Source organism: Scyliorhinus torazame, chromosome 2, assembly GCF_047496885.1.
Source record: "Scyliorhinus torazame isolate Kashiwa2021f chromosome 2, sScyTor2.1, whole genome shotgun sequence".
In the NCBI taxonomy this organism is placed as follows: domain Eukaryota; kingdom Metazoa; phylum Chordata; class Chondrichthyes; order Carcharhiniformes; family Scyliorhinidae; genus Scyliorhinus; species Scyliorhinus torazame.
This window is the reverse complement of record NC_092708.1, coordinates 343,007,540-343,079,628: the sequence shown is the minus strand read 5'-3', so window position 1 is coordinate 343,079,628 and position 72,089 is coordinate 343,007,540.

Sequence of the window (72,089 nt, the reverse complement as noted above, 5' to 3'; positions counted from 1 at the left end):
GAAGGGCAAGCTTAAAGTTGCAAGCTGACTTGAGGGCCTTTATTAAAGGTGAATTCTAGCAGCAGAGGGAACAACTGTGAAAAGATCTACCAAGGCCATTGAAGAAGCGGAGACGAGGCTTCCGGTGGTGGCCATGGAAGTGTAGGTTGTGCATTCGGCAGCTCCCGTCTGGAACGGACTCTCAGACCTTTTTCAGGAGTTTCCACAGACTTTTGGGGGCAGATTGGTGAAGCGAACACTGCCAAAAGGATTCCCTCTCAAGACTTCCGGTTGCGGCTACGCGGAGCTAAGTCGCACATTCGGCGGCTCCCGCAAAAACTGACTTTTGGGCTCTTTTCAGGGCCCCCAAGGGACCTTTTTCGACGTTTCCCGGCGTGGGAAGGAGTTAATAATAGCTCCCCGTCAGTATATGGCTTTAACTAGGAGCGGGGCGACAAAAAAGGTGGTGGTGGACCAGAAGACGGGAGGGAAGAAGGACAAAATGGCGGCGGGCGGAGACGAGGCAGCGTGGAGGCAGTGGGTGGAGGAGCACAGGAGGGTATCCAGCGCTGCCTCAGAGAGATTAAAACGGACCTGCAAGAACCGATGAAGGCTTCTATTGATAAGCTGTTGGAGATACAGACGGCCCAGGGGGTGGCGATCCGAGAGGCTCGACAAAAGATCTCTGACAATGAGGACGAGATCTTAGGCCTGGCGGTAAAGGTGGAGGCGCACGAGGCGCTCCACATGAAATGGCAGGAGCGGTTCGAGGAGATGGAGAATCGGTCGAGGCGGAAGAATCTGCGGATTCTGGGCCTCCTGGAGGGGCCGGACGTGAGGGCCTATGTGGTCACCATGTTGAACTCGCTGATGGGAGCGGGGTCCTTCCAGGGTCCCCTGGAGCTGGAAGGGGCCCAGAGAGTGTTGGCGAGGAGGCCCAAGGCTAACGAGCCTCCGCGGGCGGTGCTGGTGCGGTTCCATTGGTTCGTCGATCGTGAGTGTGTGCTCAGGTGGGTCAAGAAGGAGAGGAGCAGCAGGTGGGAGAACACGGAGGTTCGGATATATCAGGACTGGAGTGCGGAGATGGCGAAGAGGAGGGCCGGGTACAATCGAGCAAAGGCGGTGCTGCACAGGAAGGGGGTGAAGTTTGGCATGTTGCAGCCGGTGCGACTGTGGGTTACCTACAAGGACCGGCACCATTATTTTGAGTCTCCGGAGGAGGCGTGGGTCTTTGTTCAGGCCGAGAAGCTGGACACAGACTGAGGGTCGGGATGGGCGAATGGGGACTGCGGTGGATATGTTATGCCTATTTTTGGTTCGGGGGGGTGGGGCCTTTGCATTGTTTTGGGTTTCTTTTTCTCTGTGTTTTTCTCTTTCGGGTTGGGGAGGGTGGATGGGGCAGGTTGGGCACTGTTTTGGTTGGTGGCGGGGCCTGGTAGGTGGAGAGCGCGGGCTTTTTTCCCGCGCCGCAGACTGGGGGTGCGGGGCCGGGGCGGGAAAGCGAGGATTGTTTCCCGCGCTTAGAACGGAGGGGGGAGGGGGAGAGCCTGTGGATGGGGAGCGGGAGAGGAGGGTGTGCCACACAATGGGAGGAGCCGAAGGGGAGGCGGGAGTGGCCGGGGTCAGCAGGAGTCAGCTGACTTGCGGAAGTGCAATGGGAGGAAGTAAACCAGCTAGGATGGGTCCTAGCCGGGGTGGGGTGGGTGGGGGGGGAATCGAGTTGCTGCTGCTAAGGTCAAGGAGGAGCTGGAGCGAGTGGGGGGGGGGGGTCGAGACGGGGGTATGCCGCTGTGGGGAACGGGCCGGGTGTGGGGTGCGGGCATGCGGCTGGCCGAGGAGGGGTCATGGCTAGTCGGCGGGGGAGGGGGGCGGGTAGCCCCCTGATCCGGCTGAGAACCTGGAATGTAAGGGGACTGAATGGGCCGGTTAAGCGGGCCCGCGTGTTCGCGCACCTGAAGGGGCTCAAGGCGGATGTGGTTATGCTCCAGGAGACACACCTAAAGGTGGCAGCCCAGGTAAGACTGAGGAAAGGGTGGGTAGGTCAGGTGTTTCATTCGGGGCTAGATGCCAAAAATCGAGGGGTGGCGATCTTGGTGGGAAAGAAGGTGTCATTCGAGGCGTTGAACATTGTGGCAGATAATGGTGGTAGGTACATAATGGTAAGTGGTAAGTTGCAGGGAGAGAGGGTGGTACTGGTCAATGTGTACGCTCCGAACTGGGACGATGCGAGTTTTATGCGGCGTACGTTAGGTCGGATCCCAGACTTGGAAGTGGGGGGCCTGATAATGGGGGGAGACTTTAGCACGGTGTTGGATCCGGCACTGGATCGCTCCAGGTCTAGGATGAGTAGGAAGCCGGCGGCGGCTAGAGTGTTGAAGGTATTTATGGACCAAATGGGAGGGATGGACCCTTGGAGATTTGCAAGGCCGGGGGCTAGGGAATTTTCATTCTTCTCACATGTCCATAAGGCTTATTCTCGAATCGACTTTTTCATTTTGAGTAGGGCGCTGATAGCGAAAGTAGAGGACACCGAGTATTCGGCAATAGCCATATCGGACCACGCCCCGCATTGGGTGGACTTGGAGATGGGGGAGGAGAGGGACCAGCGGCCGCTGTGGCGCTTGGAGGTGGGGCTGTTGGCGGACGAGGAGGTGAGCGAGCGGGTCCGAGGAAGTATAGAGAGGTACTTGGAGACCAACGACAACGGGGAGGTCCGAGTGGGGATGGTCTGGGAGGCACTAAAGGCGGTGGTGAGGGGAGAGCTTATCTCCATTAGGGCCCACAAGGAGCGGAGGGAGTGGGGGGAGAGGGAGAGGCTGGTGGGGGAGATGGTGAGGGTAGACAGGAGGTATGCGGAAGAGCCTGAGGAAGGATTGTTGAAGAAGTGGCGCAGCCTCCAGGCCGAATTCGACCTGGTGACCACCAGGAAGGCGGAGGTGCAGTGGAGGAAGGCCCAGGGGGCGGTCTACGAGTATGGGGAAAAGGCAAGCCGGCAGCATCAGCTTCGGAAGCGGGACGCAGCTAGGGAGATCGGGGGAGTTAAGGACAGGGGAGGGAGCGTGGTGCGGAGTGGGGTTGGCATCAATGGGGTCTTCAGGGACTTCTACGAGGAACTGTACCGATCCGAGCCCCCACGGGAGGAGGTAGGGATGGGCCGTTTCCAGGACCAATTGAGGTTTCCAAAGGTGGAAGACAGACTGGTGGCGGGAGTGAGGGCCCCGATTGGGCTGGAGGGGCTGATCAAAGGGATAGGAAGCATGCAGGCGGGGAAGGCACCGGGGCCGGACGGTTTCCCGGTCGAGTTCTATAAAAAATATATGGACCTGTTGGGCCCGCTGTTAGTTAGGACCTCCAATGAGGCAAGGGAGGGGGGGGGGCTTTACCCCCGATGATGTCTCGGGCACTGACCTCCTTGATCCTGAAGCGGGACAAGGATCCCCTGCAATGTGGGTATTACAGACCGATTTCCTTGCTAAATGTAGATGACAAGGTGCTGGCGAAGGTCTTAGCCACGAGGATTGAGGATTGTGTGCCGCAGATCATCCATGAAGACCAGACGGGGTTTGTGAAGGGGAGACAGTTGAACGCGAATGTGCGGAGGCTTTTGAACGTTATTATGATGCCGGCGAGGGAGGGGGAGGCGGAGATAGTGGTGGCGATGGACGCTGAGGAAGCCTTTGATAGAGTAGAGTGGGGGTACCTGTGGGAGGTGCTGAAGAGGTTCGGGTTTGGGGAGGGGTTTGTCAGGTGGGTTAGGCTGTTGTATGACCACATACAAGGCGAGTGTGACCACAAATAGGAGGAGGTCCGAGTACTTTCGGTTGCACCGAGGGACGAGACAGGGGTCCCCCCTGTCCCCCCTGCTCTTCGCACTGGCGATTGAACCCCTGGCTATGGCACTGAGAGAGTCGAGGAACTGGAGGGGGTTGGTGCGGGGTGGGGAGGAGCATAGGGTGTCGCTTTACGCGGACGACCTGCTGCTGTATGTGGCGGACCCGGTGGGAGGAATGCCAGAGGTAATGAGGATCCTTAGGGAATTTGGGTTCTTTTCGGGGTACAAGCTCAATATGGGGAAGAGCGAGCTGTTCGTAGTTCAGCTAGGGGACCAGGAGAGGGGGATTGGTGGGCTCCCACTAAAAAGGGCGGAGAGGAGCTTCAGATATTTGGGGGTCCAGGTGGCCAGGAGCTGGGGGGCCCTGCATAGGCTTAACTTTACAAGGCTGGTGAAGCAAATGGAGAAGGAGTTCAAGAGGTGGAACGCGTTGCTGCTGTCCTTGGCGGGTAGGGTGCAGTCAATCACAATGACGGTGCTCCCAAGGTTTTTGTTCCTGTTCTAGTGCCTTCCCGTGTTTATCCCGAAGGCTTTTTTCAGGCGGGTTAACAGGAGTATAATGGGGTTTGTGTGGGCGCGAGGGACTCCGAGGGTGAGAAGGGTGTTCCTGGAGCGGAGTAGAGATAGGGGGTGGCTGACGCTGCCCAACCTCTGTGGGTACTACTGGGCCGCCAATGCGACAATGGTGTGCAAGTGGGTGATGGAGGGGGAGGGGGCTGCATGGAAGAGGCTGGAGACGACGTCCTGTGTGGGTACGAGTCTGGGGGCGCTTGCAACGGCGCCGCTGCCGCTCCCTCCAAGGAGGTATACCACGAGCCCGGTAGTGGTGGCGGCCCTCAAAATTTGGGGGCAGTGGAGGCGGCATAGGGGGGAAGTTGGGGCCTCGGCGTGGCCCCACCGGTTCCCCCCAGGAAGAACAGGTGGAGGGTTTTCGGGGTGGCACAGGGCAGGGATACGAAAGTTGGGGGACCTGTTTGTGGACGTGAAGTTCGCGAGCTTGGGTGAGCTGGAGGAGAAGTACGGGCTCCCCCCCGGGGACCACCTTCAGGTACTTACAGGTAAGGGCTTTTGCCAGACGGTAGGTGGTGGAATTCCCGCGGTTACTGCCACACATAGTACAGGACAGGGTGCTCTCGGGGGGATGGGTGGGAGTGGGGAAGATCTCGGAAACTTACCAGATGATGCAGGAGGAAGAGGAGGCCTCGGTGGTGGAGTTGAAAGGTAAGTGGGAGGAGGAGTTGGGAGAGGAGATGAAAGAGGGGACGTGGGGATGGTGAATTCCTCCTCTTCGTGCGCGAGGCTCAGCCTCATACAGTTTAAGGTGCTGCACAGGGCACACATGACCGGGACAAGGATGAGCCGGTTCTTTGGGGGTGAGGACAGGTGTGTTAGGTGCTCAGGGAGCACAGCAAATCACACCCATATGTTCTGGGCATGCCCAGCGCTGGAGGAATTTTGGAAGGGCGTAACGAGGACGGTGTCGAGGGTGGTAGGATCCAGGGTCAGACCGGGCTGGGGGCTCGCAATATTTGGGGTGGCAGAGGAGCCAGGAGTCCAGGAGGCGAAAGAGGCCAGTATTCTGGCCTCTTTTGCGTCCCTGGTAGCCCGGCGAAGGATTCTCCTTCAGTGGAAAGATGCGGGCTGCCAAGCGTGGAATCCTGGATCAGCGATATGGCAGAGTTCACTAAATTGGAGAGGGTGAAATTCGCCTTGAGAGGGTCGGTACAAGGGTTCTTTAGGTGGTGGCAACCGTTCTTAGACTTTCTGGCAGAACGATAGACATTGGTAAATGGCAGCAGCAGCTCGGGGGGGGGGTTTACTTTATTTTTGTTTATGTTATTTACACTGGAGGGTCTGAGGGGGTGTATACACCTGTTGTGTTAAGTCGGGGTGTTAATGTTAATTTATTATTTATGTACAGGGGGGAGGGGTTTGGGGGGTTGCTTTTTTAGATTGTGTTTTGTACTTAACCCTGTTGGGTTCTTTTTTCTTTCTCATTTTGTTATTGATATTTTATGAAAACCTTTAATAAAAATTATTTTTTTAAAAACTAAGGTTCTATACAGCTGCAAATGACTTGCCAATTTGTATACTCAATGCCCCGGCCAATGAAGGCAAGCATGCAGTATGCCTTCTTGACGACCTTCTCCATCTGTGTTGCCCCTTTCAGTGACCTGTGGACCTGTACACCTAAATCTCTCTGATTGTCAATACTCTTGAGGGTTCTACCATTCACTGTATATTCCCTACCTGTATTAGACCTTCCAAAATGCATTACCTCACATTTGTCCAGATTAAACTCCATCTGCCATCTCTCCGCCCATGTCTCCAAACGATCTAAATCCGGCAGTATCCTCTGACAGTCCTCATCGCTATCTGCAATTCCGCCAATCTTTGTGTCGTTCGCAAACTTACGAATCAGACCAGTTACATTTTCCTGCAAATCATTTTTATATACTACGAACAGCAAAGATCCCAGCACTGATCCCTGCGGAACACCACTAGTCACAGCCTTCCAATCAGAAAAGCACCCTTCAATTGCTACTCTCTGCCTCTATGACCTAGCCAGTTCTGTATCCATCTTGCCAGCTCATCTCTGATCCCATGTGACTTCACCTTTTGCACCAGTCTGCCATGAGGACCTTGTCAAAGGCCTTACTGAAGTGTGTATAGATTTAAAAATTTTTTTTTAATAAAAATAATTTTTATTCAAATTTTCACAAAATATCAACAACAAAATACAGAAAGAAAAGATCAACCCCCCCCCCCCCCATACACATAAATAATAAATTAACAGCCTTCATCAACACAGAGGCAAAAATACACACCCACTCAAGGAAAACGAACCAACCCCCCCCCCCCCCCCCCTCCCCCCCCCGGTTGCTGCCGCTGCTGTCCATCTTCTAACGTTCTGCCAGCAAGTCTAGGAATGGTTGCCACCGCCTGATCTCCTTAAGGCGAATTTCACCCTCTCCAATTTAACAAACCCCGTCATATCGCTGATCCAGGATTCCACGCTTGGGGGCCTTGCATCCTTCCACTGAAGAAGAATCCTTCGCTGGGCTACCAGGGTCGCAAAGGCCGGAATACCGGCCTCTTTCGCCTCCTGCACTCCCGGCTCCTCTGCCACCCCAAATATTGCGAGCCCCCAGCCCGGCTTGACCCTGGAACCTACCACCCTCGACACCGTCCTCGTACACCCTTCCAAAATTCCTCCAGCGCTGGGCAGGCCCAGAACATGTGGGTGTGATTTGCTGGGCTCCCTGAGCACCTAACACACCTGTCCTCACTCCCAAAGAACCGGCTCATCCTTGCCCCAGTCATGTGAGCCCTATGCAGCACCTTAAATTGTATGAGGCTGAGCCTCGCGCAAGAGGAGGAAGAGTTCACCCTCCCCAGGGCATCCGCCCACATCCCCTCGTCAATCTCCTCACCCAACTCCTCCTCCCACTTACCCTTTAGCTCCTCCACCGAGGCCTCCTCCTGCTCCTGCATCACCTGATACGTTGCCAAGATCCTTCCCTCTCCAACCCACCCCCCCGACAACACCCTGTCCTGGACCCCGCGTGGTGGCAGCAGTGGGAACTCCACCACCTGCCGCCGAACAAACACCCTTACCTGCATATATCTGAAGGTGCTTCCTGGGGAGAGCCCAAACTTCTCCTCCAGCTCACCAAGGCTCGCGAACTCCCCGTCCACAAACAGGTCCCCCATCCTTCTAATACCTACCCTGTGCCAGCTCAGAAACCCTCCGTCCATCCTCCTCGGGACAAACCGGTTGGTCCCCCAAATCGGGGACCACACTGAGGCCCCCACCTCCCCTATGACGTCTCCATTGCCCCCAAATTTTGAGGGTAGCCGCCACCACCGGGCTCGTGATGTACCTCATTGGAGGAAGCGGCAGCGGCGCCGTCACCTGTGCCTCCAGGCTCGTGCCCACACAGGACGCCATCTCCAGCCTTTTCCATGCCGCCTCATCCCCCTCCATCACCCACTGACGCACCATTGCCACGTTGGCAGCCCACAGAGGTTAGCCATCCCTGCACCGCTCCAGGAACACTCTTCTCACCCTCGGGGTCTTCTGCGCCCATACAAACCCCATAACTGCCACATATAGCAGCAAATCATCCGCATAGAGCGACACCCGATGCTCCCCGCCACCCCGCACCAGCCCCCTCCAGATTCTCGACTCCCTCAACGCCATGGCCAGGGGTTCAATCGCCAGTGCAAAGAGCAGGGGGACAGGGGACACCCCTGCCTCGTCCCCCGGTGTAGCCGGAAATACTCTGACCTCCTTCTGTTCGTGGCCACAGTCGCCACCGGGGCCTCATACAGCAGCCTCACCTACCTGACGAACCCCTCCCCGAACCCGAACCTTTTCAACACCTCCCACACGTACCCCCACTCCACTCTATCAAAGGCCTTCTCCGCATCCATCGCCGCCACTTTCTCCGCCTCCCCTTCCATCGCCGGCATCATTATAATATTCAAGAGCCTCCGTACATTGGTATTCAACTGCCTCCATTTCACGAAACCCGTCTGATCCTCGTGTATGACCTGCGGCACACAATCCTCCATGGAATGTGGCGACTAGGGGCTTTTCACAGTAACTTCATTGAAGCCTACTCGTGACAATAAGCGATTTTCATTTCATTTCATGGCCAAAATCTTTGCCAGCAACTTTGCGTCTACATTTAAGAGTGAGGTCAGCCTATATGACCCACACTGTCGGGGATCCTTGTCCCGCTTCAGGATCAGGGAAATCAGCGCTCTAGACATCGTCGGGTGCAGAGCCCCCCCTTCCCTTGCCTTGTTAAAGGTCGTTCCCAACAGCGAGCCCAGCAGGTCCGCATACTTCTTGTAAAATTCAACTGGGAACCCATCCTGCCCCGGTGCCTTCCCCGCCTGCATGTTCCCTATCCCTCTGACCAACTCCTCCAACCCAACCGACGCCCCTAACCCTGCCACCTGCCCCTCCTCCACCCTCGGAAACCTCAGCCGGTCCAGGAAGTGACCCATCCCTCCCTCTTCCAGTGGGGGCTCAGACCGGTACAGTTCCTCGTAGAAGTCCGTGAAGACCCCATTGATACCCACCGCACTTCACACCGTGTTCCCTCCTCCATCCCTAACTCCCCCGATCTCCCGAGCTGCCTCTCGCTTCCGAAGCTGGTGCGCCAGCATACGGCTCACCTTTTCTCCGTATGCATATACCGCCCCCTGCGCCTTCCTCCACTGCGCCTCTGCCTTCCTGGTGGTCAACAAATCGAACTCAGCCTGGAGGCTACGCCGCTCCCTAAGCAATCCCTCGTCCAGGGCCTCCGCGTACCTCCTATCCACCCTCACCATCTCCCCCACCAACCTCTCCCTCTCTCTCCTCTCCCCCCTCTCCTTGTGTGCCCTTACGGAGATCAGCTCTCCTTTGACCACCGCCTTCAGCGCCTCCCAGACCACCCCTACTTGCACCTCCCCATTGTCATTAGCCTCCAGGTACCTCTCTATACACTTCCGGACCCGCCCGCTCACCTCCTCATCCGCAAGCAACCCGACCTCTAGGCGCCACAGCGGGCGCTGGTCCCTCTCCTCCCCCAACTCGAGGTCCACCCAGTGCGGAGCATGATCAGAAATTGCTATCGCCGAGTACTCCGTATCCTCCACCCTCGGAATCAGTGCCCTGCTCATGACAAAAAAGTAAATCCGGGAGTAGGCCTTGTGAACATGGGAGAAGAATGAAAATTCCCTGGCCCCCGGCCTCGCAAACCTCCATGAATCCACCCCTCCCATCTGGTCCATGAACCCCCTCAGCACCTTGGCCGCCGCCAGCCTCCTGCCTGTCCTAGACCTAGAGCGATCCAATGTCAGATCCAGCACCGTGTTGAAATCCCCCCCCATTATCAGGCCCCCTGTCTCCAGGTCCGGAATCCGGCCCAGCATACGCCGCATGAACCCCGCATCATCCCAATTCGGGGCATATACATTGACCAACACCACCCGTTCCCCCTGCAGCTTGCCACTTGCCATCGCATACCTACCGCCATTGTCTGCCACAATGCTCGACGCCTCGAACGACACTCTCTTCTCCACCAAGATCGCCACCCCCCGATTTTTTGCATCCAAACCCGAATGAAACACCTGCCCTACCCATCCCTTTCTCAACCTTACCTGATCCGCCACCCTCAGGTGCGTCTCCTGAAGCATGGCCACATCCGCCTTCAGCCCCTTCAGGTGCGCGAACACCCGGGCCCGCTTGACCAGCCCATTCAGCCCCCTCATATTCCAGGTTATCAGCCGGATCAGGGGGCTACTCACGCCTCTCCCCCGCCGACTGGCCATAGCCCTTCCTAGGCCAGCCATGTGCCCACGACCCCCGCACGGCCCATTCCCCACAGCGGCAGACCCCCGCCCCAACCTCCTCTACGAACTCCAGCTCCCCCTTGGCAATTCCAGCAGCAACCCGCCCCCCCCCCACCCCCCGCCCCAGCTAGGTCCCCCCCTCGCTGCATTGCTCCCCCATTGCACTCCCGTAAGTCAGCTGACTCGTGCTGACCCCGGCCACTTCCGCCGCTCCATCGACATCCCCCCATTGTGGAACTCCCCCCCCCCTGTCCACCAGTGGGATCTCATCCATTCCACTCCCAGCGCGTGAGAAAAAGCCTGCGCTTCCCAGCTCCGGCCCCACCCCTTCAGCCCTAAACGCGGGAAAAAGCCTGTGCTTTCCACTCGCCTGGCCCCGCCTCCCCTGGCGCAGCACCCTTTCCAGGCCCGGTCCCACTACCCCCAACTCAGGCCTCTTCCCCCCCCCCCCCCCCCCCCCCCGCGGGGCCCCATCATTCCTACCGACCATCAACCCCTCAAGCAGTTTACCTACCCCCCCCCCCCCACGAGCCCGCCCGGCGGACCTAATTAAAACAATGCCCAATCAACCCCCAAAAAACAAAGAACCCCCCTCGAAACATAACCCAACAATCCCCAACCATCCCTCCACCGCGACCCCTCATCCCCGACCCTTAGTCTGAGTCCAGTTTTTCGGCCTGAGCAAAGGTCCACGCCTCGACCGGGGACTCGAAATAATGATGTTGATCCTTATAGGTGATCCACAGACGCGCCGGCTGCAACATTCCAAATTTCCCCCCTTCCTGTGCAGCACTGCCTTCGCTCGGTTGTAACCGGCCCTCATCTTCACCACCTCCGCTCTCCAATCCTGGTAGATCCGGACCTCCGCGTTCTCCCACCTGCAGTTCCGCTCCGTCTTGGCCCACCTTAACACACACTCTCGATCAGCAAACCGGTGGAACCGCATCAGCACCGCCCCCGGCGGCTCGCTGGGCTTGGGCCTCCTCGCCAGCACTCGGTGGGCCTCCTCCAGCTCCAAGGGCCCCTGAAAGGCCGCCGCTCCCATCAGCGAATTCAGCATGGTGACCACGTAGGCCCCCACGTCCGATCCCTCCAGCCCCTCCGGGAGACGCAGGATCCGCAGGTTTTTCCGCCTTGACCGGTTCTCCATCACCTCAAACCTCACCTGCCATTTCTTGTGGAGCGCCTCGTGCGCCTCCTCCTTCACCGCCAGGCCCAGGATCTCGTCCTCGTTCTCCGAGACCTTCTGCTGGACCTCCCTGATCGTCGCCCCTTGGGCCGTCTGGGTCTCCAGCAGCTTATCGATTGAAGCCTTCATTGGCTCCAGCAGCTCTGCTTTCAGTTCCTTAAAACAGCACTGGAGAAGCTCCTGCTGCTCTTGCGCCCACCGCCTCCACGCTGCCTGGTCTCTGCCCGCCGCCGTCTTGGTCCTCCTCCCTCGCACCTTTCTTTGCTTCAATGCCACTTTTTAAATCGCCCTACTCATGGTCCAATCCATACACTATTGGGGGAATGTTGTTGTCCCCTTCCCACACCGGGAAACGTCGAACAAGCGCCGTTACGGGCCCGAAAAAGAGCCCAAAAGCCCATTTTTAGCGGGAGCTGCCGAACGTGCGACCTAGCTCCGCATAGCCGCAACCGGAAGTCCCTGAAGTCTGTATAGATAACATCCACTGCCCTACCTGCATCAATCATCTTTGTGACCTCCTCGAAAAACTCTATCGTGAGACACGACCTCCCCTTCACAAAACCGTGCTGCCTCTCGCTAATACGTCCACTTGCTTCCAAATGGGAGTAGATCCTGTCTCAAAGAATTCTCTCCAGTAATTTCCCTACCACTGATGTAAGGTTCGCCGGCCTGTAATTCTCTGGATTATCCTTACTACCCTTCTTAAACAAAGGAACAACATTAGTTATTCTCCAGTCCTCCGGGACATCACCTGAAGACACTGAGGATCTAACGATTTCTGTCAAGGCCTCAGCAATTTCCTCTCTTGCCTCCTTCAGTATTCTGGGGTAGATCCTATCAGGCCCTGGGGACTTCTCCACCTTAATATTTTTCAAGATGCCCAACACCTCGTCTTTTTGGATCTCAATGTGACCCAGGCTATCTGCACACCCTTCTCCAGACTCAACATCCACCAATTCCTTCTCTTTGGTGAATACTGATGCAAAGTATTCATTTACGTGCCTCACCCATTTCCTCTGGCTCCACACATAGATTCCCTTCCCTTCAGTGGGCAAACCCTTTCCCTGGCTACCCTCTTGCTTTTTATGTACGTGTAAAAAACCTTGGGATTTTCCTTTATCCTATTTGCAAATTATTTTTTGTGACCCCTTTTAGCCCTCCTGACTCCTTGCTTAAGATCCTTCCTACTTTCCTTATATTCCACACAGGCTTTGTCTGTTCCCAGCCTTCTAGCCCTGACAAATGCCTCTTTTTTCTTTTTGACGAGGCCTACAATATCTCTCATTATCCAAGGTTCCCGAAATTTGCCATATTTATCCTTCTTCCTCACAGGAACATGCCAGTCCTGAATTCCTTTCAGCTGACATTTGAAAGTCTCCCACATGTCAGATGTTGATTTACCCTCAAACATGCGCCCCCAATCCAGGTTCTTCAGTTGCCGCCTAATAATGTTACAATTAGCCTTCCCCCAATTTAGCACATTCACCCTAGGACCACTCTTATCCTTGTCCACCAGCACTTTAAAACTTCCTGAATTGTGGTCACTGTTCCCGAAATGCTCCCCGACTGAAACTTCTACCTCCTGGCCAGGCTCATTCCCAGTACCAGGTCCAGTGCAGCCCCTTCCCTAGTTGGACTATCTACATATTGCCTTAAGAAGCCCTCTTGGATGCCCCTTAAAAACTCTGCCCCGTCCAAGCCCCTAGTTCTAAGTGAGTCCCAGTCAATATTGGGGAAGTTAAAGTCTCCCATCACAACAACCCTGTTGCTTTTACTCCTTTCCAAAATCTGTCTACCCATCTGCTCCCCTATCTCCCACTGGCTGTTGGGAGGCCTGTAGTAAACCCAAAACATTGTGACTGCACCCTTCTTATTCCTGATCTCTACCCATATAGCCTCACTGCCCTCTGAGGTGTCCTCCCGCAGTATAGCTGTGATATTCTCCCGAACCATGCAACTCCTCCACCCTTTTTACATCCCCCTATATCCTGCCTGAAACATCTAAATCCTGGAATGTTTAGCTGCCAATCCTGTCCTTCCCTCAAACAGGTCTCTGTAATGGCAACAACATCATAGTTCCAAGTACTAATCCAAGCTCTAAGTTCACCTGCCTTAACTGTTATACTTGCATTAAAACATATGCACTTCAGGCCACCAATCCCGCTGTTTTCAGCAACATCTCCCTGCCTGCTCTTCCTCAGAGCCATACTGGCCCTATTCCCTAGTTCTCCCTCAATAGCGTGATGAGAAACTACTTCTCACCATTTAAGCCACAATTTCCATACAATTGGCGGGAGCGACCCCATATCCAACGGCCTCCCGTGATTCAGCAGCCTCCCCAGCAAGTCGTCACACTGGCGCGATTAGTACTCATTTTTAAAAACGTGAACCTGGTGGAAGGGCTTCTGTGGGGAGCCGGGAGGTGAGTACCATCTTTGCTCACGGGCAAAGAGCCCGGGGCGCTGGGCTTGCCGCCCCAGTGCTCGGCGGGGGGGGGGGGGGGGGGGGGGAACCTCGGCTGGGGAAGGGGCACCTCCATGCGAAGGGGGAGGAGGGCGGATGCGCTAGGGGGACAACCTCGTGCGACACCACCATGCCAACCCCTGGATCGTGTGTTCCTGATCTGGGGGCAACCATTTTCCCCACCTGTCTGCCCCACCAGCCACCCATAACCCCCACTGACTGCCGAGGCTCTAGCCATGCGGCCAAAGGATATTGCTAATAGGGAATTGGTAATAGTGGTTAGGTGAACACTTCACACAACCGAAATGGATTCCTGTGGGTGGGCGGGCCATGTAGCATGTGGGAATCATTACCTAGCATCCCAATCATACCGCGATATGTGGACATTGTGCCTGAACACTGCGGGAGGCAACACCACACACGCAGCAGCCAACATCTGTACACCCAGAGGATGGGACCCAGTACCTGGACATGTTCACGTCTGGAGGGTGGGTGTGTGCAATGGAACCAGCGTTCGGTCCAGATGACATCCTGTGCGGACTCTGGGGTCAGGGTTTGGGGTCTGGTGAGGGGGGCCCGTTGCGGCCAGGAGTACGTGGGCAGGGCATACCGGGCCTGGGGGAGGGGGTTGAGTCAATGGGGGAATGGAGGGTCCTGGTGTGGGAGCCACCGCTGTTTGTCAGTCTAACACCCTCTCCCAATTCCTTACAGATATTGAACGGTATGGACAGTATTTTGGACCGCTCAGAACAGACCCTAGTGGTGCTGCTGCTAGGCTGGGTGGCCAGACGCCAGAGACGGCAGCAGCAGCAGCGGCTGCAGATGCTCGAGGTGGCGGCCCAAGTGCTGAACCCTGCCCTATATCCTGAGGTCCCAGCCGCCCATCAGGCCAGGGAGGGACCCAGAGAGGGTGGTCTGCGAAGCCCAGGGTGTACGGGCGTCACTGGTCGTTTGAACAAATGACGGACAGCGCGTGCCGCAGGAGGCTCTGCCTCAACAAGGAGATGGTGTGAGACACGTTTCATGTCCTTGCGGACTTGGCACCACGTGGAGGATGAGGACACCCCCCACCCAGTGGCCATCAAGGTCACCTCAGCCCTGATCTTTTACACCTCGGGATCCTTCCAGGTCTAAAGTGTTACATCTCGCAGGCCACACAGTCCACAGGTGCACCCAACAGGTCATGGATGTCCTGTTTGCCCGGGCAGAAAACTATATCACCTTTGACATGGATCAAGCACAACAAGATGCCCAGGCAGTAGGATTCTCCGCCATTGCCGGGGTGCCCCAAGTTCTGGGGCTGATAGACTTCATGCATGTCGCCTTGCGCTTACTGGGCCATCTGGGTGCCCCACGCTAACAGGAAGGGGTTCCACTCCCTGAACAGTCAGCTCATGTGTGGCCACCACATGAAGATCATGCACGTGTGTGCACACTTCCCAGGGAGCATGCACGACAGCTACAACCTGTGGCAGTCAGACATCCCAGCCTCTTTGAGGACCAGCCCAGGATGGGCAGATAAGGGGTACCTAATGATGCCGCAACCTGGCACAGCAGTGGGGCGACGTGCTGGAGGACTGGGATGAGGAGGCGCTGGACGAGCAGGGGCTGGAGGACGATCCTGGGGAGGAACCAGAGGACGAGTTGGAGGCTGCAGGACAGGTTGCAGCGACGAGGGTCCGGCAAGCCCGGAGGATCAGGCAAGTGCTCATACTCGTCCGCTTCACATAGGACGTGGCCTAGTCCATTATTGACACCTTACCCACCCCCCACCGCCATTTCCCACCCTCCCAGGGTTTGGGTCGCATCGCTCCAGGATGCTAGGACTATGTCGGCACCGTCAGCAGGTCACTGTCGAGGGCAGGGTGTGATGATAACCCGCAGAGAGCTGAGCGCCAGTGCTCCTCAACCTATGTCAGTCTGACCCCTGCCTGTCTGCTGAGTGTGTTGCTCTTTCTAGCTTTAGTCTATTTGCTCTGTTTAGGTCACCTTTGCTCATGAGTCGCCAGGTATCTTTATGGTACCGCCACGTGGTTCAAGTTCAGGTTATGATTAATAACACAGCACACCGCTTAGTAAGGATTAAAACAACGGTCATTTATTATATACAACAAGCAATATTAATACCCTAATACTACTTTCTATATAATAAACCTATCACTACTGGCCAATACTTAACTTAGGAAGAGCCCACCAGGTCAGGGAAACGAATGGCTTGTCCAATCAAATCTGGCCCGCGGGATTCAAAAGGCTGCTACAGGTCGGTGGCTAGGTGTCTCTACCGGATAGCGATAGTTGGATTCAAACTTACGATACACGGTGGCTGGTCTTGCGAAGGTCTCGAGCAGGCGAAGATGAGAGAGAGAGAGATCTGAACTTGGACCTTTACTTTTATAGGGCCCAGGGGCTTCCCGCCTCCCGGGGCGGCCCTTGACCCTGAGTCCCAAGTGATTGGATTCTGTCCCCAGTCTCTGGGGTCGATGTGTCCAATGGTGAGGCGATTCCTCGATCGGGGGGTGGTCGCTCACCTGTCTTTGTTTCGGCCACTGCAGGCGCCGACAGGTCTGGCCCGGTATTCAATTGCTAATATGTTGCAATTGTTCCCGGGATAGCCGATTTAGCTGTGGATGTCTGAGTAGATTAGGTGTAAACAGTCCTGAATGCAACTGCGGATACCTGAGTTGATGGGCTGTTGATAGCCCTGAGTATCGATCTGGGCTACCTTCCCAGAGCTGAATATACAAACCTGTCCGCAGCTGACTGCTTGTGTCCTTTTGGTTGCTTTTCCCAGCAGTCTTTCGGGTTAGCCGTTTTAAACTGGGTTTTGGCCAGTTTAATCGGAACGCCGCCATTTTACATGGCTACAAGTGCTAGCTCACACCCATCATCTGTACCGCAGTGTGCCACGGGAGGGGGAGATACCTCGAGAGATGAGCTAGGGGTTTGGAAGTCGGGCCGTATTGCGGAGGAAAGTGACAGAGACGTCATGTTGCTTGTGGTCAAGGGTTTTTAATGTGTCACAGATGTCCAACAATTCCCCACTCTACCGAAGGTGCGCCCCACTCTCACCACCCCCCCCCCCTCCCCTTCACCCCCTACCTAACCCTCCCCTCAGGGCCTCAGTGATCCTCAATGGGCTTAACCTTCCTAGCTCTACCACTACATTTAGGTGTCTTGCCAGGTTGCATATCTGAGGTGGAGGCAGCCAGCTGCTTACCTCGTCCTGTGGCCTTCGGGGCCCCTGGCGGGTGTCCTCTGGGGCTCTGGGGCAGGAGGACCCCAGCCCACTTGTCGACAGCTCATGGACAGCCATGCCACTTTGTGTGCTACTTTTGAGACGCAGCCTCATCAGAGCAGTGGAACTCGCAGGAGCTAGTGGCCACCATCCCCACTCCATGGGATGGATCTGGGTTGAAACCCAGCACCTTGTCCTCCCGCTTGATGCCCATAGGTGACCAAGCTTCACCTTGGGATGGAGGGGCAGCTGGTTTGATCGGCGGAGAGATAGAGAGTTTAAAGGAACCACACCAACTTCAAGTATCGGGTAACATAGACGAAAACCGGCATGTTTTCAAACAGCAGTTCAAGCTCTATGTTTCAGCCCTTGGCCTGCAGGCTCAACCTGACGAGAGGCGCATTGTGTTGCTGTTCATGGTGGCAAGTCCAAAAGCTATTGAAATCGACATCACATTTGCTTTCGATAGTGTGATGAATGGGTAATGTGCCTTTAAGATCATGCATGTAATGTCTCTTTAAGGCTGCGTTTGGAACCCTGGGGGGCCTCCGCCTCCGGCTCCACCTCCCAGGGGCCGGATATAAGGTGACGTCCTGTGGGCGGCGCTCAGTGAGCACTCATCTCTCTGGCTGGCGAAGTTCTCTGTTTATTAGAGGCTTTGTTTTACGAGTACACTCTCTCATGTCATAATTGAGGGTATATCAATTCAATAAACAAATTACGATAGGCTGGATAGTGGTCTCAAGCCAGAAAAGCTCGACCTGGAGGCACGAACGCCGGAAGTCAAAGAAATATTTGAATACTGGCTTTGGTGTTTGAGGCCTACCTGGACTCCTCGGCAATCCCCGTCGCTGAGCCTCGCAAGCTGCGCCTACTCCACGCCCGGGTGAGCCACAGAATCTCCGGCCTGAATTGAGAAGGCGACCGACTACAGCCCGGTGATCGAGATTCTGAGGAAGCGTTTCGTAAAACCCATCAATGAGGTACATGCACGGCATCTGCTCTCTCCTCGCCGGCAGCGCTCAGGGGAATCGCTGGACGAGTACTTGGAAAAGCTCACCATGCTCGCTAGAAACTGTAACCATCAAGATGTGACCGCGGAGGTTCACATGAATCTACACATCCGCGACACCTATGTGTCTGGAATCCGATCGAACTATATTAGGCAGCGACCCCTGGAAAATGGGGCGAAAGATCTGCAGGAAACGGTAACTCTCGCCACCTCTCTGGAGGTGGCCTACCAGAACATCGGCACTGAAGTGTTGGGTGCTCTGAGATACAGACGAACCAACACGGTTGCGATTGGTACAACGCAGTTTTATTCCTTTAAACTACTTATATAACAAACTTGGTACTCAGCACATGGTGACTGTGTGAGTGTCTGGCTTTGAGGTCCTTGCCCTGTGCCGTCTCCTGATGGACTGCCCAGGAAGTGTTGTGTTTCTTGTTTTGTACTGTGTATGCTCTTGTCTGTGATTGGCTGTCATGTTATGTGTGCTAATTGGCCCGTTGCTCTGTCTATCATTATGTATGTGCGTATGTGCTGTGATGTTCACTTGAATATCATGACATCCCACCTTTTTTACAAGATTATGTGCCTACGTGGTTATAAATAGAAATGTGTACTGAGTGCAGCTAAATGTGTGTGTGTAATATTTACAGCATGCACATGGGGCTTAACTATATACAAGGGGTGATGTCGGGTGTGACATACTAACGAGGTTGTACCATAACAAAAAAAAACGTCGAAATGTGGAACGATAAAACGAATGCCTGTAACGAGAAGAACATAGACATGTTAAAACAGTGGTTGCATGAGTTCAACGTATAAACAGTCTCATAAGTCCAGTCTAATAGGTGGGCGACGAATTCGGGTTGACCGCCTCAAGGGTGGGTCGGGAACCACCGGCTGAGGTGCGGACCTGGCCACGGGCGGCGACGGAAGGGGCATGGTAGCAGGCAGCTCCACGAAGTCGCTATCAGGAACCACAGGAGGACACGGCGTCAGTGTAAGGTCTCGTTGCGAGCGTGGAAGTAGGCGAAGAGCCCGGCGATTGCGCCTACGCACGGATCCATCAGGCATGCGTACCAGGAACGAGCGGGGAGCAACGCGTCGGAGAACTTCGGCAGGTGCTGACCAGCCACCTGCTGGTAGGTGGATGCGGACGTCGTCTCCAGGGGCCAGGGCGAGAAGATCAGTTGCCCGCGTGTCATATGACCTCTTCTGGTGACCGCGCTGCAGTTGCATCCTATGCAGTACCAGAGCATGGTCTATTGTTGGTGCCAGGATGGAAGGCACAGTGGTCCTGAGGGCGCAACCCATCAGCAGCTGTGCTGGTGAGAGACCAGTGGCTAGTGGGGCCGAGCAATAGGCCAGCAGGGCGAGGCAGAAGTCCGACCCGGCAGCAGCAGCCTTGCAGAGGAGCCGCTTGGCAATGTGAACGCCCTTCTCCGCCTTTCCATTTGACTGGGGGTGCAGAGGGCTGGACGTCATGTGTGTGAAGCCATACGAGGCAGCAAACAATGACCATTCCTGGCTGGCGAAACAGGGCCCATTGTCCGACACTGACAGTCATCGGAATGCCGTGGTGAGCAAAGGTGTCTGCAGGCCCTGATGACAGCAGACAACGTCAAATTGTGCAGGCGTATGACTTCTGGGTAGTTTGAGAAGTAGTCAACTATGATGACATAGTCCCTGCCGAGCACGTGAAACAGGTCCACACCCACCTTCGCCCAGAGGGACGTCACAAGCTCATGGGGCAGAAGCATTTCAGGAGGTTGTGCCGGCTGTAGCCTTTGGCAGGTTGTACAGTTGAGCACCATGTTGGCAATATCCTCACTGATGCCCGGCCAGTATACCGCCTCTCGGACCTCCGTCTGCACTTCTCGACCCCCAAGTGGCCTTCGTGTAGTTGGTCGAGAACCAACTTGCGCATGCTGTACGGAATCACAATCCGGTCCAGCTTCAGAAGGACGCCATCAATGACGGCCAGGTCGTCTCGGACATTGTAGAACTGCGGACACTGCCCTCTAAGCCACCCTCCCGTCATGTGGCGCATCTCACGTTGTAGAAGGGGGTCGGCCGCAGTCTCTCGGCGAATACGGGCCAGACTGGAGTCGTCAGCTGGCAGATTTGCCGATGTGAAAGCCACCTGTGCCTCGACCTGACATACAAACCCCTCCGCATCTGGCGGCGTGCTCACTGTTCTGGAAAGGGCATCCGCAACGATGAGTTCCTTCCCTGGGGTGTAGACCAGTTGGAAGTCGTACCTCCTGAGTTTAAGTAGGATGCGCTGGAAGCGAAGGGTCATCTCGTTCAGGTCCTTGTTTATTTTGCTGACCAGAGGGCGGTGGTCAGTTTCGACAGTGAACCGGGGAAGACCATATACATAATCATGGAACTTGTCCAAACTGGTTAGCAAGCCCAGGCACTCCTTTTCGATCTGCGCGTAGCGCTGCTCTGTGGGGTCATGGCTCGCGATGCATAGGCAACTGGGGCCCATGATGCCGTGTCATCCCGCTGCAGGAGCACTGCTGCAATGCCGGATTGGCTGGCATCAGTCGAGATTTTGGTGGCACGAGACATGTCAAAGAACGCCAATACCGGTGCAGTGGTGAGTTTGAGTTTGAGCTTCTCCCATTCCAGCTGGTGTGTGTGTTGCTACTGGAACTCTGTGGACTTTTTGACGAGGTGGCGCAGAGCCGTCGTGTGGGAGGCAAGGTTGGGAATGAACTTCCCCAGGAAGTTGACCATGCCAAGGAAGCTTGGCACTGCTTTCTTGTCGGCCGGCTGCGGCATGGCTGTGATGGCGCTCACCTTGTCTGCATCCGGACGGACCCCTGAACGGGAGATATGGTCCCCCAGGAACTTCAACTCGGTCTGGCCAAAGGAACACTTGGCTCGGTTGAGGCGCAGGCCGTTTTCCCGTATGCGGGCAAAAACGCGTTGGAGACGATATATGGGCTCCTGTGGTGTGGTGGACCAGATGATGACGTCGTCCACATATATGCACACCCCTTCGATGCCTTCCATCATCTGCTCCATGATCCTATGAAAGACCTCGGATGCCAAGATGATGCCAAATGGTATCCGGTTGTAGCAGAACCTGCCGAAAGGGGTGTTGAAGGTGCATAGCTTTCGGCTGGAGGGACCGAGTTGGATCTGCCAAAACCCCTTAGAAGCATCCAGTTTCGTAAATATTTTCACCTGGGCCATTTCGCTGGTGATCTCTTCCCGTTTGGGTATGAGATAATGTTCCCTCATGATATTATTATTGAGGTCTTTGGGGTCAATACAGATGCGGAGCTCGCTGGAGGGCTTCTTGACACACACCATGGAGCTGACCCACGGCGTGGGCTCCGTGACCCTGGATAGGACCCTTGGTCCTGGAGATCCTGCTTGAGGCGGTCTTTAAGTGGCGCAGGAACACTGCGAGGTGCGTTAATGACCGGGATGGCGTACGGTTTGAGGCGAATTCGGTAGGTGTATGGCAGTGTTCCCATGCCCTCGAATGCCTCCTGGTTGTGGGCGAGGAGCGATTGGAGCTGTGCGTTGAACTCTGCACCCGGGAAGTCAGATGTGCCGTCTGGAGAGAGAAAGTGGACTCGTCGCACGAGGTGGAGAGCCTTGCATGCCTGTGCGCCCAACAGGGAATCCTTCGATGAGCCGACTATCTTGAACGAGAGTGTGGCCATGTGTGTGTTGTGTGTCACCTGGATCTAGCAGGATCCCATAGCCGGGATAACGTTCCCGTTGTAGTCGACCATCCTGCACCGGGACGGCCGGATTGGTGGTCTGACCTTCATGGCGTAGAAGGCGGACCATGCTATGAGGTTGGCGGAGGCGCCAGTGTCCAGGCGGAAAGTGATCGGTGATCGGTTGAACGTCAGGGTGGCACACCATTCATCACCTGGATTGATTGTGTTGACCCGGTTCCCATCAATGACCGCAACCCGGAAGGCGTCTTGGTCACCAGTGTCATTGGTTTGGATGTCGTAATGTGGACGCTGAATGGTCCGCACGTCCTGCGAGGTTGTCGGAGATGCGGAAGATCAACAGGTTGAGCTGCTCGACAGTAAGCAGCGTAGTGGCCCACCTTGCCACAGCGTAGGCATTGTCGGGTTTTTGCGGGACATTGCCCTTTTAAATGTGCAGCTCCACAGTTGCCGCATGTTGTGACATCATGGCGTTCGTTACGCTACTGCGCATGCGCAGTTCGGTCTTGCGTCGAGCGCGCCTGCGCATCACGTCCCTCAGTGTTGCCGTAGGTTTTGGCGTGCACAAGCGCGGGAGGCCTCGAAAATCGCGCGAAACGGCCGCCCTCGTCCGGGCCGCAGGCCGGGAGAAACTCGATCGCCTGGACCCGTTCGGCCTCGTGGGGCACCTGGCTCGCCGATCCGGTCGCGTAGGACCCCCTCCGCGCCGATTTGGTCGCCTGAAATTGGGCATAGCGGCTAGTCGCGTTCTTGTGCAGGTCACAGGCTTCAACTGCAGATGCTAAGGTCAGGCCTTTTATTTTTAGAAGCTACTGGCGTAGGCTGCCGGAGGCAACCCCAAAAACGATCTGGTCCCGGATCATGGACTCTGAGGTGGTGTCGTAACCTCAGGACTGTGCAAGTATGCGGAGATGCCTCAGGAAGGACTGAAAGAGCTCATCCTTACCTTGCAGGCGCTGCTGGAAGACATACCTCTCAAAGCTCTCGTTGACCTCAACGTTGAAGTGTTGGTCGAGCTTGAGGAGGACCGTGTCATATTTAGATTTGTCCTCGCCTTCCGTGAACACCAGGGAGTTGTATACATGGATGGCGTGCTGACCTGCGGTGGTGAGGAGGATGGCGATCTTCCTTTTGTCCAAGGCGCCCTATTTTTCGTTGGCTTCCATAAAGAGTTCGAAGCGCTGCTTGAACAGCGTCCAATTTATGCCAAGGTTCCCAGCGACTTGCAACGGCTGCGGTGTGTTGACGGTGTCCATGGCGCAGGATGGCAGATTTGTGGGTAGGTTTTGATTCACTTCTGGTACCATAAGGTGTTGGGTGCTCTGAGATACAGACGAACCAACACGGTTGCAATTGGTACAACGCAGTTTTATTCCTTTAAACTATTTATATAACAAACTTGGTACTCAGCACGTGGTGACTGTGTGAGTGTCTGGCTTTGAGGTCATTGCCCTGTGCCGTCTCCTGATGGACTGCCCAGGAAGTGTTGTGTTTCTTGTTTTGTACTGTGTATGCTCTTGTCTGTGATTGGCTGTCGTGTTATGTGTGCTAATTGGTCCGTTGCTCTGTCTATCATTATGCATGTGTGTATGTGCTGTGATGTTCACTTGAATATCATGACAGGCATGTATCCCGCGGACCCTGCGAGCCCCTCTCGGCCTTCCCCAGACTCGGCCACGCCACGGGCCTGCGCCGCGCGGCGACCCGCCCAGGCCAGGGGCACACCGTGCTTTTTCTGTGGGCAGGCCAGCATCCACGACAGCGCTGCCCAGCCCGTTCCGCGACCTGTAGTGACTGCGGAAAGAAGGGGCATTCCGTGAGGGTTTGCCCGACCAGGCCCAAGGCCCAGAAACAAAAAGTCCAACAGGCCCAAAAATCGAGCTTACAGGCCCGCAAGCCCCGCAACGCGTCTGCACGCCGGCCGGACACGCCTCTTTCTGACACGTCATCAGCCTCGTGTGAGTCCTGGGGCGGCCATCTTGGTGGCGGCCATCTTCTAAACCTGACACGTGCATGTGATGATTGATTACTGCACCTTTAAAGTAATGATCCCTTTAAGACCGGGTTTGGAACCCTGGGGCACTCCGCCTCTGGCTCCATCCTCCCCAGGGAGCCATATATAAGGTAATGTTCAGTGGGCAGTGTGCAGTGAGCACACTTCTCGGCAGCTGTATGGTTCTCTGCTAATTATAGCCTATGTATTAACAATCATCTCTCTCGAGTTGTAATTGAGGGTATCGCAATTTAATTAGCAGATTACTTCAAGATGGACAGCGGTCTAAAGCTGGAGAAACTCAATTTGGACGCTCGGTCACCGGAGGCTGCTGAAATTTTAAAATACTGGTTTCCGTATTTTGAGGCCTACCTGAACTCCTCAGACTCTCCAGTCGACGGACCTCGCAAGCTGAGCTTACTACATGCCCGGGTGGGCCACAGACTCCTCCGCGATCGAAAAGGCCACCACATACGAGGCAGCAGTTGAAATCCTGCAGAAGCGCTTCGTTAAGCCAATAAACGAGGTACACGCCCGGCATTTGCTCTCGATCTGCCGGCACGCTCCGGGGAAATGCTGGCCGAGTACGTGGAAAGACTCACTGCGCTCGCTAGGAATTGCGACCACAAGGGGGTGACAGCAGAAGTCCATATGAACTTGCTCATCCAAGATGCTTTCGTGTCCGGTATACGATCCACATACATCAGGCAGCGACTCCTCGAAGATGGAGCAAAAGACCTCAAAGGCACGGTAACGCTCGCCTCCTCTCTGGAAGTGGCCCACCATAATCTCTGCATGTACTCCACGGACCTTGCGAGCCCCTCTCGATCCCCTCCAGACTCGGCCGCACTAGAGGCCTGCGCCGCGCAGCGACCCGCTCACACCGGGGGCACACCGTGATATTTCTCTGGGCAAGGCCAGCACCCATGTCAGCGTTGCCCAGCCCGCTCCGCTATCTGCAACGACTGTGGAAAAAAGGGGCACTTCGGAAAGGTCTGCCTAGCTGGGCCCAAGGTCCGGAAATAAAAGTCTCATCGGACACAAAAATCGAGCTCCCAGGCCCACAGGTCCCGCAACGAGGCTGCGCACCGGCCGGACACGCCTCCTTCTGACGCGTCATCGGCCTCGTGCGAGTCATGGGGGTGGCCATCTTGGTGGCGGCCATCTTCAAAATCCAACAGGTGCAACCGACGGCAGCGGCCATTTTGTGACTCTGGGTGGCCATTTTGTGAGTCCGACTCAACTGAGGACTCCGACTACCCACAACTGGGAGTGATCACTCTCGATCAGTCACGGCCAAAGCATCTACGGAACTTCATGATGCAGGTCCAAATCAACGGGCGCGACACCCCCTGCCTTTTTGACTCCGGGAGCACGGAGAGCTTTATTCACCCAGAAACGGTAAGGTGCTGCTCCTTGCGCACCTATCCCGCCTCCCAAACTATCGCCCTCGCGACCGGATCCCACTCGGTCCAAATCACGGGGTATTGTGTCGCGAACCTCGCGATCCAGGGTGCCGAATACGCCCGTTTCAAACTTTCTATCCTCCCTCACCTCTGCGCCCCCCTGCTGCTCAGTCTGGACTTTCAGTGTAGCCACCGAAGCCTGACACTGAAGTTCAGCGGACCCCTGCCCCCACTCACAGTATGCAGCCTGGCAACACTCAAAGTTGCACCACCCCCCCTCTTCGCGAACCTCACCCCCAACTGTAAGCCCGTCGCCACCAGGAGTCGGCGGTACAGTGCCCGAGATATGACTTTTATCAAGTCAGAGGTTCAGCGCTTACTGAAAGAAGGGGTCATAGAGGCTAGCAACAGCCCCTGGAGAGCACAAGTATTGGTAGTCCGATCTGGGGAAAATAAACGAATGGTGGTGGACTATATTCAGACCATAAACCGTTTTACGCAACTCAATGCGTACCCCCTTCCCAGCATAGCAGAAATGGTCAACCAGATTGCCCAGTACCGGGTATTCCCAACGGTTGACCTAAAATCCGCCTATCATCAGCTCCCTATCTGCCTGGAGGTCCGCCCCTACACGACCTTCGAAGCAGCCGGTCGGCTTTTTCACTTCCTCAGGGTCCTGTTTTGCGTCACAATGGGGTCTCTGTTTTTCAAAGGGCGATGGACCAAATGGTGGACCAGTACAGCTTACGGGCTACATACCCGTACTTGGACAATGTCACCATCTGCGGCCATGACCAGCAGGACCACGACGCAAACCTGAAAAAGTTCCTCCAGACCGCCCGCACCCTCAACCTGACCTACAACAAAGAGAAATGCGTTTTTCACACAACCCGACTAGCCATCCTCGGCTACGTTGGGGAAATCGGGGTCCTAGGCCCAGACCCCGACCGCAGGCGCCACCAAAAGGAACTTCCCCGTCCCCGTAGCCTCAAGGCACTCAAACAGTGCTTGGGGCTCTTCTCCTATTACGCCCAGTGAGTCCCCAGATATGCGGACAAAGCCCGACCGCTCGTTAAGACCACGGTTTTTCCCCTGACGGCTGAGGCCCGGTCGGCCTTCAGTCGTATCAAGGCCGATATCATCAAGGCCGCCATGCATGCGGTAGATGAAACCATCCCCTTCCAGGTAGAAAACGATGCATCGGACATCGCCCTGGCTGCTACCCTCAACCAGGCAAGCAGGCCAGTAGCCTTTTTCTCCCTAACCCTCATCGCCTCGGAAATTCGGCACTCTGCAGTCGAGAAGGAGGCACAAGCCATTGTGAAGGCCGCGCGGCACTGGAGGCACTACCTAGCCGGTAGGAGGTTCGCCCTCATCACCGACCAACAGTCGGTAACCTTCATGTTTGATAACGCACAACGGGGCAAAATTAAAAATGATAACATTTTGAGGTGGAGGATCGAACTCTCCACCTATGCGTACGATATTACATATCGTCCGGGGAAGCTCAATGAGTCCCCAGATGCCCTGTCCCGCGGCACGTGCGCCAACGCACAGAAAGACCATCTGCGGGCCATCCACGATGACCTCTGTCACCCGGGGGTCACCCGTCTTGCTCATTTCATCAAGTCCCGCAAACTACCTTACTCCACCGAGGAGGTCAAGGCCACGACCAAGGCTTGCCATATCTGTGCGGAGTGCAAACCGCACTTCTACCGACCAGAAAAGGCTCGCCTGGTGACAGCCTCTGGGCCCTTTGAGCGACTAAGTGTGGGCTTCAAAGGGCCCCTCCCGTCCACCAACTGCAATATTTATTTCCTCTCTGTCATCGACGAATTCTCCCGCTTCCCATTCGCTGTCCCCTGCCCCGATATGACCTCGGCCACCGTAATCAAGGCACTGCACAGCATCTTCACCCTGTTCAGTTTCCCCACCTATATCCACAGCGACCGGTTTACATCGTTCATGAGCGATGAGCTGCGTCGGTATCTGCTCAACAAGGGCATCGCCTCGAGCAGAACGACCAGCTATAACCCGCGGGGAAACGGGCAGGTGGAGAGGGAGAACGCGACAGCTTGGAAGGCTGTCCTTCTAGCCCTATGGTCAAGAAGTCTCCTAACCACCCGCTGGCAGGAGGTCCTACCAGATGCCCTACATTCCATTAGGTCACTCCTCTGCACGGCCACAAACGAGACCCCTCACAATTGCTTGTTTGTCTTCCCAAGGAAGTCCACCTCTGGGGTCTCGCTTCCACGTTGGCCGGAGGCATGCGAGGAGCCATAAGATGGACCCTCTCGTCGAGAGGGTCCAGCTGCTGCATGCGAACCCTCAATACGCCTACGTCAAGCACCTCGACGGAAGGTAAGACACAATTTCCCTGCGAGACCTGGCACCCGCTGGCTCTCCCACTGACGCACCCCCCTCTACCGACGCTCCCCCCCCTCCCGCACCGGCTGCCGACACCGACAGTGCCCCCCCCTCTAGCGCCCCCCCCCCCCCCCCCCCGCGGTGCCGGCACCAATCACCCTAGTCACCCCAGATGCACCCCTGCTCCACCACGGGCAAAGGCTCAGACCACCGTGCTCCCGGATATACCCCTACTGAAGATGACCGTGTCCGCTGCACCACCGCCGGAGCTGAGAAGGTCAACACGGACAGTCAGACCACCCAAAAGACTGGACATGTAATTTCACTTCACCTTCGACGGAATCTGTGTTTTGTTTTAAAACAGGGGGTGAATGTGATGATTGATTACTGCACCTTTAATGTAATGATCCCTTTAAGATCGGGTTTGGAACCCTGGGGGACTCCGGCTCCACCCCGCCAGGGTGCCATATATAAGGTCATGTTCAGTGGGCAGTTTGTAGTGAGCACACTTCTCGGCAGCTGTCTCTCAAGTTGTAATTGAGGGTATCTCAGTGCGACCGATGGGGGTGGCCATTTTGTGACTCCGACTCGGCAGAAGACTCAGACTACCCACAGCTGGGAGCAATCACCCTCGACCAGTCGCGGCCAAAGCAGCTGCGGAACTCCATGATGCTTGTCAAGATCAACGGGCGCGACACTCCCTGCCTTTTCGACTCCAGGATCACGGAGAGTTTTCCAGAGGACGATGGACCAAATGGTGGACCTGTACGGGCTGCGGGCTACTTACCCGTACTTGGACAATGTCACCATCTGCGGCCATGATCAGCAGGACCGTGACGCAAACCTTGGAAAGTTCCTCCAGACCGCCCGGGCCCTCAACCTGACCTACAACAAAGAAAAATGCGTTTTCCACACAACCCGACTAGCCATCCTCGGCTACGTCGTGGAAAACGGGGTCCTAGGGCCCGACCCCGACCGCATGCCCGACCCCGACCCCCTCAAGGAACAGCCCCTACCCCATAGTCTCAACACTTCCTCAGGGTCCTGAGATAACATGAAGGGTTGGGGAAACTGGCACGTATGGGTAAGGGCCAGTGTACAAAGCTGTGTAAATATATCATTTTGCCATGTATATATCTTGCTCTGCGCGATTTCCCGTTTTTTTGGATTTTTTTGTTGCGGGGGGGGGGGGTTATTGTTTGTAAGGGAGAAAAATTGTGTTAAAAAACTTTAATAAATATATTTTTTTTTAAAAAATAAGCTAAGAACTAGCCTGGTGCCGAGACGGGTGCTAACTGGGTGCCGCCCACAAGGCAGCCCTGTATATACGACTCCCAGGTGGGTGGAGCTGGAGGCGGAGTTCCCCAAGGTTCCAAGCCCGGTCTTAAAGGGGACATCACCTTACATGATGATAAGGGTACAGTAATACAGTAACTGTTCATCACATTCACCCCCTGTTTAAAAAAAGTCCGGCGGGGGTGAAGTGCCATCATAAGTCCATTCGTCTTGGCGGCCTGATCGTCCTTATCGACCTCCTCAGCTCGGGCGGTGGTGCAGCGGTCCCGGGCGTCTTAGTTGAAGGTACGTCCGGGAGCACGGTGGTCGGAGCCTTGGTCCGGGTCGGGGTAGGGGATCGGGGCGCAGGGGGAATAGCTGGGGCTGGGGGTAGTGGTACCGGTGGAGTGTGCAGAGGGGGGAATGCTAGGGAGCGCGCGCGGTAGGTGCCCACCAACGGGGAATGGGGCCGGAAGGGGGTGTTGTAGCGGCTGCCGGATCCTGCAGGGGAGCTGCAAGGGAGGGGGCGTCTGTAGTGGGGGAACCAGCGAGGTCAGATCCCGGAGGGAAACCATATCTTGCCTGCCGTCGGGGTACTCGACGTAGGCGTAACTGGGGTTTGCGTGTAGTAACCGGACCTTCTCGACCAGGGAGTCCGTTTCATGGCTCCTCGCGTGCCTCCGGAGCAGAACAGGTCCCGGAGCCGTCAGCCAAGGTGGAAGCGAGACCCCGGAGGTAGACTGCCTGAGGAAGACAAACAATTGGTTGTGAGGGGTCTCATTCGTGGCCGTGCAGAGGAGCGACTAATGGAGTGTAGGACCTCCTGTCAGTTGGGAGACTTCTCGACCGTAGGGCCAGAATGACAGCCTTCCACACTGTTGCGTTCTCCCTCTCCACCTGCCCGTTTCCCCGCGGGTTATAACTAGTCGTTCTGCTCGAGGCGATGCCTTTGCTGAGCAGATACTGATGCAGTTCATCGCTCATGAACGATGTACCCTGGTCGCTGTGGATATAAGCGGGGAAACCGAACAGGGTGACGATGCTGTGCAGTTCCTTTATCACGGGGGCAGAGGTCATGTCGGGGCAGGGAATGGCAAATGGGAAGCGGGAGAATTCATCGATAACGGTGAGGAAATAGGAATTGCGGTTGGTGGACGGGAGGGGGCCCTTGAAGTCCACGCTTAGTCGCTCAAAGGGCCCCGAGGCCTTCACGAGCCGAGCCTTGTCTGGCCGGTAGAAGTGCGGTTTGCACTCCGCACAGATCTGGCAGGCCCTGGTCATGGCCTTGAACTCCTTGGTTGAGTAAACTAGGTTGCGGGACTTGATAAAGTGGACGAGCCGGGTAACCCCCGGGTGACAGAGGTAATTGTGGATGGCTTGCAGGCGGTCCTCCTGCGCGTTGGCGCATGTGCCGTGGGACAGGGCATCTGGGGGCCCGTTGAGCTCCCCTGGACGATACTTGATATCGTACGTGTAGGTGGAGAGTTCGACCCTCCACCTCAAAATTTTATTGTTTTTTATTTTGCCCCGTTGTGCGTTATCGAACATAAAGGTGACCGACCGTTGGTCGGTGACGAGGGTGAACCTCCTATCGGCTAGGAAGTGGCTCCACAATGGCTTGTGCCTCCTTCTCGACTGCGGAGTGCCGAATCTCGGAGTGGTGAGAGTCCGGGAGAAGAACGCTACTGGTCTGCCTGCCTGGTTGAAGTTAGCAGCCAGTGCGATGTCTGATGCATCGCTCTCTACCTGGAAGGGGATAGTTTTGTCCACCGCGCGCATAGCAGCCTTGGTGATATCGGCCTTGATGCGGTTGAAGGCCAATCGAGCCTCAGCCGATGGGGGAAATATCGTGGTCTTTATGAGTGGGCGGGCTTTGTCCGTTGGGGACTCACTGGGCGTAATAGGAGATGAGCCCCAAGCACCGTTTGAGGGCCTTGAGCCTGCGGGGGAGGGGGAGTTCCTTTAGGGGGCGCATGCGGTCGGGGTCGGGACCTAGGACCCCGTTTCCACGACACAGCCGAGGATGGCTAGCCTGGTTATGTGGAAAATGCATTTTTCCTCGTTATAGGTCAGGTTGAGGGCTCGGGCGGTCTGGAGGATCGTTTCGAGGTTCGCGTCATGGTCCTGCTGGTCATGGCCGCAGATGGTGACATTGTCCAAGTACGGGTATGTAGCCCGCAAACCATACTGGTCCACCATTTGATCCATCGCCCGTTGGAAGATGGAGACCCCATTTGTGACGCCGAAGGGGACCCTGAGGAAGTGGAAGAGCCGGCCGGCTGCTTCGAAGGCAGTATAGGGGCGATCTTTCGGTCGGATGGGGAGCTGGTGGTAGGCGGATATGAGATCGACCGTGGAAAATACTCGGTATTGGGCGATCCGATTTGCCATTTCTGCTATGCGAGGAAGGGGGTACGCATCGAGCTACGTGAAGCGGTTTATGGTCTGGCTATAATCCACAACCATCCATTTCTTTTCCCCGGACCGGACTACCACCACTTGTGCTCTCCAGGGGCTGTTGCTAGCCTCGATGACCCCCTCTCCCAGTAAACGCTGGGCCTCTGACTTCATAAAAGTCATGTCTTGGGCACTATACCGCCGGCTCCTGGTGGCGACGGGCTTACAGTCGGGAGTGAGGTTCGCAAATAGAGAGGGGGGGGGGGGTGACTTTCAGTGTCGCAAGGCTGCATACCGTGAGGGGGGGCAAGGGTCCGCCGAACTTCAGTGTCAGGCTTCGGTGGCTGCACTGGAAATCCAGTCCAAGCAGCAAGGGGGCGCAGAGGTGAGGGAGGATATAGAGTTTGAAACGGGTAGCTAGGAGCTTGGGGGGGGCACTGCACAAACTTAATTTGACGTGGCTGGTGGAACAGATGGAGGAGGACTTTAAAAGGTGGGACATGTTGCCACTCTCGCTAGCGGGTAGGGTACAGTCGATTAAAATGGTGGTCCTCCCGAGGTTTCTTTTTGTATTCCAATGCCTCCCAATTGTGATTACCAAGGCCTTCTTTAAGAGGGTAAGCAGGAGCATTATGGGATTTGTGTGGGCGAGTAAGACCCCGAGGGTAAGGAGGGGGTTCCTGGAGCATAGCAGAGATAGAGGAGGGCTGGTGTTGCCGAATCTGAGTGGCTACTATTGGGCAGCCAATGTGGCGATGATCCGTAAGTGGGTGATGGAGGGAGAGGGGGCGGCATGGAAGAGACTGGAGATGGCGTCCTGCAAAGGAATGAGCCTGGGGGCGGCACCGCTGCTGCTCTCGCCGACAAGGTACACCACGAGTCCGGTGGTGGCGGCAATGCTAAAGATCTGGGGGCAGTGGAGACGACACAGGGGTGCGATGGGAGCCTCGGTGTGGTCCCCGATCAGAGATAACCACCGGTTTGTCCCAGGAAGGATGGACGGGGGGTTTCAGAGCTGGCATCATGGTGGACCTGTTCATCGATAGGACATTTGCGAGTTTAGGGGCGCTGGAGGAGAAATTTGGACTACCCCTGGGAAATGCCTTCAAGTACATGCAAGTGAGGGCGTTTGTGAGGCGGCAGATGAGGGAATTCCCGCTGCTCCCGGCACAGGGGATTCAAGACAGGGTGATTTTGGGCGTATGGGTTGGAGAGGGCAAGGTGTTGGCGATATACCAGGAGATGAAAGAAGAGGGGGAGGCTCTGGTGGAGGAGCTGAAGGGTAAATGGGAAGAGGAGCTGGGGGAGGAGATTGAGGAGGGTCTATGGGCTGATGCTCTAAGTAGGGTTAATTCCTCTTCCTCGTGTGCCAGGCTTAGCCTGATACAATTTAAGGTTGTTCACAGAGCACATATGACGGGGGCGAGGCTGAGTAGATTCTTTGGGGTGGAGGACAGATGTGGGAGGTGCTCAGGAAGCCCGGCGAACCATGTCCATATGTTTTGGTCATGCCCGGCACTGGATGGGTTCTGGAGGGGAGTGGCGAGAACAGTATCTAAGGTAGTGAAAGTCCAGGTCAAGCCAAGTTGGGGGCTAGCAGTATTTGGAGTAGCGGACGAGCCGGGAGTGCAGGAGGCGAAAGAGGCCGGCATTCTGGCCTTTGCGTCCCTGGTAGCCCGGCGAAGGATCTTGTTAGTGTGGAAGGATGCGAAGCACCCCAGTGTGGAAGCCTGGATAAATGATATGGCAGGGTTTCTTAAGTTGGAAAGGATAAAGCTTGCCTTGAGAGGGTCTGTGCAGGGGTTCTCCAGGCGGTGGCAACTGTTCCTAGACCATCTCACGGAGAGTTAGACGGAGTTCGGTCGACAGCAGCAGCAACCCGGGGGGGGAGGGAGGGGGGGTATCTCTTTCTGGGGTGGGGGAAGAGGGAGGGATAGGGAAGGGGGGTTCTTCGGGGGGGCATCTGAGCAAGAGAATACATAGACGATCCGGAAAACTGATGTGCACGGGAGGAATCCAATGTACAAAGTTGTGTATCATATTGATTTGCCATGTTTATGTCTTGCTATGCGAGTTTTTTCTTCTTTTTTGTTGCGGGGGGGGGGTGTTTATATGGTTGAAAATTCTTAATAAACATATTTTCACAAAAAAAAAAGAGTTTGAAACGGGCGTATTCGGCGCCCTGGATCGAGAGATCCGCGATACAGTACCCCTTGATTTGTACCGAGTGGGACCCGGATGTGAGGGCTATGGTTTGGTATGCGGGATAGGTGCGCAGGGAGCAGTGCCTTACTGTTTCTGGATGTATAAAGCTCTCCGTGCTCCCAGAGTCGAAGAGGCATGAAGTGACGCGCCCGTTGACCTGGACCTTCATCATCGAGTTCTGCAGACGTTTTGGTCGAGGGTGATCGCTCCCAATCGCGGGTAGTCCGAGTCCTCAGCCGAGTCGGACTCGTGAAATGGCCGCCCCCGTTGGTCGCGCGTGTCGGGTCGAGAAGATGGCCACCGACAAGATGGCAGCCCCCATGATTCGCACGAGGCGGATGACGCGTCAGAAGGGGATGTGTCGGGTCGATGCGCAGCCACATTGCGAGGCCTGCGGGCCTGTGAGCCTGATTTTCGGGCCTGCTGTTCTTTGTGTTTCTGGCCCCTGGGCCTGGCCAGGCAGACCCTCGCAAAATGCCCCTTGTTCCCGCAGTCACTGCAGATGGCGGAGCGGGCTGGGCAGCGTGGGCGTGGCTGCTGGCCCTGCCCGCAGAAGTAGCACGGTGTGCCCCCAGTCTGAGCGGGTCGCCGCACAGCGCAGGCCCGTTACATGGCTGAGTCTGAGGAAGCATTTGGAGTATTGCGTGCAGTTCTGGTCACCTCATTATAGGAAGGACGTGGAAGCTTTGGAACGGGTGCAGAGGAGATTTACCAGGATGTTGCCTGGTATGGAGGGAAAATCTTATGAGGAAAGGCTGGTGGACTTGAGGTTGTTTTCGTTAGAGAGAAGAAGGTTAAGAGGAGACTAAATAGAGGCATACAAAATGATCAGAGGGTTAGATAGGGTGGACAGTGAGAGCCTTCTCCCGCGGATGGAAATGGCTAGCACGAGGAGATAGGCTTAAACTGAGGGGTAATAGATATAGGACAGAGGTCAGAGGTAGGTTCTTTACGCAAAGAGTGGTGAGGCCGTGGAATGCCCTACCTGCAATAGTAGTGAACTCGCCAACATTGAGGGCATTTAAAAGTTTATTGGATAAACATATGGATGATAATGGCATAGTGTAGGTTAGATGGCTTTTGTTTTTTGACTTCCCATGTCGGTGCAACATCGTGGGCCGAAGGGCCTGTACTGAACTGTATCGTTCTATGTTCTAAGTCCGGGGGGGCTCGCAGAGTCCGCGGGGTACATGCCCAAATTATGTCGGGCCACTTCCAGCGAGGAGGCGAGCGTTAGCGTGGCCTGGAGGTCTTTTGCCCCGTTTTCGAGCAGCCGCTGCCGGATGTAGGTCGAGCAGATGCCGGACATGAACGCGTCTCTGATGTGCAGGTTCATATGGGTTTTCCCTGTCACATCCTAATGGTCACAGTCCCTGGCAAGCGCGGTGCGTTTTTCCACAAATTCGTCTTGCGATTCCCCCGAGCGCTGCCGGCAGGTAGAGAGCAGGTGCCGGGAATGTACCTCATTGATGGGTTTGACGAACCGCTTGAGTAGTAACTCGACCGCCTCTTCATAGGTAGTCGCCTTTTCGAGCGTGGCGGAAATTCTGTGACTCACCCGGGCGTGGAGTAGGCGCAGCTTGTGTGGCCCCAGGATGGGAGTCTTTGAGGAGTCCAGATAGGCCTCGAAACATCGGAGCCAGTATTTAAAAATTTATTTTGCCTCCGGTGTCGGTGCTTCCAGATTGAGCTTCTCTGGTTTTAGGCCTGCATCCATCCTGATGTAGTTCAGCTTATTAAATTGTTGTACCCTCAATAATGACGCTTAGAGAGTAAACGGTAAAGAAGGCTTAAATAAGCTAAGAACTAGCCTGGTGCCGAGACGGGTGCTAACTGGGTGCCACCCACAAGGCGGCCCCTTATATACGACTCCCAGGTGGGCGGAGCCGGAGGCAGAGTCCCCCAGGGTTCCAAGCCCGGTCTTAAAGGGGACATCACCTTACATGATGATAAGGGTGTGGTAGTACCAGGTATTGCGGTACCTAAGAAGCTGATGACCATTGGTTAAACCCAGGAGTTTACCATTGGCTGTTGATACGTGGCTCCGCCCTGACAGGCGGAATATAAGAAACGGTGCCGTCCCAGCAGCCTTCACTTTCTGTACCGAAGCTGCTGAGGAACAAGTTCTAGTAGATTAAAGCCTTCAGTTATGAAATCACTTCGTCTTGAGCGTAATTGATCGCGCATCAATTTAATCTACTAGACTTAAGCTGGAAGGATGGATCTCCGAATCAAACCAGAGTGCCTTCAACTCAGCCCCCACGTGGAGAACTCGGCTGCAATATTTAAACACCGGCTAGCGTGCTTTAAAGGCTACCTCGAGATGGCCGGAGGCATCCCCTCAGAAGGACAGAAAATGCACCTCCTGCACTCAAGGGTCAGCCCTGGGATCTACCCCCTTATCGAGGAGGCGGAGGACTATGATGCCGCGATCGAACTGCTAAAAGGACATTATATCCGCCCTGTAAATCAGGTCTACGCACGTCACCTGCTTGCAACTAGACGACAAAGCCCCGGGGAATCATTGGAGGATTTCTACCGGGTGCTACTGGTGCTGGGCCGAAACTGTGGCTGCCCGCAAGTTTCAGGGCGCGAGCACACGGAACTTTTAATCAGGGATGCTTTCGTTGCAGGTATGAGCTCCTCAGATATCCGCCGAAGACTCCAAGAAAAGGACACCCTGGGACTCAGAGAGGCACGGGCCCTGGCAGGGTCCATGGACGTTGTCTACAAAAACACGTAGTCCTATGCGTCCGACCGCGTAGCGGCCCCCTGGGCTGCGTGGCACCCCGCAGCGGCAGCCCCACAGACCTGACCCCGCAGGCCTGCGCTACGAGACGGCCCACTAACGCCGCCGGGTCCCGCTGTTTCTTCTGCGGGCAGGTGAATCATCCCCGCCCGTGCTGCCCGGCCCGCCCCGCCGCTTGCAAAGGGTGCGGCAAGAAGAGCCACTTTGTGGGGGTCTGCCAGGCCTGCACCGTGGCCGCCGTCTCCAGTGACTCTGGACCGCCGCAGCAACCCCCCCTTCAGACCCCGACCGGCCAGTGCTCACCGCCACCCCGTGATCTCCAGCGACTCCGGACTGCCGCGGCAACCCTCCCTTCAGGCCCCGACCGGCCAGCGCTCACTGCCACCCCCTATCCCGCGCCGTGGCCGCAGTCTCCAGCGACTCCGGACCGCCGCGGCAACCACCCCTTCAGGCCCCGACCGTCCAGCGCTCACCGCCAGCCCCCTATCCGAGGGCCACGTGCGACCCATGGGCGTGGCCATCTTGCCACCCGGACACCACGCTGGACGGGTGGGCGCCGCCATTTTGTCCATCGCTGCCGCCATCTTGATCATCCCTGGACACCATGTGCGACCCATGGGTGACGCCATCTTGGATGGGGCCCCAGGCCCCCAAAACGGCCGACTACACGCTGCCCGATCAGAACTCGCAACTGCTTCATCTGGCCTCGGTGACACTGGACCAAAGTCGACCCCGGACACTCGCAACAGTTACAACGACGGTCTTCATCAATGGCCACGAGACGTCTTGCCTGATTGACTCTGGGAGCACGGAAAGCTTTGTTCACCCCGACACGGTAAGGCGCTATTCACTTGTAACCCACCCTGTAAACCAAAGGATATCCCTGGCCTCCGGGTCACACTCGGTGGAGATAAAGGGGTTCTGCCTAGCAAACCTCACTGTCCAAGGCAGGAAATTCAACAATTTCCGCCTGTATGTCCTGCCGCACATCTGCGCGGCCACCCTCCTGGGGCTGGACTTCCAATGCCATTTGCAAAGCCTGACCTTTAAATTCGGCGGCCCTATACCTCCCCTTACTGTCTGCGGCCTCGCGACCCTTAAGGTCGACCGGTCTTCCCTGTTTGCGAACCTCACCCCGGATTGCAAACCCGTCGCCACTAGGAGGAGGCGGTACAGTGCCCAGGACCAGACCTTCATCAGGTCAGAGGTCCAAAGGCTGCTGGGGGAAGGGGTCATCGAAGCGAGCAACAGTCCCTGGAGAGCTCAAGTAGTGGTGGTAAAGACCGGGGAGAAGCATAGGATGGTCATTGACTACAGCCAGACCACCAACAGGTTTACGCAGCTGGACACGTACCCTCTACCCCGTATAGCTGACCTGGTAAACAGGATCGCACAATACAAGGTCTTCTCCACGGTGGATCTCAAGTCCTCCTACCACCAGCTACCCCTCCGTAATAGTGACCGCAAGTACACTGCCTTCGAAGCAGATGGGCGGCTCTATCAATTTTTAAGAGTTCTCTTTGGTGTCACTAATGGGGGTCTCGGTCTTCCAGCGAGAGATGGACCGAATGGTTGACCGGTACGGCTTACGCACAACGTTCCCGTATCTGGATAACATCACCATCTGCAGCCATGACCAGCAAGACCACGACACCAACCTCCGCAAATTCCTCCAGACCGCGCAAATCCTTAACCTGACATACAATAGGGATAAATGCGTATTTAGCACCGACCGTCTAGCCATTCTAGGCTACGTAGTGCGAAATGGAGTTATAGGCCCCGACCCTGAGCCCATGCGCCCCCTTATGGAGTTCCCCCTCCCTCACTGCCCCAAGGCCCTGAAGCGCTGTCTCGGGTTTTTCAGCTATTACGCACAGTGGGTCCCCAACTACGCAGACAAGCCCAACCCCTAATCCAGTCCACAACCTTTCCCCTGTCGACGGAGGCCCGCCAGGCCTTCAGCCACATCAAAGCAGACATTGCAAAGGCCACAATGCGCACCATCGACGAGTCCCTCCCCTTCCAGGTCGAGAGCGATGCGTCTGACGTAGCTCTGGCGGCCACCCTCAACCAAGCGGGCAGGCCCATGGCCTTCTTCTCCTGTACCCTCCATGCTTCCGAAATTCGCCATTCCTCGGTCGAAAAAGAGGCACAAGCCGTAGTAGAAGCTCTGAGACATTGGAGGCATTACCTGGCCGGCAGGAGATTCACTCAAGATCTTGCGGTGGAGGATAGAACTCTCCACCTTCAACTACGAGATCTTGTACCGTCCGGGGAAGCTAAACGAGCCTCCTGATGCCCTGTCCCGCGGCACTTGTGCCACCGCACAAGTGGACCGCCTCCGAGCCCTCCACGAGGACCTCTGCCACCCGGGGGTCACTCGTTTCTTCCACTTCATCAAGACCCGCAACCTGCCCTACTCCATCGAGGAGGTCAGGACAGTCACCAGGGACTGTCAAATCTGCGCGGAGTGCAAACCGCACTTCTACCAGCGCAGACAGGGCACACCTGATAAAGGCTTCCGATCCCTTTGAACGCCTCAGCATGGATTTCAAAGGCCCCCTCCCCTCCACCGACCGCAACACGTATTTCCTGAACATGATTGACGAGTACTCCCGGTTCCCATTCGCCATCCCCTGCCCAGACATGACCACAACCACCATCATCAAGGCCATCCAGGGTATCTTTACACTGTTCGGTTTCCCCGCGTACATACACAGTGATAGGAGGTCCTCCTTTATGAGCGACGAACTGCGTCAATTCCTGCTCAGCAAGGGCATCACCTCGAGCAGGACGACCAGTTACAAACCCCGGGGAAACGGACAGGTGGAGAGGGAGAACGGAACGGTCTGGAAGATTGTTCTACTGGCCCTACGGTCCAGGAATCTCCCAGTCTCCCGCTGGCAAGTAGTCCTCCCAGTGGTCCTCCACGCCATCCGGTCGCTGCTCTGTACAACCACAAATCAGACACCCCATGAACGGCTCCTTGTTTTCCCCAGGAAGTCCTCCTCCGGGACCTCGCTCCCAACCTGGCTAGCGACACCCGGACCCATCCTGCTTCGGAAGCACGTGCGGGGTCTCAAGTCGGACCCGTTGGTTGAGAGGGTCCACCTGCTGCACGCTAACCCCCAGTACGCCTACGTGGCGTTCCCTGACGGCCGGCAAGATACAGTCTCCCTTCGGGACCTGGCGCCCGCCGGAACCCCACGTGCACCCGAACCATTACCACCCCCCCCCCCCCCCACAGCACCTCACTGGAGGGTCAGTACTCCCGCTGCTCCTGCCTAGGCCTGCCCACCCACCAACGCCCCCTACAGGCGCCTCCTCCTCCGTCCTCCACGCCGCCGATGTTACCGCCACCCCCAGCCAACGTCCCTACCCCCCAACCACACCCCCAGCTACTCCCCCTACTCCCCACCCCCTACCATGCACCGCACAAAAGCTCCGACCACCATGCACCCTCATCGAAGACGTCCATGTCTGCCGCACCACCGCCCGAGCTGAGAAGGTCGACAAGGACGATCAAGCCTTCAATGAGAATGGACATGTAATCCCACTTCACCCCCGACGGACTCTGTGTTTTTCTTAAACGGGGTGAATGTGATGAATGGGTAATGTGCCTTTAAGATCATGCATGTAATGTCCCTTTAAGACCGGTTTGGAACCCTGGGGGACTCCGGCTCCACCTCCCTGGGGCCGGGTATAAGGTGATGTCCTGTGGGCAGCGCTCAGTGAGCACTCATCTCTCCGGCTGGCGAAGTTCTCTGTTTATTAAAACCTTCGTTTTACGAGTACACTCTCTCGTGTCATAATTGAGGGTATATCAGATAACGAAGAGGAAAACAAGAGATATGATCAAGTGATAGAGTACTTCAATCGACATTGCTCTCCCAAAAGAAATGAAACATTTGAAAGATATATTTTTCGGCCGCGTACCTGGAAACCTAGCGAATCTTTTGACAGTTTTGTCACTGATTTGAGGCTGAAGGCCCAGACCTGCAATTTCAATAATCTGAAATCTTCAGTGATCTGCGACCAAATAGTATTTAGCATATCAAATGACAAGCTTTGTGAGAGATTTGATATTGGAAAAAGCAATTAAGATTTGTCATGCGAGTGAGTTGGCTGCACAGCAAATCAGTACACTCAGCTCAAAACATTTTGGCGCCAACATGGAGGAAGACGCCAGAAGTCACCAGCACTGTGACGCAGTTCAATAAGAAATGTGGTCTCAGTGCCTGTGGCCATTTTAAGCGGCCGACAGGAGCCTCCATCTTGTGCCAGAAATGTGTCAACCGACAAGGCCCACAGCAATGTCCAGCCTTTGGAAAGTATGTTCCTGGTGCCGTGTTAATCATTTTGCAAAACAATGTTTTTAGCGTAATACAGTGGACCAAATGGGGTTGATCAATGTAATTGATGATATGACCCTTGATGAATTAATTTTCATTGATCTAATCTCAACCAAGGACACGATGAGTCCAAAGACAAAGGAGGAAGACATTTTAATGACCAGTTGGCACAACAGTGCTAATCCATCTGATACCGTCGAAAAAGGTGGACCATTCCAGTGATGTTAAATGACACAATTATAAAATTTGAACTCGACATGGGAGCGAAGGCAAACCTGCTCAATCTGGGCTGTTTGCCCGGCCTGCGAGTGCCGCTGAAAGTCATAACCCAACCAAGAATCCTGATCGACTACAGTTGGAATGAATTTGAGACGTTGGGGGAATGACCTCGAAGCATGAGTACACAATAGAAGACACGTCATAACATTCTTCATTGTGGACACGAAACGTGAATCTGTCCTAGGGGCGGATGCGTGTGAGGCCCTGAATCTAGTGGGGCAACTGTACATCCCAGTCAGTGAGCCGACAAAAGATTACAGCAATTCACAGTGTTAAAATTACCCGATGAGATGCGAGCGATAGTGAAAATGGAGGAAGATCAACCAGAGATGGAGGATCCAAAAGACACTGCAGAGTTCTGGTTAGCGGTCTTCGAAAATGAGGATATGCTCAGCCACATGATACAGGAGCATGATGAGACCGTTTTAAAGCATCTACAAATGTTGCGCTAAACTTTGAATCTAATGAGTACTTCACGAATTAGGTGCTCATATAAACATACCAGATTATATTGCGGCCTGATGGGGCAGGTTTCTTCATATTTACAAATACGGGATGCACAGGCTGCTACATTAACTGGAAGAAAAGAAAAAATGTCACAATGAAAACCATTAGACTGAAGCAGTGGCATGAGGGTCGGCCTACTCATAAAGCAGTGACGAAAACTGTACTGAATTACTCTTTTTTCAACTTCTTCGCTCCCGTTGAGGTTCCGAAGCATGGATTGTTGGATGAAAGCTCTACAGAAAGACTCGCTGCTGATTTAAAAATAAGTCAATTCCTGCATGAACACATACTTCCACGAAAAGTGTTATACTTCACGGAAGATGATGGCCCTACACTCATCTCTGGCACATTTCGACAACAAGGACTCCTACATCAGACTACTATTTACTGCCTACAGCTCCGCCTTCAATACCATAATCCCAGCCACGCTCATATCAAAGCATCCAAAACCTAGGACTTGGCTCCTCACTCTACAACTGGATCCTCGACTTTCTGACTCATAGACCACAATCTGTAAGAATAAACAACAACACCTCCTCCACAGTAGTCCTCAAAACCGGGGCCCCACAAGGCTGCATGCTTAGCCCGCTACTATACTCCCTAAACACGCACGACTGCGTGGCAAAATCTGGGGCCAACTCCATCTACAGGTTTGCTGACGACACGACTGTAGTGGGTCGGATCTCAAACAACGACATGTCAGAATACAGGAGGGAGATAGAGAACCTAGCAGAGTGGTGCAGCGACAACAATCTCTCCCTCAATGCCAGCAAAACTAAAGAGCTGGTCATTGACTTCAGGAATCACAGTACTGTACACACCCCTGTCAGCATCAATGGGGCTGAGGTGGAGATGGTTAGCAGTTTCAAATTCCTAGGGGTACACATCACCAAAAATCTGTCCTGGTCCACCCACGTCGACGCTACCATCAAGAAAGCACAACAGCGCCTATACTTCCTCAGGAAACTAAGTTCACATTAACTCTTATCAACTTTTACAGATGCACCATAGAAAGCATCCTATCTGGCTGCATCACAGCCTGGTATGGCAACTGCTCGGCCCAGGACCGCAAGAAACTTCAGAGAGTCATGAACACAGCCCAGTCCATCACACAAACCTGCCTTCCATCCATTGACTCCATCTACACCTCCCGCTGCCTGGGCAAAGCGAGCAGCATAATCAAAAATGGGACCGAGGTGGAGATGGTTGACAGCTTCAAATTCCTAGGTGTGCAGATCACCAAACATCTGTCCTTGTATACCATTGAGTCTACGACCAAGAGAGCACAACAATGCCTATGCTTCCTCAGAAAACTAAGAAAATTTGGCATGTCCACATTGGCTCTTACCAACTTTTATAGGTGCACCATAGAAAGCATCCTATCTGGCTGCATCATAGCCTGGTATGGCAAGTGCTCGGCTCAAGACTGCAAGAAATATCAGAGAGTCGTGGACACCGCCCAGTCCATCACACAAACCCGCCTCCCATCCATTGACTCTATCCACACTTCCCGCTGCCTTGGGAAAGCGTGCAGCATAATCAAAGACCCCTCCCACCCAGATCACTCACTCTTCCAACTTCTCCCATCGGGCAGGAGATACAAAAGTTTGAGAACACACACAAATAGATTAAAAAACAGATTCTTCCCTGCTCTTTCCAGACTTCTAAATAACCCTCTTATGGACTGATCTGACTAATACTACACTCCTGTATGCTTCACCCGATGTCTATGTCTATGTATTTACACTGTGTACCTTGTATTACGTTGGTTTTTTTCATCTACTAAATGATCTGTTTGAGCTGCATGCAGAAAAATACTTTTCACTATATCTCGGTACACTTGACAATAAACAAATACAATCCAATCCAGTCCAATGATGAGTACAAAGATATTGATGAAAAGTACTAAGATATTGATGAGTACGATGATAGTAACTCCAATGATGAGGTCTATGAGGCATATACGAAGAATATGAATATGATGAAAAAAATGGGCAGCACGGTGGCACAAGTGGATAGCACAGTGGCTTCACAGCGCCAGGGTCCCAGGTTCAATTCCCCACTGGGTCACTGTGCGGAGTCTGCACGTTCTCCCCGTGTCTGCGTGGGTTTCCTCCGGGTGCTCCGGTTTCCTCCCACAGTCCAAATACGTGCAGGTTAGGTGGATTGGCCATGATAAATTGCCCTTAGTGTGGTATTATAAGTATTACAGTACCTGATAGGCTAAAGCACCATTGGTGGAAACTGTATGCTTTCTATTGGTTAGAATGTATGATAGCTCCGCCCTGCTCGACGGGGTATAAGAGCCAGTGCCGCCCCAGCAGCCTTCATTCTGTACCTGAGCTGCTGGGGGAAACATCTAGCTTATTAAAGCCTTCAGTTGGACTACAACCTCGCTTTAGTGGTCATTGATCGTGCATCAATTTAATAAGCTAGTTTTTTTAAGAAGAAAGGATGGAGCTCCGAATCAAGCCGGAGTATCTGCAACTTAGCCCCCACGCGGCGAACTCAGCGGCAATCTTTAAGCACTGGCTGGCGTGCTTTAAAGGGTATCTCGGGACGGCTGAAAAGCACACACGGGAGAGCAGAAACTGCACGTCCTGCACTCAAGGGTGAGCTCGGAGATTTACACCCTCATCGAGGAAGCGGAAGACTTCAATGCAGCACTAGAGCTGCTAAAAGGACACTATATTCGCCCGGTAAACCAGATCTACGCCCGGCACCTGCTTGCGACAAGGTGACAAACCCCTGGGGAATCGCTGTAGAAATTCTACCGTGCACTCCTGGTATTGGGAAGAAGCTGCAGCTGCCCGCAAGTTTCGGCGAGCGAACACACGGAACTCTAGTCCGGGACGCTTTCGTGGCAGGTATGCTATCTTCACAAATCCGCCAGCGTCTGTTAGAAAAGGACACCCTGGGTCTCAGGGAGGCACGGGCCCTTGCAGGCTCCCTGGACGTGGCCTCCAGGAACGCCCACGCTTACGTTCCCGACCGCGCGGCAGCCCCCTGGGCAGCGCGGAACCACTCCGCAGCCGACCCCAAGACTTCCCCCATCCCCCCACAGGCCTGCGTTGCAAGGTGGCCTGGCAACCCCGAGGGGCCCTGCTGCTACTTTTGCGGGCAGTCCAAGCACCCTCTCCAGCGCTGCCTGGCCCGCGCATCCACCTGCAAGGGATGCGGCAAAAAGGGCCATTTCCCGTGCCAGGCCCGTGTGGTTACCGCGGTCTCCGGCGGCGAATGCGGACCGCAACCACACACTTCTCGACGGGCCCCGCGCGGCCAGTGGTCGCTGCCATCTTCCTATTCCAGGGCCACGTGCGGACCCCGGGCGCTGCCATCTTGTTCCGCATGCCACGTTGGAGGGATGGGCACCACCATTTTGTGCACCCCCAGCCATGTGCGACCAATGGGAGCCGCCATCTTGGATGAACTCCCAGGACCCCAGCTCGGCTGACCACGCACTGCCCGAAGAGAACTCTCAACTGCTGCGATTAGCCTCGGTGACTCTGGATCAGTCTCGGCCTCGAACACTCTCAACTGCTACAACGACCGTATTCATCAACGGGCACGAGACGCCCTGCCTAATCGACTCTGGGAGCACGGAGAGCGTCATAAACCCTGATACGGTAAGGCGCTGTTCTCTCCTCATCCACCCCATGAATCAAAAAACCTCCCTGGCGTCCGGTTCACACTCAGTGGAGATAAAGGGGTTTTGTGTAGCGAACCTCACAGTACAGGGAAGGGAGTTCAAAACTTTCCGTCTCTACGTCCTTCCCCACCTCTCCGCGGCTACACTCCTGGGTTTAGACTTCCAGTGTAACCTTCAAAGTCTGACCTTCAAATTCGGCAGCCCTATACCCCCCCTTACTGTCTGCGGCCTCGCGACCCTTAAGGTCGGCCCACCTTCCCTGTTTGCGAACCACACCCCGGATTGCAAACCCGTCGCCACCAGGAGCAGATGCTACAGTTCCCAGGACCGGATCTTCATTAGGTCAGAGGTCCAAAGGCTACTGAGGGAAGGGGTCATTGAAGCCAGTAACAGCCCCTGGAGAGCTGAAGTAGTGGTGGTAAAGACCGGGGATAAGCATAGGATGGTCATCAACTACAGTCAGACCATCAACAGGTTCCCTTCGGTGTCACCAACGGGGTCTCGGTCTTCCAGCGCGAGATGGACCGAATGGTTGACCGGTACAGTTTACGAGCAACATTCCCGTGTCTCGATAATGTCACCATCTGCGGCCATGACCAGCAGGAACACGACACCAACCTCTGAAAATTTCTCCAGACCGCTAAAATCCTTAACCTTACACACAACAAGGATAAATGCGTGTTTATCACCGACCGCATAGCCATCCTCGGCTACGTAGTGCGAAATGGAGTTCTTGGCCCCGACCCTGAATGCATGCGCCCCCTTATGGAGTTCCCCTCCCTCACTGCTCCAAGGCCCTGAAACGTTGCCTCGGGTTTTTCAGCTACTACGCCCAGTGGGTCCCCAACTATGCGGAAAAGGACCGTCCCCTGTCCCCTGACAGCTTTTCCCCTGTCGATAGAGGCCCGCCAGGCCTTCAGCCGCATCAAAGCAGACATTGCAAAGGCCACGATGCACGCCATCGACGAGTCCCTCCCCTTCCAGGTCGAGAGCGATGCGTCCGGCGTAGCTTTGACGGCCACCCTCAACCAAGCGGGCAGCCAAATGGCCTTCTTCTCTCGTACCCTCCATGCTTCCAAAATCCGCCACTCCTCAGTCGAAAAGGAGGCCCAGGCCATAGTAGAAGCTGTGCGACATTGGAGGCATTACCTGGCCGGCAGGAGATTCACTCTCCTCACGGACCAACGGTCGGTTGCTTTCATGTTTGATAATGCACAGCGAGCAAGATAAAAAATGACAAGATCTTGCGGTGGAGGATCGAACTCTCCACCTACAACTACGAGATCTTGTATCGTCCCGGGAAGCTAAACGAGCCTCCTGATGCCCTGTCCCGCGGAACATGTGCCACCGCACAAGTGGACCGCCTCCGAGCCCTCCACGAGGACCTCTGTCACTTGCTTTTTCCATTTTGTCAAGACCCGCAACCTGCCCTACTCCATCGAGGAGGTCAGGACAGCCACCAGGGACTGCCAAATCTGCGTGGAGTGCAAACCGCACTTCTACCGACCAGAGAAAGCGCACCTGATAAATGCTTCCCGTCCCTTTGAACGCCTCAGCATGGACTTCAAAGGCCCCCTCCCCTCCACCGACAGCAACACGTACTTCCTGAACGTGATTGACGAGTACTCCCGGTTCCCGGTTCGCCATCCCCTGCCACGACATGAACGCAACCACCGTCATCAAGGCCCTCCATAGCATCTTTGCACTGTTCAGGTTCCCCGCTTACATACACAGTGATAGGGGGTCCTCCTTTATGAGCGACGAACTGCGTCAATTCCTGCTCAGCAAGGGCATCACCTCGAGCAAGACAACCAGTTGCAACCCCCGGGGTAACGGACAGGTAGAGAGGGAGAATGGAACGTTCTGGAAGACCGTCCTACTGGCCCTACGGTCCAGGAACCTCCCAGTCTCCCACTGGCAAGAAGTCCTCCCGGAAGCCCTCCACTCCATCCGGTCACTGCTTTGTACGACCACCAATCAGATACCTCACGAGCACCTCCTTGTTTTCCCTAGGAAGTCCTCCTCTGGGACCTCGCTCCCGACCTGGCTGGCAGCACCCGGACCCATCCTGCTCCGAAAACATATGCGGGCGCACAAGTCAGACCCGTTGGTTGTGAAGGTCCATCTGCTCCATGCTAATCCCCAGTACACCTACGTCGCGTACCCCGACGGCCGACAAGATTCGGTCTCCCTACGGGACCTGCCGCCCGCCGGAACCCCACGCACATCCCAGCCACCAGTCCCACCCTTCCTTCCACCGCAGCACCTTACAGGAGGATCGGTCCTTCCGCCGGCTCCGTCTAGGCCCCCCCACCCACTGATGCCCCCCCCCCCCCGCAGGCGCTCCCTTCTCAGGTCAACCGTTTTCCCCACCAGCGCCGTCTAGGGGTGCCGAAGCTGCCATGGAGATCGAAGCCACGCTCCCGGAGTCACAGACGCCCGAGCCTCCACCGGAGTCACCACTGAAGCTCCGAAGATCACAGAGGACGACCAGGGCCCCCGATCGACGGATTGCTTCATTTTAATTGTAAACTGTAAATATAAACCATCAAATGTACATAGCTATCAGAATTGTAAATAGTTACTGAACACTGTACGGAGGTATTACAGTACCTCCATAACTAATTATATCACGTTGCCATGTTTTGTAGTTTCAGGCCACCACCCCCGCCGGACTCTTTTTTAACAGGGGATGAATGTGGTATTATAGGTATTACAGTACCTGATAGGCTAAAGCACCATTGGTGGAAACTGTATGCTTTCTATTGGTTAGAATGTATGATAGCTCCGCCTTGCTGGGCAGGGTATAAGAACCAGTGCCGCCCCAGCAGCCTTCATTCTGTACCTGAGCTGCTGGGGGAAACATCTAGCTTATTAAAGCCTTCAGTTGGACTACAACCTCGCTTTAGTGGTCATTGATCGTGCATCACTTAGTGACGAAAAAAGTTAGGAGGGGTTATTGGGTTACGGGGGTAGGGTGGAAGTGAGGGCTTAAGTGGGTCAGTGCAGACTCGATGGGCCGAATGGCCTCCTTCTGCACTGTATGTTCTATGTTCTATGTTATGACGGCTCAGAGGGTGAGTCAGTGGAGGACAATGTTGAAGCATCAGTAAGATTGTTTCGAGGGCATGATGAGGTGATGGCAGTAGACATAAAACCAACTTTGGAGAAGCTGGCTTCAGAGACACAAAGTGAATCGTCTCAGACCTATGAAATGGCTACGGTAGTGGACTCCCTGATGCGCGAGGCCAATCCACCCAAAGATGAGTTAAAGCAGCTGTGGTATGCAGCTCTACGACAGCGGATGACACGACATAATAGTGTAAGTCCAGGATGATCCATCGTCGGGATCGTCAGAACCAGAGACCATCTGTATAGTGATCTCAAGTGATGAGGAGCCATCAATAGGTGCTCCAACAAGTGAGGAAAGGACAGCACCTGACATTATAGATGTGGCTTCAACCCACGCACCGGAGTGCGAGGCTCTGCAACCACCTATTGAAGGCACAGACTTGGTCATGACCACACCATCCATCGGAAGCACGCCGGCATAAAAAGTCCCAACTGATGAGCCACACACTTCTGCTTACATGGTGCAGACCAGTAGCAAGACAGGGGTTGCCAAACCCAAACGAAAAAAGAAAAGTGCTCACAAGATGATAATCAAAGCAAAAACGAGGAAGAGAAGGAGGAACATGCAGTGAATCCCACTGATGACATTGATGTTGTGGCCGACAAGCCAGAGACAGAGAATACACAACGACGCAGAAGCAGCATGAGCGGCGTGTAAAAAACACAAAAAGAAAAAAACTGATGGCGCAGGTGTGGCCAACAAGGATACATGCCTTCAAAAAGCATTGTGTTAAAAGGATAAAGACCAAGAGACCGGCAAGGAAACCAGTCTTCAAAAAAGCTGACAAGTGCTCAGACAACCAGCAGGGTGATCCCGCGAGGGAGACACAATGAGCTGTGCACAAGGGACACACATATAGCAGGCATGCATTAGTTAAATTTATTTATATATAAACCACAAGTGTAAAGTAAAGATATTAATCATGTTTGTATATAAAGGTCAACATCTCCAAAGGAAGGGGATGCGGTGATATGCCGATGAATAATATTGCATACACTCAGCAATGTGACCTCCCACCAGCAAATGGCGTCAGACATCAGTCATGTGGCATCCGGCTATCGGCAGTTGGTGTAAGGCGTACACAAGGACAGTCGCACATCGGGTAGTTCCAGAGCAACCTAGTCTATATAGCATTCTATATGCATCACCTCGCATTTGTCCGCATTAAATTCCATCTGCCATTTCTCTACCCAATTTTGAAGCCTATCTATCTCCTGTTGTATTCTCTGACAATCTTCATCACGATCCGCAACTCCTGCAATCTTAGTATGATCTGCAAACTTGTTAATCAGACCCGCTACGCTTCTGTATGAATCATTACAATGACAAGACAACAGAACACAACAGGGAAGAAAGACATGAATGAGAGGCCTACTAGGTCAAAACTTTGAAAATCTTCAATTGAAGTTATTGAAGAGAGGTGCATAAAACAAACAGTACAATTTGAAGATAATGAATAACTATAAAAGAGCTGCTAACCAAAATTAAATAGAATGGACAATAGAATGCGAATTGCTGAAAGGAATAATAAAATTAGAACACCACAGCTACATATCCAGTGACATAGCTGTTCAAATAAGATGTCCAGCAGAGGCACCTCTCTCTTCATCACACACACGCACATACTCAACTTTCTCTCCTTCACATGCATCAGGGCCAGAATTCTCCGACTGTTGGGAGTCTCTTTTCCCGCTGGCAGCGCATCCCGCCAGCGGGTTTCCCAGGTGTGCGGTGGCTTCAATGGGAAATCCAGGAAGAGAGAATCCTGTCACCAGCAAACGCCGCTGCCGAGAAACACCCGTCTGGGAAACCAGAGAATCCAGCCCCGGGTCTCCCTCTCGCTCACACGCACTCACGTCTTCTTCTCTCGCACACACACTCACATCTTCCTTTCTCACACACACCCACGTCTCCCTCTCACATCCATGTCTTTCTCCACACACACATACACGGCTCCCCCTCTGTCACACACATACATTCTCATGCAAATACACACACTCACATCTCCCTCTTTCACACACACACACACACACACGTCTCCCTCTTTCACACACACACACACGTCTCCCTCTCTCACACATATACACATGTCTCCCTCTCTCACCCAAACACACCTACTCACGCCTCCCCCTCTCTCACATACACACCCACCCACGTCTCCCTCTCCTACCCACATGCACAAGCATGTCACACAGTCATTCAAATCTTCCTCTTTCACACACACTCATGTCTCCCTCTCACACTCATGCCTCTCTCACACACTCACGTCTCCTGTCACAAACATACCCACTCACCTCTCCCTCTCTCTCACATGCAGACACCCACATCTCCCTCTCTCACATACACACCCTCATGTCTCCTCTCACACACAAACACATCTCCTTCTCTCACACACACAGACCCATTCGCCTCTCCCTCTCTCTCACATACACACACCCCCTCTCACATACACCCTCATGTCTCCTCTCACACACACACACACTCACACCCTCCTCTCTCACACACATCCACACCTCCCTCTCACACGTACACACACCTACTCACGTCTCACTCGCTCTTACATACACACGCACACGCACATCTCTCTCTCACATCGGCATATACTCAAGTCTCCTGCTCTTACAAACACTCACAGTAATGTCTCCCCCTCACACACATACACACACTCATATCTCTCTCACACACACTCACGTCTTCCTCTCACACACACACACCCACATCTCCATCTCTTACACACCCATGTCTCTCTCACACACACATGCTTGTCTCTGATGCACACACTCATCCCACTCTCTCACACACACTCACCTCTCTTTCTCCCGTTCCGAGGCTTGCTCCAATCCCCGTTCTGGTTCCTGCTCTGAGGCCCACTCCAGCTCCCTGTTTTGGCCCTGTACACCAAAGCCACCCTGGTCCCCCTCGCTCGAGCCCCAGTCTGGCAGCCCCCCCCCCCCGAAGCCTGCTCAGGCCTCCCGATCCAAGGTCCGCTCTTCCCAACACCCCACTGTCCACGCTCAAGGAGATTTGAGTTTTGTGCTATTCCCAGAGAAACCAGCCTCTGATTGGACAAGCAACTCTGCAGCAATTTTACAATCCAGCAGATAATAATCTTTATTAGTAAACTTTATTTGTGTCACAAGTAGGCTTACATTAACACTGCAATGAAGTTACTGTGAAATTCCAATAGTCGCCACACTCCGCCGCCTGTTCGGGTACACTGAGGGAGAATTCCGAATGTCCAATTCATCTAACAAGTCTTTCAGGACTTGTGGGAGGAAACCAGAGCACCCGGAGGAAACCCACGCAGACACGGGGAGGATGTGCAGACTCCGTTCAGACAGGGTCCCAAGCTGCGAATCGAACCTGGGTCCCTGGCGCTGTGAAGCAACAGTGCTAACTACTGTGCTACCGTGATTGATTGATTGATTGGTGTTATGGGCGAGGCATTTTCAGAACCCCAAACTGTACCATGGAGTTCAACCAACCTCTCCCTTTAATGGATTTGTTGCTTTTCCGAGCACACGGCTTTTTCCCTAGGTGTGGGATTACAATTATGGACACCTGGGTTTTTAAACACGAAACACTGTTTATTCCATGAACTCAACTTAACATCTTAAATAAACATTGGATCTCTTAACACCCCTTACTTCAAAGATAACTCAGAAAATATTGCAACATGTTATAACCTGCCTTCTTACCATTGGCTGGGGACTAATGACAATCCCACAATCCTGTGGGAGTATGAGCTTCCCCAATGAGGGGGGCGGAGAAACCATTAGTAAACTCCAAGAATAAATAAAGCTGGCCAGTTTGGAACCAGCAGGAAGGAGAGTGCAGCAAGGGAAGTTGCTGCTGCTGTTATATATATATATATATATATGTTATTGTAAATAAATGTTATTACTTTGTATCCTTAAAACTCGTGCTGGATTCTTCGTGGCCCTCACAAAACAACAGTAAATGACTCCTTAAAATGTTCCTTCAAACTTCCAAGACACTTAACACCTTTAAACAGTATCACATCAGGTTAAAGGATATATATATTTTCTGTAGAATGGCAGTGATATATTAGCTTGGTTAATTTCAGCTCCAGCATCTTGCTTTCTTCTTGCAGCTCTCTGGACACACACAGACACACACCCATTGCTTTTTAAACTTGCAGCTAAAAACCTGCAAAACTAATTGCAAAATGGCTGACCTGACCTGAGCCCCACCCACTCTCTGACATCACTGTTTTCTTAAAGGTACATTGCTTAAACATCCATGTCTTAAAAGTACTCTCACATGTCATTTATTGTTTATTGTCACATGCACCGAAGTACAGTGAAAAGTATTTTTCTGTGACCAAGGGAATGTACACAGTACGTGTATAGTAGACAAAAAGAATAATCGACAAAGTACATTGACATATAATATATCGACAAACAGTGATTGGCTACAGTGCGGAACAAAAGCCAAACATAGCAAATACATGAGCAAGAGCAGCATAGGGCGCCGTGAATAGTGTTCTTACAGGGAACAGATCAGTCCAAGGGAGAGTCATGGATTCATGGAATTTACAGTGCAGAAGGAGGCCATTCGGCCTATCGAGTCTGCACCAGCTCTTGGAAAGAGCACCCTACTTAACCCCACACCTCCACCCTATCCCCGTAAACCTGCAACCTCATCTAATCTAAGAGCAATTTAGCATCGCCAATCCACCTAACCTGCACATCTTTGGACTGTGGGAGGAAACTGGAGCACCCGGAGGAAACCCACGCACACACAGGGAGACCGTGCAGACTCTGCACAGACAGTGACCCAAGCGAGAATCCAACCTGGGACCCTGACTCTGTGAAGCCATCGTGCTAACCACTGTGCTACCGTGCCGTAGTCGTTGAGGAGTCTAATAGCTGCGGGGAAGAAGCTGTTCCTATATCTGGATGTGCGGTCTTCAGATTTCTGTGTCTTCTGCCTGATGGAAGGGTCTGGAAGAAGTCAAAGCCTGGATGGGAGGGGTCTCTCACAATGCTATATGTCTTCCTGAGGCAGCTGGAGGTGTAGACAGAATTAATGGGAGGCTGGCAAGCTTGTGTGATGCATTGGGCTGAGCTCACCACACTCTTCAGTTTCTTGCCATCTTGGGCCGAGCAGTTGCCATACCAATCTGTGATGCAGCCAGATAGGATGCTCTCTATGGTACATCTGTATATGTTTGTGAGAGTCGATGCAGACATGCCGAATTTCTTTAGCTTCTGTAGGAAGTAGAGACGTTGTTGGGCTTTCTTGATTGTTGCATCAGCATGAGTGGGCCAGGACCGTGCCGCCCATACATGGGAACACCACCATCTGGAGGTTCCCCTCCAAGTCACTCCCTATCCTGACTTGGAAATATATCGTTGTTCCTTCATTCTCACTGGATCCAAATCCTGGAACTCTCTCCCTAATAGCACAGTCAGTGTACCTACACTACATGGACTGCAGCAGTTCAAGAAGGCAGCTCACCACCACCTTCTCAAGGACAATTAGGGATGGGCAACGATGGGCCTAGCCAGCAAAGCCCGCATCCCATAAAAAATGAACTCCAAAAAGAAATGAGCCTGTCATGCAATGGATTCTCTGGGAAGTTCTCATGGACCTCCTGAGTTCCGCAGACCCCAATTTGGGAACCCGTACTCCAGGTCATGAATACACTGTAAAGTTGTACAGCTGTGTTTGCTGATGCTGCAACTGCAGGGGGTGTGCACCACACACATCCATATGCAGTGTCATGTCCCAGGCAGCTGCCATGAAGATGGTGCAGATCAGACAAAGACAGAAAAAAGCATACAACATTGTTCTCACTCCCTCTCTCTCCCAGCTCCCTCCTGCTCGGTGTACAGCCATTTCCTGGTTCATTCCCCATGGCAATGCCTTGACCAATCAGAATCAACCTGACTGGTTTGAATTTGAATGCTAGCTTAGCAGTTTACCGTTTCCTCCTGCATTCTCCATATATTTTGCATTCTCTATCAGAGTCCACTTGCCAACCAATCAGCACTCTCTTCTCATGCAGTATAAATTGTTGTTCCCTTTGCTATTGGTAATCTTGTGAACTGTCCTGATGAATGGAAGATGTAAAACTCAGACAATCTGTCTCGTTTTTCAGCAATATTCAAGTTCTGTTCTACCAAATGACTACATTCCTTCTTTCTTTCCTGTGCCTAGTGGTGCATGAGGCAGACAAAGCACATGCTCATGTTTGTTTCTATGTCTGATTTTTCCTGGAACAGGTTGCCAGACTGTTACCAGAGGTTATAGCATGAGTGGTGCCATTCCACATCAAGGATGGTTGACCAAGGGACTCTCCCACTCTTACTGTCTACCATAGGCATATTGGAAGGATTTACAGGCTGATAACCAAACCATTTGGCCAGGTTATGACCACGCCTAGCATGGCCTGTTTTGGAGGGTCGGTGCAGGCTGGATAGGCCAAATAGCCTTCTTCTGCACTGGAGGGTTTTTATGGCCATTGGCTCCTAGGTAGGAACCCCCCACCCCCCCAACAGTAACTCAAAACTTTCCCCCGACGATTATACTTAGTAGTTATTCCTAGAATGCAGTTTCACAGATGGACTATTTTTAGTATGTCAAATTATGTTTTTTTATGTATTATAAATGGAGATTACTGCTTGGCTCTGTGTTAATTTAAAGTGAAATCTTCTGAATATTGGCCAAGAATAAAAGTCTTCAGTAGCAAGGCTAAAATTGACTCATCTCTATCTGGTTTAAAATGGTAAACCATATGGAGTTGATATTTACAATGCTGACCAAATTAAACATGTATGTGATAATCATCCCATTTGAAGGCTTACTGGCAACATCTTTGAGCGCCATTTTATACAGATGGAGAAAAGAAAAAAATAATTCTGTAGTCAATTTATATAAATTAGTGTAAATTTATATAAGCTTTGTTGCTAACTTTTGGTTGGTTCAATTGGCTCTGTTTTCTAACCTTTGCTCTTGAGTCGCCAGGTATCTTTATGATACCGCCACGAGGTTACCAAGTAATGATCAATAACTCAATACACCGATTAGTAAGATTCAAATCAAAGCACATTTATTATACACAGTAATCGCTACTCATGCACAAATTCTACTTCTACAACTAACAGGCCTATAGTTAGCTTCGGACTGGCCCACCAGGTCAGGGGAACAAATAGCCTTTCGTTCGGGTTCTGAGTCTGCGGGATTCGAAGTTGGTACGAATTGGTAGCTAGGAGCGCCTATCTCGTAGCGAGTGTTGACTTAAGACTTACTGGATATCGGCGGCAGCTGCACCGGTCACTGTCAAGGGTTGGTTCGCGTTGCTGAGTGACCCGGTCAAGAAGAACGATTTGAACTTGGGGGCTTAACTTTATAGTCCCCAGGGGCTTCCCGCCTTTCCGGGCGGACCCTGTACCTGGTTCCAAGTGATTGGACTTTGTTCCAATCGCTTGGTTCGATTTCTCCAATACTGGAGCGGTTCCCTGATCGATGGGCGGTCTTGAGGTGTCCGTTAACCTCTTTTGTGTTGGCTCCTGCTGGCGCCGGGGAGTCTGGCTTGGCTTTGTTTATCCCAAATGTTGCGATTGTTCCCGGGGATCGCTCATTAGTATGTAGATGGCTGCTACATTATTATGCAGATGGCTGCTTGTATCGATGCTGTCTGAGCTTTTGCAGAGTTTAATACACAGTAACTTGCACCTGCTAGTTTCTGCCTGTGTTGGCTGAATTTCCCTTCAGCCTTTGCTGTTCTCCATTTTAACTCGGGGCTTGGCCAACCCAGGTGGCTACAGCTTTATGAAAAAAAAAAATTTGTTTTGTTTTTTTATAAATTTAGAGTACCCAATTATTATTTTTTCCAATTAAGGGGCAATTTAGTGTGACCAATCAATCCACTTAAACTGCACATCTTTGGGTTGTGGGGGTGTAACCTCCATACAGACAGTGACCCGTGATCGAACTCGGGTCCTCAGCACTGTAGGGAGCAGTGCTAACCACTGTGCCACCATGCTGCCCCAGCTTTATGAAAATTTAATGCAGTTTTGCTTCAGTATTCATAGTTTGAATGGAAATGAAGAAAGTTAGAGTTTAAATATGATATTTGTATATTATCCTGTCTGATAGTCATAGTGTTATAACTCATTGGATATATTTTGCACTGACCTCAGAATGTGATACCTGTAATTGCAGGATGTTATATGGTAAGTGAATACAGTCTGCTCTTGTCCTTTCTAAGGCGTGTGGTTTACAACTTGATACTTCATCTTAGAACTAACTATTCACTGAGCCAACAACTATGATTTCATGTGTAACTATTCAGCAATACTGAAACAAAACAAAAAGCATTCTGGAAAGACATTCACAAAGTGGGTGAAATTGGATAGCAAAGTCCATGCTGCCTGCTAATTATAATGATTGCCACATGCAGCCTAGCACTGAACACATTGTTCAGTGGCTGCATGCATCAGGGGGTCCAACTGATGTGCGAAGCTAGCGCCGCTTAAAATTGCTATTGGAAGTCTAGCCTGCATCTCTTAAAGGCAGATGCATGCTGACTGCAGCAGGGGCTGGAACTGGTTACATAAGAGTGGAAAGAACAAACAGAAATATCACAACAGGCCAGAGAGATATCACAGGCTTCTAGAGTAGTGTCATAGAGATCTTGATGCAGAAGGTGCGGAAAGATCCTATTCACACAGTGGGGTAGGAAGGCCTCCTGACAGGTGTTAAGAAGACAGTGAGAGCAAGTGGCTATTGAGGTCAATGCCAGAACACTAGTCCTGAGGAACTGGATGTGGTGCAGGAGGAAGTTTACCAAGTCACGAGTGGCTAGGTTCAGTGAACACATCTTCAAATGGCTTATCCTACTGTACCATTAACCTCACACACTGCTCCATCCACCACAACCCTGTCACTTGCTGACCAAATATATCTATAAACCATAACTTATACCTCACATTCAACATCTCTCACAGCTTGCATTTAGTTCTGAAAGGTACACACAACACACTACACCACACTCACTGACAAACTTTTTTTTTTTGCAAGACTAAGTGGCACATAAAGGGCAGTTGCAGTAGCTTACCAGTGAGGGAGATGGGTATGGCTGCATGTCCTCACCCCTATAGATGATGCAGTAAATAATTGGAGTGGCCGTCACTGAGGCAATGGCCTGTGGCATGGCTGAAACCAGAGAGAATGATGGTATGTTCCTGCCTTATCCACCTTTCTCATTCCACTTTCCCTCATCTCACAATATGTTACTAGTTACAAGCTGCAGATGATATAACCAAGCCCCTTTTGCTTTCCCCCGTTTCCCTCACTCCAACCCTGCCCTTGTGTCTTTATGCTTTTGAACAACCAAGGACTGTCATCTGATTAGCCAGTGATGTAGGCTCTAAAAGAACTGGTTAATGAGCGCCCTGATCTCTGGTTAATAAAACCGAAGAACCCCCCACACGCACATGGGGAATGCCCCCCGCATACAGGGGGATCAGATCCCACGGGAACCCCCTCCACGTACACAGGGACTCCCCCACAAGACCCCCCTGAACCACATACATACCCTGTCCCCATGAAACACACCACCTCCACGTATGCTGGGACACCCCTATGGGACTCCCTCCACGTACACGGAAATCCTCACCCCATGGAGCTCTCCAGAGGAATACTTCGCATCAATATCTCTTGGCATTACTCCTGGCTCTGCCTCTGGCATTGCCCCAAATGCCAGGGTAATGCCATGGGTCAATGCCAGGGTACTTCCTGGGCTGTCCCTCTTCCCTCAAGGGGCATACTTACCTGTGTGCCTCTGGCAAGTCCCTTCCCCTGGTTCCAGATTTTAAAAACCTGCTATAAACCTCACCAGGGGAGATCCCAATGTGGAGGGTAGGGGTCAATACAGCGGGGAAACCCACAAATGATATTTAAATCAAGTTCTGGCTTTAGCCTCTCGTGCGATTTAGGGCCACGGTGCCATTTGCGCCCGCGGTGAACACGAGTCCAAAATTCTGGCTGATGTCTTAGATTGTACCTGACTCTTTGCAGTTTCTATATCTATATTCTATATTTACCCCTATGGTGTGTTTCTCACCCCATGTCCTCTATGTCTCAAAGTATTTTTGAAGTGTAGTCAATATTTTAATTTTCAAAGTGTGATTCCAATCTGCACAACAAGTTCCATAAATAACAATGATATATGATCAGATGCATTCATTGCCACGGCCTGGGTTCGATTCCTGGTCAGGGAATGCAGATTAGCCAGTGCAGACACGCTGGACCAAATGACCTCTTTCCGCGAACAATTCTGTGATTCTGTATCGTTAAGTTTTGCGAAGGCAGGTTTCAACCTTTCCGCTCCTACCGCCACAGGGGATACAGGACAGGGTAGTTTCTAGAACGGGGTGGGAGAGGGGAAGGTATCAGATATCTACAAAGAACTCATGGAGTCGGAGGTAACTCAGATAAAGGAGCTAAAGGGCAAATGGGAAGATGAGCTAGGGGGAGAGATAGAGGCAGGTCTGTGGGCGGATGCCTTGAGTGGAGTCAATACGTCCTCATCATGTGCCAGGCTCAGCCTGATACAATTTAAGGTAGTTCACCGGGCACACGTGATGGTGGCCCGGATGAGCAAGTTTTTTAGGGTAGAGGACAGGTGTGCGAGGTATGCGGGGGGGCAGCAAATCATGTCCATATGCTTTGGGCATGCCCGAAGCTTAGGGGATTCTGGCAGGGTTTTGCAGATGTCATGTCAACAGTACTAAAAAAAATGGGTGATGCCGAGTCCAGAGGTGGTGATTTTTGGAGTGTCGGAAGATCCGAGAGTCCAGGGGGCGAGAGAGGCAGACGTTTTGGCCTTTCCCTCCCTGGTAGCCCGGAGACAGAGATTGCTAGCATGGAAGGACTCGAAGCCCCTGAAATCAGACAAATGGGTTTCTCAGTCTTGAGAAAATCAAGTTCGCCCTAAGAGGGTCAACGTTAGGTTCGTCCGGAGGTGGCAGCTGTTTGTCGACTTCTTCGGGGAAAAATTAACTGTCAGCAGAGGCAAAAAGTTTAAAGGGGGGGAGTTTAAGGGGGGGGGGGAAGTTAGGCTATTTTCTGTTTAGGGTAGGAGGGACTTGTAGGAGATGATTTTCCAATATGTTTAGATTTGGATTTGCATTTTTACTGTTGTTGTTACTGTTATTATTATAAAATTACAAATACCTTAATAAAATGTTTTTTTTTAAAGTTCAGTTGAGGGATAAACATTGTTCAGTCCACTGTGGAAAGCTCCTCAACTCATCTTCAAAATAATGCCCTGGATTATTTTTCGTCCAACTGAAGAACTCATAGGGGCTTAGTTTGCCTCATCTGAAGAATGAGTCCTCTGATCGTGCAGCACTCATTTAGTATTACAAGATGTATTAGCTTGTAGAAAAGTCACACTCATCTCTAACATTTCTGTTATAACTCTACAGGATCTGTAACCTCAGAGTCCCTAGGGTCTCACCTTAGTACAATGTACTTAGATGGGGGGGGGGCAGAGCTACCCCCTTAAATCAGGAGCCTCAGGGAGATCCTTCGGGGAGTAGGAGGTTAATATAATAGGTATAATAAATGTTCAAGTTTCTTACAGTCATCGCTTCTGAGTGGTCGCTTGCCTGGGACCTAATAATTTCCCACCTGTGTCCCATCTCAAGCGACAACCATCAGCTGCTGAAACCCTCACTCGATTATACCAATGCTATCCTGGCAGCCTTCCATTCTACACCACCGATAGAATTCAACTCACCCAAGAATTCCGACTATCATATCCTATTCTCTACCAAGCCTCACTTGCCCATCGCTTCTATCCTTGGTGACTTTCAGTGGCATCTGGTTCCTCCACCCCTCCCATGCCCTGCAACCCTCTTTTCCCAGGAATCTCTGTGCCTCCAATTCTGGTCTTGTGCATTATTCTCTCCTTTTACCCAATGATTGGCAGTCATAGAGGCTTACAGCATGGGAACAGGCCCTTTGGCCCAACTTGTCCATGCCTCTCAGTTTTTACCACCAAGCTGGTCACAATTGCCCGCATGTGGTCCATCTCCCTCTATACCCACCTTACCCATATAACTGTCTAAATGTTTTTTAACAGACAAAATTGCACTTGCCTCTACTACTGCCTCTGGCAGCTCGTTCCAGACACTCACCACCCTCTATTTGAAAAAATTGCCCCTCTGGACCCTTTTGTATATCTCCCCTCTCACCTTAAACCTATGCCCTCTAGTTTTAGACTCCCCTACCTTTGGGAAAACATGTTGACTATCTACCTTAGCTATGATCCTCATTATTTTATAGACTTCTATAAGATCACCCCTAGGCCTCGTACCCTCCAGGGAAAAAAGTCCCAGTCTATCCAACTTCTCCTTACAATTCAAACCATCAAGTCCCGGTAGCATCCTAGTAAATCTTTTCTGCACTCTTTCTAGTTTAATAATATCCTTTCTATAATAGGGTGACCAGAACTGTACACAGTATTCCAAGTGTGGCCTTACTAATGTCTTGTACAACTTTAACAAGACATCCTAACTCATATATTCAATGTTCTGACCAATGAAACCAAGCATACCCAATGCCTTCTTCACCATCCTGTCCACCTGTGACTCCACTTTCAAGGAGCTATGAACCAGTACTCCTAGATCTCTTTGTTCTATAAGTCATCCCAACACCCTACCATTAACAGAGTAGGTCCTGCCCTGATTTGATCTACCAAAATACATCACCTCACATTTATTTAAATTAAACTCCATCTGTCATTCATCGGCCCCCTGGCTCAATTGATTAAGAACCCGTTGCAATCCTAGATAACCTTCTTCACTGTCCACTATGCCAGGCATTGCCAAACTCAGGGGCGCAACCCGCGGGTGGGTCACGGGCTGGTGTCGGGAGGGTCGCGGAGCCATCCCCTTTTTGCCCTCCTGATGTTTCTCTTACCTCTACTCCGACAACCTCTATACGCTTCAAGGGACCCACTTGATCCTAGCTGCCTATGCATGTTATATGCCTCCTTTTTTTTGACCAGGGCCTCAATACCCGAGTCACCCAGGGTTCCCTATTTCTACCAGCCTTGCCCTTCACTCTAAAAGGAATGTGTTGTGTTATGTACTCTGGGATAACACAGGCTGCAACTCGATGCAGCTTTGACCAAAAGATACTCCAGACTTTGAAGTAAGTTCAATGTGATTTATTGAACTATTAGCACAGTTCTCTATGAGTTCGACTCTCCTGCTAATCTTGCTATAGTAACTCACCAGTCTGCTCTAAGCCACATTGTGGGTCTGATCTGCCCCTGTCCTACTCTCTAAGTGTCGCTTGTGGAAAGAGACAGAGCATGCGTGCCCTGTCCTTATATATGGGTTGTGTAATGCCCCCTTATTGTAGTGTCACCTCTGGGTGTCTTGCCTGCCCATTGGTCGTGTCCTATTCTATGTGTTCATCAGCTGTATGTCTGCATGTCATGACGTCTCTGGTGCTCCCTCTAGTGTTTACTTAATCGTAGTGTATTTACATTAACCCCTTGTGTATTTACAGTGATGCTTACCTTTAACCCTGGTAAATACACTTTTGAAAGCATCCCACTTACCAGGCATCCCTTTACCTACCAACAGACTCATCCAATCAAGTTTTGAAAGTTCCTGTCTAATACCATCAAAATTGGCCTTGCCCCAATTTAGAATTTTAACTTTTGGGCCAGACCTATCATTATCCATAGTTAACTTAAAACTAATGGAATTATGTTCACTGGTGCCAATGTGATCCCTCACTAACACCTCTGTCACCTGCCCTTCCTTATTTCCCAAGAGGAGGTCAAGTTTTGCCCCCTCTCTAGTCGGGCCATACATTCACTCAACAAATTCCATGGACCAGACCCGCTGTCACTGCCTTCCCAGGGCCCTCAGCTCATAGCAGGTATGTATAATGGAGGGGTGTGCAGGCGGGTGGTTTGGCTGTGTGGGAGGTGAGGGGATGTAGGTGTGGGATGTGATGTTCGTGCCCCTGGCCAGCAGCCCCCCCCCCCCCCGCCACACCCCTCTCCACCCCCTCCCTCCTAGTCGGTGAACCTGGAGGCGATCAGAGTGTCCCGTGCATGTGGCCCTGCTGATAACGTGCGGCCTCTCCTGCCTGTCTGGGCCCCATGTCCTGCTCATCGTCCCCCTCCCCGTATCCTCCTCGTTGGACAAGGCCTGCCCTTCCTCCTCATCCTTCTCTTCCACCATATTGTCCCTCTGCTGCGCGATGTTGTGGGGGATGCAGCAGGCCACCATGACACAGCAGCTTCCCACTCCTCTCCGAGCGGCTCCCGCCCAGGCGGCCGCAAGGCACCTCGCAGAGCTGCAACCATCACCACGGCAGGCTGCATTGCTGTTGAACGCCAAATGGCATTGCCTGTAGGGGGTGGAAGGCCAACATCTTAGCACGGCGCATACACCCGTGCCCAGCCAGGTTCCATGGGCTACATGGTGGCCCCGGTTGGTACTACGGGCTCCGCCCATGCATGTCCCACCCCCACCCCCGCATCCCTGCCCTGTCTGTATCCGGCACCGTTGGTGCGCCCGGTCCTGGCGCCCGTCCCTGCTGCCAGGGTTACCATAGGCTGGCACTGCCCTCACTGGGGGCTGCCATGGGTGTGGCTCTGGGTGGTCTGCCGGTGGGTGGTGGCCGGTTGGATGGGGTGTTTGGGGATGGAGGGTGCGCTATGGCGGGGGGGAGGGTGCGCTGCGGCGGGGGGTAGGGTGCGGGGTTTGGTGCACCCATACGGACGGTGTCACTGTGTAGAACCAGGGGCTGTGGTGGGTATCAATGGGTGCGCAGAAAGATGGCCGCAGCAAGATGGCGGTCGGTGCCTGGGCACCGCCCCAGTCCTGTGGGTCGGGCACCCCGACTGCTCGGCCTGTCCCCCACCCCTCCCCTCCCCCGGCCCTGGCAGGGAGCCCCTCAGCGCAGCCAGCATGCAGGTGTCCAGGCCAGCAGCCTGCAGCCACTCTACGCCATTTCCTAACTCCTCTCTCGCTCAGCAGCCACAAAGCCAAGTTCACGATTTTTGAGACCACAAGTGAACCACACCATCAGGAACTTGGCCCATTGGAGGCGGTGAATCTTGGAGGCCCCGGGGAACAGGTGGCGGGATGCTCCGTCCAGCCACACCGCATTTCTGCCTCACCCCGCCGGCGGGATGCTCTGTTATGCCGGCCGGTCAATGGGGTTTCCCATTGTGGGGCAGCCCCACGCCGTCGGGAAACCCCCGGGCTGCTGGCAAAACGGAGCATCCCGCCGGCGGAGAATCCCGCGCAGGGTGTCAGGTCCGCTAATGATATGCCTACTGTACTTTAATCCCGCCCAGCGAGCAATGCATTTATGCCATTTTCGGCGTGCCGGAGCAGCTCGATTTGGCAACAAACCGGTGCCTACCCCGATATTGGCGTCAGAAGCTATTTTCCGCCCAATCGCATCTGCCGATTTCGCCGTCGGCAAGCAGAGAATCCCGCCCCATGTCTTTCGGGTCTTGTGGGAGGAAAGCGGAGCACCACGCAGACAATGGGAGAACGTACAGACTCCACACAGACAGTGACCCAAGCTGGGAATCGAACCTGGGACCCTGGCGCTGTGAAGCAACAGTGCTAACCACTGTGTTACCGTGAATTTGAAGCCTGCCTTGAGCTGCTTAGACACCATGCCGTGAAATTTCTTCCCAAAACAATCTATTTCATCACCTTCCTCTTCAGATGCTCTTCCAAACTGACTACATTTTAGATCAGACCTCTTTCCTTCTTTGATACAGTGACCATTTCTTCATACTTTTCAATTTCTTTGTTAAAGGCACTGTTCAAATTCAAATTTTTGTTCCCACTGACACTGTTACTAGCAGCACACAGAGTCCATTCTGATTGGGCAAACTTATCATAGTCACAGTTTGAATGTGGAAACGTGTTTGACAAGAGTACAAACCAGAAAGCGTATATGAAGCAGAGTGTGCCCTGTTCATGCTACATCTGATTTTCCATTAATACCCTTTTCATCCTGCGCCCCAGTAGCAGATGTACAGGAGCCGCACCTGCATTAACAGCCCTTGGACAAATAACTTAAAATGTATCATTTGTAAGTATCAAAAGTGACAAAAGCATTTTGATTTGTGAAAAGTAGGTTCAAATTTACTATATTAACTTGTCTACTTTATTCTGACTTTGACACACAATAAACAATAATTATAAATATAGCAGAAGTATTTTTGCAAAAGGTTTTAGTTTTCATCCCCTCCCATGAGGAATACAGTTGACAGTACAAGAGATTAGAGGTGGATTTTCTGTCCAAGCTTGGGCTGTGATTGTGGGTTGGCGGCTGCAAAATATATGCCACTGGCCTGTGTGCAAGTTCCCCAGGCTCCATTCTGCTCCTGGGCTATTTTCCTACAATTACCTGCTCACATGGTTGCAAGGACCAGATGAATTCATTGTGCCTGTTAAACAACAACAAAAAGATCTTTATTCTTGTCACATGTAGGCTCACTCCAATGAAGTTACTGTGAAAATCCTCTAGTCGCAACACTCCGGCGCCTGCTTGTGTACATTGAGGGAGAATTCAGAATGTCCAATTCACCTAACAAGCACACAGAGGAAACCCACACAGACACAGGGAGAACGTGTAGACTCCTCACAGACAATGACTCAAACCAGGAATTGAACCCGGGTCCCTGGCGCTGTGAAGCAACAGTGCTAACCGCTATGCTACCATGCCGCCATCAAGATTCAGCTTGATGGAATACTTCTAGATTACTTGCTTAACTCATGAAATTTGGTAAGAGAGGGAATTTTAAGGACTGATTTCTTTCTAAAATCTAGTCATGTTTGCATTTAGTATTTAACTTTACTTTAATATTGGTCAGATGGTGACTGGATAACCTGGAGGCCACATGCACACCCTGTACCCAGGTAACGTGCTGGGAATCATAGTGAGTGGTAATCTTGGACGAGATGCCGCACTGAACCTTTTCACATCTTAACTTCTCTTTCTCTTTTCAATTCTGCCTCAACGTACACACTTGATATTTTGAGTTTGAGAGAACGAAAGATGATAGATGAAATGTTTGTAAAAAAGTTTTTTTAATGTTTAAGGGTTCAGTTTATGCTTTTTTATGGATAAACTTTTCTTTCTGATCATAGTCCTATGATTCTGATGCTGATTTATCAGTATGATATTTGGACCAATCAGTTGCATGGTATTTGCAAATGGGATAATGAGTGTGACATGGAACTTCTCTCTCTGTGGTTGTGGGTCAGGAAGTACAAATGAAACAAGTCTTTCTACATACATATGTCGACAGAATAAGTTATAAGCCCCAAACAAATTATATAAGCATAATTTGGCATCATTATGCCTGATTGACATTCTCATAGAGGATGTCAACTTCGACTGGTTAAGTAAAAAAATTCCTCAAAATTGAATAATGTAATTTAACTCTAATGGCTCACAACCTTGAATAAGAGCATTATGAATTTCAAGGATAAGTGGTGCCTATTGTGTTCTGATATATGACATTTAGAAAAAAATAAATTGTGGGCAGAATTTTGAGTTTGTTGGTAATTTTACCACCCACTTTGTGCATTTTAGAAAAGCCACTTTATAGCTGCGAAGAGCCATTACTGCGAGTCTTAAACACTTAATGTCCATGAAGGCAAGAACTGTATTAAATGCATTGATCAAAATGATATGAAGTTGGTTTATAATTCACTAGTTAGCATACTGAACAATGGGGTAAAGACGAAGAGTATCATGTGTGAAATTTGGACCAATCAGCACGGGCAGCACGGTAGCATTGTGGATAGCACAATTGCTTCACAGCTCCAGGGTCCCAGGTTCGATTCCAGCTTGGGTCACTGTCTGTGCGGAGTCTGCACATCCTACCCGTGTGTGCGTGGGTTTCCTCCGGGTGCTCCGGTTTTCTCCCACAGTCCAAAGATGTGCAGGTTAGGTAAATTGGCCATGATAAATTGCCCTTAGTGTCCAAAATTGCCCTTAGTGTTGGGTGTGGTTACTGGGTTATGGGGATAGGGTGGAGGTGTTGACCTTGGGTAGGGTGCTCTTTCCAAGAGCCGGTGCAGACACGATGGGCCGAATGGCCCCCTTCTGCACTGTAAATTCTATGATATGAATTCTATGAAATTAAAAGAATTCTTTGCCACAGATGAATTTTGAGGCAGTAAAGATAGTTGTGCAAGTATTTGAAGTTAAATGTATATATAAGGATAGGGTAGTAAAATTAGATTAGAAGAATAATGCATGCTTTCCTACATGGTTGTGTGGACCAATTTGTGTTTGACTTAGACATTTATGGCTCAGTGAGTAAATGATAGTGTTCTCACTAAGCCCTACAGAATGGTAGGACAGGAAGACCTCTGCTCAACTAGTGGATCTCAGCAAACCCTGAAATCTGCACTTCAAACGCAATCCTGCACTTATGTTTTCATACCTCTCGAGGTCCAGTCCTTATCGAGTTACACTGGTTCCTTGTGAGTTAACAAATCAATTTCATGGTCTTCATCTTAATTTTCAAGTTTCTCCACTGGCTGAGAAATCTTATCCAATCATATTTTCTGCCTCATACCCTCTTTTACTTTGATTCGGGATTGCAGCCTATTTCCTGCAGCTCCACCAGCTTTCTGTGCCACGCACACTGACATTTTCTTTGAAAAACCACTTTTCCTTCATGCCTCTTTGTTAGCCTTCAAAAGGCTCATAAAAGCCTTCAGTTTCCTCCCAAACTCACCAACTTTCTGCTCACTGCCAACTCTTTCCCCTTGAGGAATGGCATGAAAATGTAAGTTTTTAAATAAATATTATTGCTTTAATTGTTTGGAACTATGTAGATCAGACAAACCAGGTTTAATACAAAAAGATTCCACCTATAGTCACCAGCACCAATTAACATCTGCCATCCTATCCAAAGGTGTACAGTTTATGTTTGTTTATACTAGCAATTGTGGCATAATCCAGGTGGAATTGTGGAAAAGATTGGGGAATTTTAAACTGAAGTAAAGTGCTTCCACAACCAAATTGGTTGTGTTTTCTACAATCTTGTCACTGGATTCAGATACTGTTATGTTTCAATATAGATTTTAAAGTTATTTGCAGTGATTCAGGTTGCTCAAAGGTGAAGGGCTAGACACTCTTATTAAAAACACTCATTTTTGTAGAATCATAGAATCACTACAGTGCAGAAGGAGACCATTTGGCCCATTGAGTCTGCACCAACCTTCTGAAATGGCACCCTACTGAGGCCCACTCCTCTGCCCTAACTCCGTAACCCCACCTAACCTTTGGACACTAAGGGTCCATTTAGCGTGGCCATTCCACCCGATTAAATCCATTTTCTTTTTTTAAAGATTTTTTTAATGCTGTACCAGCATCCCAAACTTCACCCCCTTCTTAAAGAGGACAGCCTTCACTTGATTAAAACTCACTCTCCTCTTGGCCAGCTCCGCACCCAGGTCCTGAAGTTTGTTCCCCGCCCCCGCAGGTAGATCACCTCTTCTGCCTGGCCCACCTCAAGGTCCGTTCTTTATCAAGGAACTGGTGCAACCGCACCACCTTCGCCCTCAGCGGCTCATTGACCTGCGGCTTCCTCATCAGCGCTCTGCGCCCAATCCACCTCCAGGTCCACCTCCCACTTCTGGGCCACAAATCCATCTACCGGTGGAATAGACTCTTCCTCCACCACTCCTGCACCTTTTTCCATCAAAACATCCGGCCGTTAATCGGGGAAAAGATCCAAAAACACAGCCACAAGTGGGAGCTGCCAAATGTGCGACCATTCACACCATGGCCGCCACCGGAATTCCTGTGCAAATATGTTTTTATTGAAAACTTGAACTGTAACCTAACGAGTACAATTTTCTGATTGCGTCCAAAACAGTAACATAACCCCGGAAGAAATTTTCAAAGTGGATTTGTGCTTTCACTTAGTGAGAGGAGACATGGAGCATTTTTTGCTAGATTTTTGAAACCAGATCATAATTTTGTAATGGCCAGAAATAACATTTTGCGACCCTGTATTTTCTAAAGGTTTGCAAAAATCGATGTGGTCCTTCATTCCATCAAGTTCCTTTTTCCACCCAACGAAGACACAAATAGCAGGAATTAAGTACGGGAAACATCTTCTGGCATACTTTCCATTACAGGTACCCTAGCAACACTGGATGTATTCCTGGAATTTAAAGGCTTTGGGGGATTTGAAATGTGAACAGTTAGTTTCACATTTCAAAGCAGCACAAAGTATTTATAACATTGAAATGGGCCAATTAGCCCAACATGGGTCCATGCCAATGTTCATGCTCCAAATCAGTTTCCTCCCATCTTTATTCATCTTTTTATTCCTTTCACTCTTGGATGCTCATTAAGCTTCTGCATTTTTGCATCTATGTTACTCATGGAACCCCTACAGTGCAGAAGGAGGCCATTTGGCCCATCAAATCTACACCAGCCCTCTGAAAGAACTCCTGACCTAGGTCCACTTGCCCACCCTATCCCTGTAACCCCATAACCCCACCTAACCTAGGGGTAATTTAGCATGGCCAATCCACCTAACTGGCACATCTTTGGACTGTGGGAGGAAACCGGAGCACATGGAGGAAACCCACGCAGACATGGGGACTTTTGTGAAGGCCACGAAGAATCCAGCACAAGTTTTAAGGATACAAAGTAATAACATTTATTTACAATAACATATATATAACAGCAGCAGCAACTTCCCTTACTGCACACTCCTTCCTGCTAGTTCCAAACTGGCCAGCTTTATTTATACTTGAAGTTTACTAATGGTTTCTCCGCCCCCCTCATTGGGGAAGCTCCCACTCCCACAGGATTGTGGGATTGTCATTAGTCCCCAGCCAATGGTAAGCAGGCAGGTTATAACATCCTTCCCCCCCAAAGTCCAAGGAATCCACCAAAGACCCTGGCGAAGTAGGGCGTTGGACTCGTTTTGCCGCAGGCCGGACACCATTTGCACGCGGCGCTGGATCAGGCGGTGTGTAACGAGACGGAGACCGGCGCTTCCATGATGAACGGCGTAACGGTTGTACATCCACAGCCCGTGGACCCGAGGATGCCCCCTCTGATGCGTCCTGTGTCTCCATCTCGGAGTCAGAGTCTGCTGCCTCCGTCATGTCAGTGTCTCTATCTCCATTCGGTTCTGTAACGACCTGCGCAGGCTTTGAGCGAGGCACCAGTGGAAGATTGTGAGGACTACCTTCCCTTGTCTCTGGTCTCTGCGGCTGTAGAAATGAGCTCCGGGGGCGGGGAATCTTTAGAGGGTATAGTCTTCTGGACCGAACGTGGTCTACATGTTTGCGCTGGAGACGACCCTGGGCTTGCACCTGGTAAGATATAGGGCCCGTTTGGTGAAAGATTACGCCAGGAACCCACTGGGCACCACCAGCAAAATTCCGAACGAACACTGGGTCACCGGGTGCAAACTGCCGAATCGGCCGATGCTGAGAAAATCCCTGTCCCTGCCGTTCTTGTGTGCGGCGTACTTTTGCGCCAATGTCCGGGAAAACCATACTAAGGCGGGTGCGAAGTCTCCGGCCCATTAGGAATTCTGCGGGAGCTACGCCAGTCACCGCATGGGGGGTGGTCCTATACGTAAACAAAAAGCGAGCCAGTCTCGTGTCCATTGATCCAGAAGACTGCTTCTTTAGCCCTCTTTTGAATGTCTGCACTGCGCGCTCTGCCAACCCATTTGAAGCCGGGTGGTAAGGGGCAGTGCGGATATGGCGTATGCCGTTCATCTTCATGAACCTCGCAAACTCCTCACTCGTGAATGGAGTGCCGTTATCCGTGACCAGCACCTCGGGGAGGCCATGCATACTAAAAGACAAACGCATCTTTTCAATTGTTGCGCAAGACGTTGTCCCCTGCATCTTATGCACCTCTAGCCATTTAGACTAGGCGTCTGGGCATTCCCAGTGATGTAGGGGCACGGCTGGCGGAAGCTTCTGATGCTCCTGGCAAATGGAGCAGTTTTGGGCCACCTTCTCAATGTCGGTGTCGAGGCCTGGCCACCAGACATAACTCCGGGCCAACATTTTCATTTTGGTCACACCTGGATGCCCATTGTGCAAGTCTCTTAGTATCAGCTCCTGGCCTTTTTCCGGGACAATCACACGCGTCCCCCACAAAAGGATGCCGTCTTCCACGCTGAATTCTGACAGCTTGGAGGAAAATGCCCGCAACTCGCCTGGGAGCTGTCTATGCTGCCCACCATACTGGACTATGTGCCGAACCTTTGACAGGACTGGCTCCGTCTGGGTCCACTCACGGATCTGTGATGCCGTGACAGGCAAGGTGTCCATAAAATTTAGGGTTGCAACCACCTCACCGGTCGTGGGGGTCGACATGGGGCCGGTCGATAAAGGCAATCGGCTTAGTGCATCGGCATTTGCTATCTGTGTTCCTGGTTTGTGCTCCAGAGAATACTCGTATGCAGCAAGCAACAAAGCCCAGCGCTGGATCCGTGCGGAAGCAATGGGCGGTATTGGCTTATCCTCTCTGAAAAGTCCCAGCAGAGGCTTATGATCAGTCACGATAGTGAAATGGCGGCCATACACGTACTGGTGGAAGCGTTTCACCGCAAAAACCACTGCCAGGCCCTCCTTCTCGATCTGCGCGTACTTTTGCTCCGCTGCAGTCAATGTGCGGGAGGCGAAAGCTATCGGTCGCTCGGCCCAGTTCTCCATCTTGTGGGACAGGACGGCCCCAATACCATACAGGGATGCATCACATGTGATGAGCAAAGGCTTTCCAGGATCATAGTGGGTTAGTAACCCAGACGACGACAATTGTTGCTTTACCCGCCGGAAAGCGGTTTCTTGCGGCTGACCCCAAACCCAGGTGTGATTCTTCTTTCGCAGAAGGTGCAACGGGGCCAGCGTAGTTGCTAGATTGGGGAGGAACTTCCCATAATAGTTTACGAGACCGAGAAAAGAACGAAGATGCGAAGTGTCAGTCGGGGCGGGGGCCTGTTGAATCGCTCGCACCTTCTCTGCGACGGGGTGCAAACCTTCACGGTCCACCCGATAACCTAGGTAGACTACTTCCTTTGCCTGAAATACGCACTTTGTGTGACGTAAACAGACTCCAGCCTCCGAAAAGCGTCTAAGGACAGCCTCCAGATTTTCCAAATGTTCCTGCTCCGACGTCCCTGTAATCAAAACATCATCTAAGTAGACAGCAACACATGGTAAACCTCTCAAAATGCCCTCCATAACACGATGTAAAATAGCACAGGCAGAGGATACTCCAAAGGGCAACCGTGTATATTCATACAGGCCCCGGTGTGTATTAATCGTTACATATGGTCGGGAGGCAAGGTCCAGCTCCAACTGTAGGTAGGCGTGACTCATATCTAATTTTGTGAAGGAGAGTTCGCCTGCAAGCTTCGCGTAGAGATCCTCCATGCGAGGCATTGGATATCAGTCGAGTCGGGAAGCCGTATTCACTGTAAGTTTATAGTCGCCACACAAGCGAACTGTGGCATCTGGCTTCATTACAGGTACAATTGGTGCTGCCCAGTCAGCAAAATGGACGGGCCTGATAATACCCAAACTCTCCAAACGGGTGAGCTCCCCTTCTACCTTCTCGAGCAAGGCGTAAGGCACTGGGCGCGCCCGGAAATAGCGCAGCGTGGCTCCTGGTTCAACTTGGATACGGGCTACGGCCCCTTTTATTTTCCCCAAACCAGGCTGGAATACATCTGGGTATCGTCCTAGCACATCAGTCAACCCTTCAGAAACTGTTTGGAGGATGTGCTGCCATTGCAACCGCAAATGGCGCAACCAGTCCCGACCCAACAGGCTGGGCCCATGGCCACGCACCACGATAAGTGGGAAACGCCCCTCCTGGCGTCCATAAACAACAGGGGTCATTGTAGTTCCTGCAATGTCCAGTGGTTCCCCCGTGTAGGTGGCCAACCTGGCCTGTGAGTCGGTTAATGTA